The sequence below is a fragment of the Pholis gunnellus genome, assembly GCF_910591455.1.
Source record: "Pholis gunnellus genome assembly, chromosome: 13".
NCBI lineage: Eukaryota > Metazoa > Chordata > Actinopteri > Perciformes > Pholidae > Pholis > Pholis gunnellus.
The window spans coordinates 22,748,264-22,820,352 of record NC_136540.1 but is presented as its reverse complement, the minus strand read 5'-3'; the positions used below and the strand labels follow the sequence as shown (position 1 = coordinate 22,820,352).

Sequence of the window (72,089 nt, the reverse complement as noted above, 5' to 3'; positions counted from 1 at the left end):
CTTTTTTTTCTCAAATTAGATCGTATTTATTCAAGGAGTGCAGTTAATTACAGTGTGGGCTGCAAGGTAAGTGACAGCTTGTAGGGGAAGCAGCGGGGGGCGGGGCTTAGTGAAGGGTCAATTATAGAGTGTCACAACTTTTTTTCAAGTCTGTAAGTATCCTGGTAGTTAACAGAACCTACTGAGAGACAGAGGCAAATAGACAAAGATCAAACACATCACCCACAAAACCACTTTTAAAATCACTATCAGCTCCCATATCAGCACGTCGTATAGTATCTGATTTATCACGAAAACAGCATGATGGAGAATTCAAGAAATACCTGGAAACATTATCTGTTTAGATCACCTTGGTGGAGAAGGTGAGCTTGCTTGATGAAATTAGAACAAGCCAGATGCAATCGAGTCCCAATCCATGTTAATTAGCATTAGCTCAGTGAGCGTCTCGCCTCATCAGAGGTAAACAGAGAGTTGCCGAGCTGGAGCAGTGAGGCTCATCGAGATGATACTGAGCCTTGCATGCCGTGGCAAAGCATCTGGAAGGATGGCACAGGGCCAGTCCATCTTTCTATTTTCCCGTGTTTGAAGCTGACTCATGTTCTCATACAGATGTTGGCACATCACAAACACATAAGCGAGGTCAACGGGGACCATATCAGTCCCGATCCTGGCCTCGAGCCACACTGGAGATGCAAAGGGAGCACTCCGTCACTGAGATGGGCTCACTCGGAACCAACCAACCAGGCAATGTGTTGGCCCGAGCATCTTGTGTGCCATGCATGCCAGGCATGCTGGGATTTGTGACAGCTGTGGGCAGAGAGTAGAGACATTCGGCCAGTCTTGGCAACTGGAAAGAAGGGACAGGTGGAGCAGAGCTCATCCGATTGAGTCTTGCATGCGTGAGAGGGTTGAGGCAGCCAAAGCCTCATATTATATATATATCTATATATATATATATATATAGATATATATATATATATATATATCAGGGCTGCATGTTGATGCCTGAAAAGAGTAAATCCTCTGGAAAAACACTGACTGATGAGTTCACATGACATGACATGTCTTATTGTAGACCCCAGTCCTCAGGCTTTGGCAATAAGCTCCATTATTTCACTAATTAGGAAAGAAAAATAGAGCTTTATGGACCTTAGTAGACGTCTTCAAAGAAAAAACATTATTTGTACCAACTAGCACTAAACCACTTCCACTTAAATCACATCTGCAAAGTAAATGTCAGATGTATTTGTATTCAAACAGGCGGTGCATCTGATTAATTCTGACCTTGGGCATCAAAGTATTTAATTAATCCACTTCCCTTCCACTAAACCCTCGGGGTGCCAAGTTTCATCATCAGAAAGGTTGAGAAACAATTAGTCTTTTAATGTCTTTCCTGCATCTCCTTTAATGAAGTATTTGACTCCAACTACACAAAACCTGCTTTCATGTTTTTTTGTGGTTTTCACTCAAATAGAAAATATTTGTATTTGTTAAAAACAAGATACAAAAATCCTACTTTATCTACCATATTCAAACTAATGAATGAGTGTCTTCTATAAAGACAAAGACACAAAATATGTTTGGATGTTAGCCGATAAGCTAGTGTTAATTATATGATTATCTCCATCTCAAAAATGATTTCAAAATTACAATTTTCCAATAAGCTTCAGGACTAAACTCTTCAACTTCATTAGTTATAGTCCGTTATATGCAGGAGAATCTATCTGATGCGTTATTGTATGTTTATACAATGTATGTATGTATGTTTATTGTAAGTTTATTCTTTAGCTCACTGAACATTTCACAAGAAATTTGACAGTTTTATTTTGAAAAGAACAGCCTCGACCTGAGTTCCATGGTAACTTACAGTTTCCTTCTACGGCTTTTATTTTGAAAAACTAGATCTGTCCCTAGTTTCCTGGAAATATACATTAATTATGCTTATTTAATAAGGTTTAAGGAGAACAGGCAGGTAGGAAGGAGCCATGTTGGCCACACTAAATAGAATCTGACCATAATGAACTTAATCAATTACACCTGTGTTTACCCTAATGCGTCATGTCAAAATGGCTGCTGTGAAAACGGCCTATATGCTCAAATTCTGGAAACTTAACTAAGATTCTAGCTGCAGTGTTCTGAACAATTCAAAGACTTTTATTACTATACCTGGCTTTAAAGTTTAAAAATAGCAATAATGTATTGAAGAAGTGAAACATTGTATGGTTAGAATGGAGTTTTTTACTGACGAAAAGCCTGAAAATGTGCAAGTCCTGAGTGTGTTTGTGTGCTTTGTGTGTCAAACGGCACTGATGAACTTGTCTCAATCAGCTGTGTCTCATCCAGCAGCGATCAAAGGTTGCCGTGGTGATGGTAACTGCTGAACGAGTCCTCGGTCAGTCCGGGTTAGACAGTAGCTTTTGTAAAGAGCGACCAATCGCTTCCCAGTAAAAATATTATTATATATATAAAATATTATAGATGATGTATTTTGGTTAGTGTGGTGTCAGGTGACCTCCTCATAAATGTGGACATGTGTTCCCAGACATGTATGGCTGGCTTTTTACTTGTATGCACTATAGGTAACAACAGCAAAAGACCTTTTTCACTGCAGACACAAAAAAAAAAGCACAGGTGTATTTAAACACATTCATGTGCCTGCTGGCTCTCTGGATGGAACCAAGACATCGTTAACTGTATCCATTTCACCTGTGCTGTTCCTCGCTATGACAAGTCAAAATGTCTGCTGTGACAAAAGGTCTACCGGAAGTTAAAAGACGAAACCGGAGATAGAACGAATTTTGAAAAAAGTGGGGGCAGTGACGTCATATTTGGGCACAGTTACTCATAATTACCGTCGGTTGGTGCAGCAACATTAGAGTTGACACTGAAAGACCAGGAGAATAGTTGCAATATAACAGCATAACGCAAACAGATTGGACAAGATGCAGAGATGACAGATGTGCAAAATTCAGGCTACCCTGGATGACTTAAATTATGAGCAGATTAGCAGGGTTCATTCAGTCTGTCAGTTCAGGGTTTTGTGTGTGTGCGTGTGTGTGTGTGTGTATGGGAGAGAGACAGACATGCTTGGCAGGCTGGTTGCGCAGGATGACTGACGTTTTCTCTGTGACACTAAATTTTAAAGGTATAGCAGCGTGTTTAGCCGCTGTTGTTTTGACACCTTTATGAATTGAAAGCCACTGGACTGCAGCCGCATTCATCCTCAATGAGACTTTGCTGGTGTGTCGCCCTTCTCTGGTTAAATTACAGCCTCGCTATCCTCGCACTGACAATCCATTCCTCTTCCTTACCTCCTTTACTTACCTTTCCATTCATGCCGGCATCAATTTTTTCACCATGCTTTTCTAGACGCTTCCCCTTTAGTTTGTGTTTTTTATACATTCCCTCCCCCGCTCACACGACCCTCGCTCCTCCTGACTCTATTCCTCACTATTCATTTTTGATTGTAGTGTAACCACTTGCCTTCCTTTCCCAAAGACCCTGGGTCAAGGAGGCTTTGAAAGGCAGCTTGTAAAGATCCATCCGCCCCCCCCAAACCCCCGCCCCCTTGCTCCGGCTCTCTGAGTCCACGTGTCGCTCGCTCATGCCTGCTGTCAGCTCCCATTACCTAATTGGAATTGAGATGCATCTGGCCTGCGTTTTTGTCTGTACTGCATTCCTGCTGGAGATACCCTCCCGACCTCACTCGGACTTCTTATTCATGCCGTCCTGCTGGGGGGGGGGGGGGGGGCCTGATGTGTGGTCAAACAGTCGTTTAAATGGATAAAGACAAAAAAAGGGGAGAGAGATGGCACCAAGTAGATCACAGCCGACTGCAGGAAGACAGGAACTCCTGCGGTTCGCTACAGTTAATAAGAGCACTGTTTAATTCATGAGATCTGTCATGCTACAGTGGCTTCATCCTCACTGTCGGTTAAAAAAGAAATGCACAGCAGCTTCTGTACTTTCAAACTATTTATCTGTCGTGATCAGTGACCTTGCGTCTCCGGGTCAGAGATCTACGATGATGACAAATCTGCCGCCACGTTTACATAAATGCATCCAAAAGCTGGACGTGCTATCGCCACGCATGAAGCTCGCATCCCATTATTGATGGTGATTTTTTTTCTCTTCGCCGTTGACGAATGATTCGTTCTTTTTCGTGGAGAGGGAATATACAGTAAGTAGCCTGTCATGTCCAATGGATTATAGCTCATTAATATCCATTAACTTGGCAGAAAAACTACTGGCAAATGACCCAAATTTGGAAGTGTTTGACGACAGCTTTTATAAGAAAATGAGCGCTCCGAAACAAAAGGGAGAGTGTTAATCACATGAGATAACTTTGTTCCGCTTTTCCTTCATATTCAGTATACGGGTACTCTTTTTTTTTAAATCTGCACGGTCAAATGAAAATGATGGTAAACGGGAAAGAGAATCATTAACAGCTAAAAGGTAATCATTTATTGGCTTATGCTGCATTCACAGATGTTTTGATTGGAGGTTACAGACTTTGTCCTCTCCAGCTATTTCTCTTCATCTGGTCTGTCTGGTCAGAGACGGCTCACAGTAAAGGTCGCGTCAAAACCTGTTTGATATTTCCACATCCCTGAGGTAGTGGTTTTAGCCATTCCTCATAACATAAAGGAGTTAGAAATAGTTTCACACTGAACAAGCGTAATAGGGCCAGCTGTAGAGGGATTTACTCAAATTTACCTTGAATACTGAGAGTGATGTGCTGGAGGAGCGGAGAGTGATAGCAGATATCTCACTCTCATTTTCACTGAGAACAAATGCGTAGCCCCTTTGTGATGGGACCAAAAGACCAATGTAATTTACCCGACACAAAAGGCTGAGAGGAGCTGAGCAGTGGGCATGGTTTCTGGGCTAATCTATGGAGATGAAACACATTAAAGCTGGACTTTGACACCGACCAAATTATTTAAAAATGACTGAAATGTTCAGCTTCTCTTGTCCTTTAATATTATGGTGTTAGTCCACAGCTGATTTAGGGCCTAAGGTGAAGCAAATTTCCCTCAGATCATGTACAAAGGAAAAGGACATCAGTGGAGCAATTAATGAATACATCCGGATGAAACTGACAGCCTCAGCAGAAATAAATGACTTTCATTTGTCACAGATTTAAAAGGAATCTGTCACAACCATTTGTCTTAATGTCACAGATATTCTTGTTTTGTGTCGACATCGTTGATTAACATCGTATGATAGGTCGTATGATAGAGGGCTGCACAAATGACTCATAAAACCTGGTAAGGGGTTGGCTTAAGAGATTTTAAAGATTTGTTCTACAACATAGAATACATCAGTAAAGATCCCTCTCATGAATTTGAAACATTTGACATAAAAGGTGCTTGCTAACTTGCTAAGTGGCTAAATGATACTACCAAAAGTCCTCACTATAACACTGTAGTCCACTTTAAGCTTTGTGGTGGTCTGGCGAAGTCATGTGACCGTTGTGTATGTTGTTTGCAGGCTTCAGAAACAGACAGAAACCTCCAGTTCTGCAGAGTGAAACCAATTCGGAAGTGTCGTAAAACTTAAATTCTCTCTACTGACCCTAAGGGGGTGACTCATTACATTACATTACAGTCATTTAGCAGACACTTTTATCCAAAGTGATTTACAATTCAGACTCCTCTGGTTGTATAGAAGTCTATGAGAAAATGACTACTTCTCTCTTGATTTATTACCTCAGTAAACATTGTAAACTTGAGTTTATGGTCTCAATCTCTAGTTTCAAGTCTTCTTCAATACAGTATTAAATTATGGTCCATTTAGAGTCAAACAGACCATAAAGCAGAGTATGCTTTTTCGCGGGCTTACTGTAATTAACATGTCGCTGACACTACTAGAGCCGTATCCGGTGTCTCTATGTCACTACTGCGCATTCTAAATATGGTAACTTCCGTTCATTGGTTGTGAAAAAAACAACATGAAACAGTCGTAATCCAAGATGGAACTCGAGGCTTCAAAGTGGCAGTCCACAAACCAATGGGTGATGTCACGATGACTACGTCCACTTCTTATATATAATCTATGTTCACAAAACATAAATGTGGTGTTCATTTTTGAAGATTATCTTGCTGAACAAAATGTTAAAGTATCATAGACGTTTGTATGCCACAGAGTTTATTTTCTGCAATAATCCAAAATCTCATTGGCTTTTTGTCGAGGGAGCCAGTGTGATGCTAAATGCTGGGTTGGCCTACAAAAATGTGTCATCCCTGCAGCACTTCCTGGTTCTCAAATGTAGAAATAGATCACTATTTTGTTGCATTATAGGAAATGTAGGATTGAGCATTCAACTTAAAATCAGGATATCTTTATTGGTTTTTCAGTTTCGTGTGAGTCCCCTAACTTTATGGAAGAGCAATACTAACTTGCTGAAATAGCCCTTTAACACTAAGCGCAATAGCTATACAAACTGCATTGTGTTAGCCCAACAGTTGTAGCTACATCATTTGAACCATGCTAGCTAACTGGATACAAACAGGACAGAGTTGTATATATTGTTTTGTATTAATTTGAATGACATTCGTTTCACAATTTAATATTCCAATTAATAAATCAAATGATCTGACCAAAAAAAACAGTGAATTGTCACCCTTTATGTTATGCATAAAATAGTCACTTGCAAACCTTTACTATTATTATTATTGCTATTATTAAATCTAGTTTTACTCTGTAAGTAGGTTTTTACAAAAGCAGAGGGAAGTGGGTTAAACTTTGACTTGTCCAGGTTATTTTAGGACTCTCTCCATCTCTGGTTCCTGTCAGAGAAATCCATTTATCCAGAGGCCAGACCCAAGTTTCCATTTTCTCACCGGTTATCACTGTAATGTGGACTGCTGGAGTCTGTGGACATGCAGCGGTAGAACACCATCACCTGATGCCTAACTCAGTTACTGTGAGCACTGTGTAAGATTTACGGAGCCACGACCTTGCCTGTTTGGTGCACTTCAGTTTAAGGTGAAAGTTACAGCAGCACGGTGCTTGACACAAATGTTTGATTAATGTAGACATCACTTGCAATTTGCCCATACTCTTTTGCATGAGTCAAATTCAATTTCCTAAGCACGGTTACCACGGTAATGGTTTCCTGTGGCGAGTGGGGAACATAGAAATAGAATAGGAGTAGAATGAGTTGGCTGTTATGGTGACAACATATGTCAGAGGGGCTGTAAAGTGTTGACGCAACTTGCCCGGAGAAGAGAGCGGCGCAGCTCCGGAGACGGATGTCTGGCTAGTTCGATAGCTTGTCCTTCTCCGGAGCAGTTGGGAGTGAGGCGGACCGTTAGACCCACTGCTCAGCAAATGTTCTGAAACCACTGTAGCATCAAAGCATGGTGGGATTAGTAACTAGCCAGCTGTCTACTAGATAGCTTGTAAGTCCATGCTATAACACTATAAGAAATAACAGAAAATGTTTTGTTTTCCTTTAGTTTACATGGAAGTTATCCAGCTACAATGTACGCAATGACATCATAAAAATGGCCTCCGCTCTGACCATCCTGCTACTTTGATTTGAATGGGAATGTCCGTTCTACTCCTATTTCATTTCTATGTTGGGGAAGGTTCGGAACTACACAGTAGTGTTTGATAATGAAGTTTTGGTCAAAGCCAGTGTAATCTACACCTGGAGTCATTTACTGTCTCACGCAAACATGGTGCAGTCTTGTATGGAAGGTCTTAAAGACTCAAACCTGATTCGAAGACTTAGATTTAAGCACCCGGCATTTCCTGAAAAGCCAGCTGTGCCTCGCTTTAACACGCTCCTTCTTCTTCCTCTTCTTCTTCCTCAGCAGTAATGACTTGTCTTAGACTGTGCGTGAGGGTAAATGTGTGAGCGCATGGATGATCTCACGTAAGCCCACCGAGGGTGCTTCACCCGCTCCACGCTGACCACCTCCCACAGAGCCATCTGGCACCCTTTTGCAGAGGCCTACTCTATCTATTTGAGTGTGAGAATGCGTGACTCTGCCTGTGTGCGTGCACTGATCCGAGCGTCCGTTCCTCCACTACTATGCATGTAAACACCGCTGTGCTGTGATTTACTCATCTCACCTTTTTATCTCCCGGTGCAACCTGGACCCTCCAGTGCCCATTTTGCACCACCTCTATTTATTCGTTTGTTGATTTATTTTGACAGGTAAACAGAGCCTCCAACACTCATGGAAGCAGTGTTTCCCTTTGTTTGCCATGTAATCAAATCATGCACTCACAGATGTGTGTTATTGAATCTTTTATAGGCCTAAAAATGTTCACGGACGATTTTCTAGGATCGCCCCTTGATGATACATTAGAAAAAAATCCCAACTATGTTTGTTTTGCAATAAATAATATCCCCTGATGTGTGGGTTCGTGGGTTTCAATGCAGCTTGAAAATACACAATACAGGCATGGTTGTTGTGGTAAGGTGTACCTCCTCACACTCTGCAGGTCTAATTTTAGCCTTGACTTGTTTTTCCCCCCTGAGGATCAAGGTTTTGCCTCTAGGGGGGGTGGGTGATGGTGGTATAAATAGTGCTAAATGCAGAAGTTAAGCTACTGTGTGATAACAGCATGCCAGCATCATACTTGATGTTTCCATGACAGACTTGCTAAGCATGAGAAATGATTACTTGAGACATATTGTGTGCCCCTGAGAAAAAGTGCCCTATTTCTTTGATCTGAATTTATTTGATATACTTTCTATTTATTTTCCCCAACCCGGGTTTTTGATTCCCTCCAAGCCTGACATTGCGAGCCTGAGTGGGAATTACTAAGACTGGAGAAAAGCTATTATTAACCCATAGAAATCCAAGAGTCCCCTTTATGCTGCAGATTATTATTCAGTGTTTCACTTTGGGGGAAGGGGTGGGATGCTGCCATGGAGAATGTTGTGTGACAGAAGCGTTCAGTTTGCCTGTCTATCACTTAGTTAGACGTGAGACATGGGATATAAATATACTGTGTGTCCATCCTTCGCCAATCTTCTCTCTGGCCCCAGTGATCGCACACTGCCAGCCTCCCATGGACCCCACGTGGAGGCTGGAGGCCCGTCGGAGTGCTGGCAGGGTTTCGCCCTCCAAGACTCTGATAAGGACCTCAAAATAGCAAAAGCCTCCATCATTCTCAAATTGTCCAACGGCAGATGCAGCATTTTTATTGCATTAGACTGGCCTTCTTCTCTGTCTTCACTTCTGTGGGGGGGCTTGCGCAGAGGCAACATGACGAAATCTGTAAAAATGGGAGGCCAGCGGGCGCCCCGGCAGATTCATTTGATTGACAATAGGAATTACACCTTTCGGGAGAGATGTGACCTTGCAGCACAGATAGTTGAGTTCGCTCTCTGCATCCATGTCTAGTTTGCTGGTCAAACAAATGTCTTGGCTGCGTAGACAGACGAGCTGAGCTGCACACACGGATGCAGTGACCCAGATCGAACACCTGGGGCCAGAGCGGGGGGAAAAAAAATACCTCTTCTATCAACAGTGGGGGGAAATGTATTTTTTATTTGCCATTTACCATTTTCATATACATCAGACCGACACATACAGGTACTTGGCAAAACTTCAAGGCACCTTTTTGGGGTGTGTTTGCATTGTAATATTGAAATGTAATGTACCTCTTGTTAAACAAATTCTGTTTTACACACATTAAATGTGTGTTAAATTAATTATTTTCCAGATTCTGATTCATTACTTTTAAATTATTTATTTTTTCAAAGTAAAACAATGGTTAAACGGGACACTGGCAATTATTGTTGTATTTGCGTCGTTCTTATATGCATGTCCTGGGGTCTCCATCAATACACCTGCCAAGTGTGAAGTAGATCAGACAGACAGAGATTCCTTACTTTATAGTTGGATGCATTGGTACATACATCCAGGATTAATCTTAACAAGTCAGATGTCATTCCCATCAATCATAGTTGATTAGCGTCAGCTAATGAAAATGACATTACTACTTCTAATCAGTTAATGTAATGAGCATTTAGCTCAAAGCAAGCAAGTACAGCCTCACAGCACTGCTAGCATGGACTGTGCTCGAATAGTCTTTTTCACTTTGAAAGGTTCCAAACTGAGTGAAATGACCCAAAAATATCTAAGTGGCAGCCTTGATGAAAGCTGGTCGAATTCTTTAAATGCTGAAAAAAGTTCTTTCTTATCTCATTAAGCCGAGGGGTACACTGGACCATCCTTTATACAAAAAACAGGACATAATGCCTTCTCACAATTCCTCGCTGCAGCAGCATTTAAACCATCGCTGTTTAATTGTACACTCTGGATAAATCGAAAACATCTAACTTAGGAGGTGTGATTCTGTTTTGGACAGGAATCCTTGCTTTAATTGGACAGCATCGAGTTTTGTCATTTACACATTTTCTATGTAATAAAAAAAAATCTATAAATAAACCTCCACCGTTGAAGTGCACTGGGGACTCTCTTAGCAAAGATGTTGTCTTTCCCTAATGCTGTGCTGAAAAATGTTTGCCCCGCTGTAAAGGTCGGAGTGGTTATACTCAACAGCTTTATTCAGTTTATACAGTGTTCCATGCTCTCTGTTGGCATGTCACCCTGCTCCACAGGGCAGGTTAAGTAAAACCAAACCTGCCCACTGAAGCTGCTTTTCATCCGCGGAGCTAAATGCTTCCACTTGTTGTGGCTTTTCCCTCTGCTGTCTTGTGATTTGAAACCACTCAAGTGGCTCCCTTACTTGCATTATATGCCTGTCTGGACCTTCTTCAAATTACTCCAGAACATCATGACACGATACAAGTAAGAAAATGAGACACGTTATAATATGTAAAACGATCATTTTTTCAATACGCTTTGCAACACAACACCCGACAAACCACAAGAGAAGCAATAAATGAAATGAGATTGAGATCTGGCAGACGCACGCCTGCGTGGATAACTGACAACCTTCCCTCCCTAAGGCGTAAACCGAGAGAAAAGGTTTCATTTTTCAGAGAAAAAATATGCCTGCTGAGTGCAAAAACAAGTTTTGAAGTATTAATGCGTGGGGCAAAAAAGATGACGGCATTCCTTTCATAGTCAGAGCGGTAAGCCAAACATTTACTAAATGAATCAGGCCATCGAGCTCGTCGACTGGCACGTTTGGTGTACACATACGTCTGAGGGGGAGAGAGATGGGTCGAGGCTGCATCGTGTGAAAAAAGCACGTCAGACTGAGTTAACATATGACAGAATCACTCAGCTGCCTTAGTCCTTATCAATCTGGGGGGGGGGGCTTTGACAGCCTGCGCTGCTGTCTGCTCCCTTTATTAGCGTTCCAATGGCTTCGCAGCAGAGCCGATCAATAACAGCTCTAACTTTACAGGCGTGTATTACTGCCTCGGCCTCCTCCCTGGCTTTTTGTCGTCGATGCAGTGGTGCTTGTATCTAGTCATACATTTCCTACACTCTTTTACTTTACAGTGCCTCTGGAGTGACACTCGAGCTTCAACCGTACAGTCAATCATCCTTATCTGCATGCATGTTTCAGAGCACACGGATGTCATGACACAGGTTGTTGTGAAACATGTCGACATATGAAGATGACTGAATGAGTCATCCCGAACCCCTTGTAATGCCAATTACTACTTTAAATAGGTGTTTAATCAACCTATTCACAGCACTTCTTTTGACTTGTCCAAGCTTGAAAAGCACTCATCAAGAAGGACCTGCACAAAGCTGGGCTAAAGTTGCTAAAGTCAACAGCCCATTTGCCCTCTTTGGCGTGAATACAAGTAAATGGCCCATAATTGCTAAAGTTAGACTAATTAAATCTCCACATCATCCAAACTCCATTCCTTTTTTAATCTTGTGTGCCCCACAACTTGTTCTTCTGGGATGAATAAAGTTTTTTTGGTCTTTGAAATTGAGTGAATTGGATTTGAATGTTGACCCAGCTAGTTTGCTGTAAAGTAAGGCACTTGACTTGAGTACTTTAAAAAAAAACACCAAAAACCTGAATTTGCAGGGGTCAAAACACATAATGTGGACAGATGGCATAGATACAGAAAAAGGTGCACAGACTTTATGTTAACTTACTCTAACCGTGTGCAGTTGTTGTTGTTATTTTATTTTATTTCATTAATCATTAAATACTAAAACAATTAACAAATTTACGGTTGATTTGTGATCAGTTAATAGACCATATTTTACACCACCCATGTACATGCTGATTCATGGGGGGGTTAGAGCAGCAGCTCCTCAAAATATCTGTGCACGTCCCTGCTCATAAATGACAGCTGCTTTCCATTTAGGTGAGCCACTCCCAGGGTCCTGATATATAATATCTGCTCATGGTGACTACAGCATTATTAAAATGTTATAGCAATGTTTAGGCAGCGACGGCACATGGCACATCTTTGATCATGGTCCTTTGATACGGAAAAACACCACAGTGACTCGAGACACAAAACCACGATCTCTCCCTACCTGAGCCAAAGTCCTGCGCTTTGTATGCCAACCATCCACCTCAACCTGTCACTATAAATGTAGCACTTCATTCAACTAAAGAAAATGTTGCCCGTGGATATAATCCAGGCAGAGTTTCAATTCCCTACAGTTAATTTAGACACTCCAGCTGGATTTCTTTGATAAGAATGTTGGGTACTGTCAGTGATCAATATGTTTGTGAGACAAAAAATGTTTTCCCAGTGCCAAATGTATTCACATGAAAGTAAGATTTACTTTTGATTTACTGGCATGGATTTAACATCACTTTCTCCACACATGTCTGAGCAGATGCTTCATAACATTCCTGCCACAGACTCTTGGCAAAAAAAAAGAATCCTTATAAGTATATCTGCCTCCCCTGGAACCAGGTCAGTATCATACTGAGGTGCAGAAGTGTTATCTGATTCGCTCCATAGGTTTCATGGATTGCTGAAAAGTAGATTCTGGCAGGTTTGACAGCAAGTCTGTGAATTGCTTGGAGGACCAAAGGTGGTACTTCATGTCAAATTCATGTTTATCACGCTGACATCAGGTCATTGTTTCACTTTTTCCAGTACTTTGGTTTTTGACAAATCTCTGAACCCATCGGCTATCGGTCAGACGATGGATGCGCTTTTGGGGACGTGGGGATATACTGTATATCTGGGGTTCCAGTGTAGCTAGCAGATCGACTTCCTTTTCCTTGTGTGCTCATTGTTTACAGTCCAATTTGTAACTTCAGATGCGAGATTGAAGTTGGAGTTGGGAGAACAAGTGTACGACCGGATTGTTTCATAAGAAGCAAGTTTACGAGCTAATTTTAAAACCAATAAGAAGCTAAATCATCGTCAGACTTTCGGCCAATGCGTTCCCCCTTTTTCGCTCTCCACACAAACTGTTTACCCACATTCAACCAAAGCCTGCTCGAACGTGATTGGTCCATAGTACTCGGACTACAAACGGAAAACCAGAACTCAGATATCACAATCTTGTCCCTTCGCGTACAGGTTCTATATGTGTCTGTTTATAGATTAGTTTCAATAAAATATGCTCACGAAGAAACTCCACCACCACGACCTGCAGATTACTCTAAACTCCCCGATCTTTCTGGAAACAGAAATGTTTGCTGCACATACTGACAGCGCTGCGAATGTTGACTCTGACTCAAGCCAAGCAGGCCGAGGGGCTTTCTCTTGTTCAAACGAGGCCGGCTTGTCCATCTGTTATTTGAAAAGCTGCACATCCGAGCTGCAGGTCCAATCACAATATCGCAACGTGTTCGATCACTGTGGGAACTTCCAAGCGGAGACGTGCAGATATGGCTAGAGTGAGAGGAGAAACAAATGGCTCGCCCATGGGGTGAGAGGCAGCAGCAGAAGGCTTTGCTTGTGTGCAGTCTATTGGTACACGTGTCTGGGTTTGGCTGTAATGAGGACTTCACAGACGCCCAGTTTGTAGTGTTTACAGAGCCTGGTGCACCTCAAGGTCACTTAAGAGCTAAAGCAGACAACAGAAGCTCATCCAGAAATAAATGTCTCGTCTTTATCGTCAGCAAAGACACCAGAAGTTTACATTTCCACAGTGACATGTACCAAGTCATCAATTATATACACAGCCACAATTATACTTTCTAATGCCAAATAATAAGTTGTAGGGTAGCTGTCTTCTATGTTTCCCTGAGGAGGTGTGTTGCTTTCAATAGAGAGGCAAAGTCCCGCCCCTTGCGGTGGACCACCATGGGATTTAATTTCGGAAAAAAAATATACGGTAGGCAGTGGTGAGTGACAAATAATGTTTCTATTTCCTTTTGAATTTTGCCATGAATTACATATATAAAGTTTTTCATTTTTAAATATAATTTTGCAAGTTGAGAAAGACAAAAAGAGACGTTGGATAAAACACATCGGGTAAAAAATACAAGCTAGCTAGCTAGAAAGCCAAGGTAACGGCCATGGTGGTGTTGGTGACGTAGCCTAAATTGTGCCAGAAGAGAGATGTAGTTCACAGAGCGATTTCACACAAAGGTAAATAGTACTACTACAAACCTAAGACAAATTGCTAATTTCTTGACACATACAATTATCTCCATATGTGTAATTCATGGCACAATTCAAATAGGATCAAAATAATATGTCTACCGTACATATTTATTTTCCGAAATAATCTCCCATGGTGGACACCTGAATGGGAGGGACTTATAAGTAGCCAATAGGTTCTCTATATAAGCATGGCTCATATCTTATATTCTACTAGAAATATGTCATCGTGATATCTGCAGAAATAAAAATGCACCATGGAAATGCAAAATACGTCACCAAAAGTTAGTACGTGCGAACGTGTTTCTTCTTTTCAAGTATCACATACAGGTTCTACAAGGAGCAGCTCATTAACCACAGTGAGCAGCGGGGTAGTTATAGTTTCCTGTTTACCACGTTCACAGCGCAGTGACTGTGGGCGACTCGTGCTGAGTGGCACAACATTTTGAGAGCATACTTCCTGGTGTTGAGTTGCTAATGGGTACAGCAGTGATTGGTTTAAAAGGTAATGTATTGATTTCCCTGCACTGAAAGGAAATATTGCTTTCTACCTACGGTGCAATTATCAATGCTTCAAACTACAAAGGAAATAGTTTTGTGATTTTGGACAGGAAATGGCTTACTATCTGGCAATTACAGCAAGCATTTATACAACTCTGCGATTATGTATTCTATAATACATAAGTTATACCATCGTTAAACAGCAAAACAGCACGAAAAGTTGGCTAACATGGAAACCAAAGACAAAGAATATAACAGGGATGGATACAACTACGCATGTGAAGAGGAGCAGTCAAACATGTTATTTCTATTATCAAATTGTCTAAATACAAATTCCGTTCTTGTAAAAGGAAATATTAGATATTGTAAGTAAAATAGTTGTTACACTTAGACTACCCTCGTTTTAGTGACTCAACACAACATATTTTCACCGGATGTTTGTTGACGGGATGAAAGAGCTGATCCTCAAATACCCTCTCTGTTGTTTTATTCAATCGTGGGTTAATGCATCGCTCGATACCTCTTGTTCCGATTCTCAATGAGTGCGGTAAAAGAGTAAGCCTGGATGAGAAAGGGGGAAAGGTTCGCGAATACAATGTAGGCTTAGTGCCAGCAGCTTGAGTTTTGAGTGAATGGAGAAAGAGAGAGTGTTGTTCTAAGTGCTGGAAGTAAATCAGAGAATTCAATAAGTCTCCAGCCACTTCTATTATTCAAAAGACACAGGCAACACAATGGAAACAAAAGAGGCAATGTGGTGTGTAAGGACGCGCATGTGGTTATGTGTGTGTGAGTTGCCGGTTTCTACTTCTTCCCATCCACGTAACACTGGAAAGCTTGATGCATTTGGTGCATAATTCAGCTGTGTTGTATCTGTGTACACTCTGTGGGACGTGACATCAATGTTCTATGGCGATAACTGAACTGTAAGAATGTGCAGTTATGTTACTCGCCGGGTAGACGTCTCATGGTGTACCTGTTCCCACAGCTACACAGACCGACTTGTTCTGACTTTTTTTATCCATAAAATTAGCTCAAAAGATGCATGTTGGGATTTATTTTGGTAGACATTTATATTAAGGTAAATCCAAGATACTTACTTTAGTTTAGTATTGTTTTTAACTTAAAGCAACTTCTTCGTTTTTAATGCAGCTGCCACCAAAGAGATTGTCCAGAAATATTTCATGATGGAGACAATTCCAGACCGAAATATCTTAACAGCTATCAAATATATTTATATGAAAGTTTGTACGGATATTCGCCGTGTGAAATAAAAAATCAACATTGATTAATCTGTCATGTTACTTCGTTAACAGCGCTTCCGTAGTTATTTTAACCCAACGCTCTTTTACCAAACCTCACCAAGTAGTTTTGTTGCTTAAACCTAACTAAGTATTTCACAATCTTTTTCTCAAGTACTTTTGTTGTCCAAACCTAACTAAGTTGTTTTCTGTGAAGATGTTGACTTTCATCCAGCACCACAAGCAGATCAACCTTTTCACCCATCCAGTAAATCATTTCAACATGTGCTGGATAGAATGACACAATATTTTGTATATTCATGGTTTATAGATGATGTATCCTACTGACTCTGGTGATCCCCTGACTTTTTATAACAAAAAGTCACTTTTACGTCCCCTTGTGGTTTGTGGAGTGCCGTTTTGAAGCCTCTTCCGTGTATGGCAGGTACATGTGACATGGAATGTTCCACACTGCTGCAGGATGTAACACGCTACAATCCAATTAAGATGTATTGAAGAGGTTGTGGGAAGCAGAACAATCTAAAAAAAAAGAAAAAACATAAAAAAATCTTATACAGTGATATGTCAAGAATTCCTGTTATATTTTACAGGAATTAGGAGAAGCACTGGATGGTGAAGCCTCATTTTTTACTTTTTGAATCTCTTGAGTGGGCAAACTTTTCATGAGCTTAACCTACAGTACATGTCATTTTCACCTTATTGTCACCTCATTTTGTGAAGCTCGTGTTTTAATTATATTGCTGCATGGTTATCTAATATCTGATGCATGTATAAAACAAGATCCCCCGACTAAAACAGTTTGAGTCATTACTCATTGAAAGAGAAACACTCTTCGAGTGCAGGCTCAGCCCTGTAACTGCCTGACCCGATAGAAGGGATGTTTGCATCAGCCATTCCGAAAAGCAAAGCCAACTCTCTCTTGCCTTTTTGCAATCTTTCATTTGCAATAACCTGGGGGGGGGGTCATGCTTCGAGCTGATCTGTGTTTCTTGTTGTTTACTTTAGTTTATTTTAGTTGGTATGGACATTACAGTAACGATAGAATTGTAACACGTACATTTGTGCACATGGACCAGATGCACTGTGTTTAGTGTTTTTAGCAAAATGATAAGTTCCAACACCTGTCCACAGATTAATACCATAAATACGTCCACAAAAGACTGACACAAATATATACTAAAAAATACATACACAAACACAAAAAAACATTCACAAATACGCACACCAAATATGTCCACAAATACATACACAGAATACATTTACTAATACTATACACAGAATACATTTACTAATACTATACACAGAATACATTTACTAATACTATACACAGAATACATTTACTAATACTATACACAGAATACATTTACAAATACTATACACAAAATAATTCACTAATACATACACAAAATATATTCACTAATACATACACAAAATACACACATAAAATATGTCCACAATACAATAAAGACACAAATCGATGCGTATGCAAAATACAGGTGTATAAATACAAACTGAATTGTCATCTGGTCCTACTGAAGGTACTGCCATGCCTTGTTTGTCGTGCAGGATTAATTTGGGATGACAGCAATAAAAGACTAGGCCTGGAATTCCAGGTCCAGCGGGATGCCATTAGATATTACCATCTGGCTAGTCAATCCATGGATGACTGTCTTTGTACAGAGAGATACAGCGACCATGTAGGATGGGACCACCAAAGGCTCATCTTACAGCTGAATGGCTGAAATAAGAGTAGAAAAATAGCTATCCAAAAAAAGCACCCAAGGCAGGAAATGTGATGACATTATTCAGTTTTGATTTAGTTAGTTGTTGTGCCTCTAAAATACAAATGGACCATTCTTTATGCAACCAGATAGTTCATATTCATGAGCAAAAACACGATTAAAGTGACACACAGATACATTTTCAGTCCAAAGATATTATGCGAGCAGTAGTGGAACAACAGGAACAGGAAATAAGATGAAACAGATTTTAAGATTAACAAGGAATAAGCACGTTCCTTTTGAATCTGGCTTGAAATCCTTCATAATCATTGTAAACTCACACAGTGAGACCAGCTCTTTCAGTTTTACATCATTTCCCCATGGGCTGCGGGAGCCGAGTACATGAAAGCCCTTTGGTCTAATTCTGTAAGACTAAGAGAAAAAAAACCTCCATGATCATACACAGTTATTTACCACTGGATTTTTGTTATAGGCAAGAGCACCCAAAGTGAACATCCAGGCCCAGCCTTACTGAGAAAAGTGCTCCAGTGAACACGTTTATGAGGTACAATGACAGTTGAGATATCCAGTGTCAGTAATAAACCTGATACACAGTGCCAATGTCACACTGGGAGGAAGTATGTCTATATTAAACAATGTTTTAATAAAGAACAGACATAATGGTCACTCCTTAAGACAAAAAGCAGACGTAAAACACATGTTTAGTAATACACCAAATAGTGTGTGTGCAGCGGCCTCCTGTCTGTCTCTCACTATGAATAAAGCAGATATGCCCAAAAAGAATATTTGAAAAAGCCCTGAATCAGATATGATAAGATATAGTTTGAATGTCTCTTTAGGGAAATGTGTACTCTGTCCTGCAGTTCCACAGTAGATACAAACATACAACAACACATAGCTTCCATGTAAAAATGTGCAAATACAGAATTTTATCTTATGAACTATGGACATAAGGATGCTTTTTCAGGGAAAAATGAGTGAAGCTGAGAGAGAGAGAAGTTATAAAGAGAAGAGGATGACAGGAAAACAGAGTGACCAGGAGCAGATCAAATAAAGTGACGTAAGATAATATTTGCCCATGTAGTTTATACAATATTCCCTAAAGAAAACTAATATAATCAAGTCTAATCTTCTGTTCAGAGTAGTGAAGACCACAGTTACTTGGCATTGTTGGGGATCCTTCATTTGAAATCAGAGCTGCCCAGATTATTATGGCATGGATTCCAATGATTTGTCAGCTAAACCTTTATTCTGAGAACTCTACTACAGCATATGCACAGAATCATCGTTAATCATAGTTAATTACACCTGTGCCTTTCCTGCAATAAAAAATAGAAGTGTGTGCCAAAACAAAGGGGCGTGCTTTGGGGTCATAAAGGCACCTTATGGCAAGAAATTCATCATACTAGCCCAACATATTTCCATACGGTAGGTGGATTTGGTGAACTTGTGTTAAAATTCAAGTTTGTGGTTTGTTTGTTATTAAGTAAAAAATGAACTGCATGCGGTGGGACTGGAACATTCCAGGTGAAACCCTGCTTTACCAGTTGCTTAAAATGGCTGAATCGTTTCTGATTCATTGTTTCAGTGTTGCTCTGAGACAATCAATACACAATCAATGCTATGCATGCTTTGCTTTTAAGAAACATATACCTTGAAATAAACTTCCACTCACTAAATTCATCAAGTAAATATATATTCTGATACAAATTCTGATTTATTCTTTTCAATCACAGTGTTGGAAGGGGTTAGTTACTAATTAGTGGTTAAATTCAGTTTGCTGGTGGAAAATGGAGATGGCCTTATTTTATTTATTTTAGAAAACTAGTTGTTATTTCATATTGTATGAATTCCAGCACCTAATGTTGCTTATGTAATATCCCCAAAAAACCCTTTGTAACACAAAAGACCATGCCGCATACTGAGTTATAATACAAACCTGGAGAGCAGAGCCTCAAGGCAACCGTGTGGTTAAAATAACTACACCTGATTCATATTAGAATCTCGCAGATTTACATGCGTTATGTAATACAACTCATACGCATGCTAGCATAATTAGACATAGCTCTATATTTAGACATAATTACCAGATTAAGGAAGCATGCAGTGAGTGCAATCATCTCAGATTGTACTTTTATAAATACAGCAGTGATCCAGTGCACCTATGATCATGCCCAACAGTAAAGGATATTACAGTTATGCACAGCACAGATGGCATAAAACAGTTTTTTGCCTTTTGTGGAACTTTTAGAGGAGGTTGAATAGTATGTCACAGGCACGGTTGGAGTAGCATTTATATTCCATGCTGCATCGGCTGTCATCACAGAGTTAGACCAGGGCTGAGCGGGAGAAAACGTCTCGATAAAAGCAACGCAATGTCACTGGAACTGGAGGCCTGCAGAGCAGACCCTATCCACTATGACAAAAACAGGACTTTACAGGATTCATGTTAAAAGGGTAAGAGAGCTCTGGGCTGACGGGCTGTGGTTCCTGTCAAAGGGCTCCAACATACGAGAAGTCCCTGACAGGGCTGTGATTTACAGTCAGTGAAGAATGGTGAAGGAATATTTTATTGAAAGCCTGCCGTGTGCAATTGGTCACAGTGGTGACAGGCTGCCGGACTCAACTTATAACGTAACATTCATGTCCATGAGCGCTCGAATAGCAACAATGCATGATAAGAGTTAGGATTACGGATTAATGTAAATATAACATTTCAGAAAACTTGCAATACAGAAAAGTCTTGTCTTGATGAAATTAATCAACAGAGGAAGTTCCATTATGTTACCTGTTGGTTAATCTTTTTTTTTTTCAATTCATGTCTTCCAAATGTATAATTTTACAATAAATATCTTGAAAGGAAGTTTTCTCTAAATGAGCTACAAACCTCCACTTCAGTGCTTACATACACCAAACTTGACAGTTTAATTTCTATCTTTATTCATATATCATTCATAGCTTGATTTATACAACAAATGATTCCTAAAAATATGGTGGAGATGTATTTTTTATGGCTGTTGACAGTATTTATTTTCTTTATGGAGTGATACAAAACATCCCAAATTCCCTCAGTAAAAACCTTCAACTTTAATATAACTAATATGTCAACAAAATGAAACAAAAACTGTGAACCTGGCTTTATCCAATATTCAGATTTGTGTTAATTTTATAAGAGAATGCCTCATTTGCATATTTAAACATACCATTTCAGAAAACTTGTAATACAAAAAAGAATTGTCTTAATGTAAGTAATCAACTGGGGAAGTTTCATGTGATATCGAGGCCTATTATTATTCTTTACCCTGTTATCCTATTCACTTCAACCCCTTCATTTCAATGAGGAACAGAGGGAATGTGGTCTTTCAAGTATACTTCGCTGCTCATCTCTGTTCCATCGCACAACACAGAGAAGACTGAACGCTCCCTGCTGCCTCCCCACAGTATAAGGCCACGGTAGTAAAAGCCTCCCACAACGTGTCAACTATAAATTCTTGTCTGTGTGAGTGATGCTTTCGGTAGCTATGGAAACCGAATATAATACCCCCCTCTCTCCCTCTCTCCCTCTCTCCCTCCGTCCCTCCCTCCCACTCTCTGCCTATGTCTCTCTCCCTCGCTCCATCCACACCAAAGCTTCTTTAGGCTACTTTGCGCATGTACGGCCAGTCAAACAGAGCATTGCATCGACTCCAAGATGGCGAAAACACGTCTGGCTTGTGTCCTGACTCTCCTCTCAACTCACTGTAAGTACAGAAAATCACGCAAACTGACTGTTATTTCCCCGTGTTTTCTCTTCCGAGGAACGTGGCCGTTAAAAGCCGTTCACTTCTGCGTCTGTTTGGTCGCTATTTCTCACCAGCGTCGGGCGGAAAATAGATTGTGCCTCAGAAGTAACCCTATCTGGAGGCAACTAACGTTAAACTCAAGACATGCTGACAGCAAGACCTGTCTCTCCGACGTGAAGTAAATATAGTTATTAATTCTGTTAACGAAATGGCAAATATAGTCGCCATTTTTGATACAACTTAACGCACTGTCAACATGACTGGCGAATGTACGGGTCGAGCGACGATTGTTTCTCAAATCCATCCTTCTCCTTCGCAGTTTTACTCGGAGTAAAGCGGCTGTATGTTGCAATAAAACAAAGTGTCTGGATGTAGCCACATGTTAGCATTAGCACGACTAACTGAGCGAAGTGTTCCGCTCTTGCATCAGTTCAATTAGCTGCGTGTTTCAGAGTGAAGCCCCCACGTTTGTCCCCCTCGCTTTGAAAAAGTTTCAACCCTTTAAAGTTCGGAGAGAGACTTTGTGTTTGTGAATTAAATATGATTTAAAGCGGTTTATTTATTTATTTTTTGCCCCGTCGCCCGTTCGTTAACTATTTAACGTGGGTTTTTGAAACCGCGGTGATGGCAGAGATGTAGGAAGTAGTGATGCGAAATAACGGTTTTTCCTGCGGCGGAATAAAGCAGGCTGTCCGCGGGAGGAGCCAGCCAGCCGGGTTAGTGAGTGTCCTCCTGCTCCCGCTGCTGGACCCTTTCTAACCCGCACCAGAGCTGAGCTGGTAAACAGAAACAGCCGTCGGAAAATCCGCTGGTTTCGGTAGTCTACCCTAAAATCTCTCCCCCCGTCTATCGGTCCTATCGTTGACGATAAACGCACACCTGTAACAGCTTCATTACAATGTGGACACGCGGGACGAATACTTAAAACATTAAGTTACGTGCCCTGTTTTGACGATATTTATAGGAAAAGCAAAGTTAAATAATTTTTTAACATGTCACTAAATTTACTATATTTAATCATGTTATATTCATAACAGAGAAAAACAATAAGCCACTTGTTGCTGTGCTACGTTGCGATTGATTTCTTTGATAAATCAGGATTGTTTTACTCCTCTTTGCTATCTTCAGTTGCCACCAGACTACTCCAGTAGTTAATTTAAAAAAAATCCAGGAACATTTAATTCTATGGTTTAAATGTACTGCAGATTTAGATGGATTTGCTGCAGGTTGAAAAAATTGATGATTCATCAAAAAAGCATGGTGGGCTGTTGCTTTGGCCTATGTGCTTTGAAATTCAAGAATATATTTAGTTTTATTTTAAGTGTAACAAATGTCTAGAAAAATGCATTCATAAACGTTGCACTCTTTCCCTGTTCACGCATGAGCAACTGCTTTGGAAATAATTTTGCCATAAGTTTGGGCATGAAATGTGTTCATTTTGCCCTCGCTGACACTTGGACGCACATTAAGCAAGGTGTGAGAGAACAGACGGATCAAAGAGAAGCGCAGACACAAAAACCCTCCTGTGATCTCTCACATGTGTCAATTGGCTTATTCTCTTTGCTTTAATTAGGAAGAAGCAGCGGAACTTGTTTAAAATCTGTTGCTGTGTGTCTCTCTCAACTCACCTCCAGGCTGTGTGCTTTTTTTTCTTCTTGTTTTTATGTGATACATTTCAAAGTCAGTACTCCTAATGATGTCCCCCCCTTGGTAAATCTGTGACATGGGAGCAGGACAATTGACATTTTCAAAGGGGGTGGGGGGTGCAGCGAGCTGGTGAAGATTTAAGAATGTCTTTTGTCTTTCTTGCTGGACAGGGCTCAGCCATGTGGTCCGACTGGCTCTCAGCCAGCATGGCCACTGCCTTTTTAGAAACAGGACAAATCTGGCTAAACTAAAGCTGGCCACAAGCCGCGTGGTGATTTACTACTTGGCGCTGACGCTAATAGGTGCTGACTGTAATTGGAATTCGTCTTGTTGTGTTTTGAAAAAAGCTCCGCACCAGATTCAGCTCCTGATGTTTCACAAAGCGAGTAAGAAACTCAGAAGACAGAATGTGCCGTCTGCCTTCGCTTCTTTTTCTGTGTCTTTGTGAGATGTGCTTGTTATATTTAAATGCGTGACATTCATCGCCTTAATGGCCGCGGCCATTCCAAGCGACGGCTGAACCCGGCTCGACTGAACACGGACCGCAAATATCAGCCCCAGTCATCTGTCGGCGGAGCCAAAGACCGGGGCCTGTTGTTATTTTAAGCACAGCGGAGACTTTCCAATCTGATCTAATGGAATGCGTTGAGATTTTCCATTGTTTGCTTCACCTGAGCCGTTTCCCTTAAACTATTCCAGAGAAAGCGGTACACTCACTTTAGAGGGACGTCTGCCAGAACCCTCCTCACAAGAGCGTGGCCAAGATATGTGGGAGCTTGGAAGATGCTCACGGTGGATTAGTGCAGAGCAAATATAAACTTTGAGATCACCGCTCTCTTTATAAGAAACACCTGTGGACAGCTACACAGGTCAGATTGATTGCTGCGTTTTTGGAAATTATACGAATCAACAACAGAAAGACGTTAGCATTAACTTAACATAAAAATACTATTGTGAAAACCTGGTCATTCACAATGAATCCCTGCAAAAGAGAGTTGGTTTCCGGCTCAATTGATCAGCTTTCACGCTTTCTTTTCCTGGATGATTGACATTTTTATGACATTATCTCTGTTTTCTCTCATGGCTATCCGCCTAATCCAATTGGAGCCCTCTCTTCATCTGAATGGATAAGATAAGGCTAAAGAGCTGTCCGCTTGATAGCTGTGGAGCCTCCCCTGTGCTCTCCGCTGATAAGCTATTGCATCACTTAAGAGAGATTGGAGCATCCTCTAACTCACACATAACCGGGGTGCTCATCGGGTGACATTGCCCAGCACGTTCCTCAAACATTTGTCTACATCAGGAGCCAAGCGTCTGCACCTCTCTCATTGTTTTGCGTGTGTGGCACAGACCCCCCCCCCCCTCCCCCAGATAACCGCGAAGAGTGGCTCCCTTAGGAGGTGCATGTTGTCAGATGTTTCTCTCCCCTCCCAAAGCTTGCGAGCATTTGTTCGGAGCACTCTCTGAATGGCATGCGCGGCCCCCTGTGGGCAAGTCACATACAGTCTTGACATTTGACTGCAGAGACGGTAAATGGCAGAGCAAAAACGGGGACGGACGAACAGACAGAGTCCCTCGCTGCCGAGCATTTTGTTTGTTACAAGTCAAGAGTTTTTGTCAACAGACACCCCCCCCCCCCCCTGACTGAGAGGTGTCAGTGGCATAACACATTTATCATGGTTGGCATTTTTGGTCTCAGCTCAGATGGAAGGAGTTCTGCAGTTACCATGGGCTCATTGCCTAACCGAGAGTTGTGACATTTAGGGTTGTAACGGTGCACCGGTATCTTTAACTTAATTAGAAATAATGGTTTTCATACAGTGTACATTAGCTTATCTACGCTATGAAAAAAGACTGACATAAATGTGTGTGTCAGTCAACTGACGCTCATACAATGCTGTCGACTTATCGATTATTATTATTATTACTTATAGATTTAATTAGTTTTTCCACGAAAGCACAATTTAAAATCGTGTTGTGTTCACAGAAACCAAGACAAAAAAGGACTAAAGGAATCTTAGTCGACTGAGACCAAAATGACGATTAGTCAACCTATCGACTAAGAGGGGGCGGAGCTATTTAATAGTTAATTTAACATGCTATAGTACTATAAGATATATACAGTTAGGTGCTATGTTTTCATCAGTTTTGTATATCTTTATAATTTTGTTCTCATTCCTTTAAGGGTCATTTTAACTGACTGAATAATGATAATAATAAAAGTAATAGTGTATTACTGTGATACTGAATCTTGTGATATTTTCAATGACAATTATCGCACCGTGAAAACTTCACACCGTAATTTGCTTTCTTTACTTTACACAAAATAAATCCCACCCTTTTGTAGTATATTCTTTAAATTGCTGCAGTCAGCCATCCATGGGATAAAGTCAAAGTGGCACATGGCCCTCACTGTGGAATGACCTGAAACAGCTGAGCAGGAGTGGGCGGTGGTGTTTTTCAAGCAGCGTCGCAGGCGTAACCCCGAAAATATCTGCCGTGTCCCTCCCAAACCTGAGTTAGCAAATGCGGCATTCCAAACAGAAAACACATGGAGCAGAAGCCTCCTCATCATATGTGCGCTGACTAACAATCACAACCACCTGTTTTCCCAGAGAGATAAAAAGGGGCCCCTGTTGATGAGTTGGCCGAGGTCAGGGCTGTGAAGAAAGCTCGGCAGTGTTCAGAAAAACAAGCCGGGCGTGATGGTGCGTCTTCTGATACAGACGTCCGTTTTAACTTGACACAGAGGAGGATTCAGCTCCCTGTCCTGCTTTTCTCAACTCACAGCGAGCTGCAGCAGATGCTGAGGTCCAAAGGCAAATACTAACGCGCTCACGTTCCAGAAACGGCAATGGCATGTGCGTGCTTCAAATGTCAATAAGACTGCCATGTGAGAGAACCACCGGTCGTAAAGTAGAACCAGCCTCCAGGCAGCACACACCGGCCAAAAACTCCACATGAAAAACACCATAAAGGTCTCGCCGTGGAGCAGGTTCTGTCTATAATCTTCATGAGAAAATTAACTTAATTGTCGTCCCGTTTAGAGTAACGAGGGTTTCGAATCGACCGCTCTTCCTGAATAGAGGACTAAAGTGGTTTGTTTGTTTTGACAAGACATTATTACATTCGATGTTTGGGCCACTCTAGATCAACAGGATAATCCCCAAGATGCCTCTGTGTTGGCTGCCTGAGCTTAGGGCAGCACAAGAGAGGCTTCCTGTCTGATGATCTCTATCTGTGGTCACATGGTCACCGGAGGGAACGAGCCAGCGCAGCTCTCCCGCTCGCGCCTCCACCGGACTCTGACGGAGCACGTCAATAGGTCAAAAGAGAGCACCATCGATCAAACATGGGGGACGCCTGTCGGCTCAGTCAAATAATGAGGGGTTTCATTAGCGACGCGGTGGAGGCGAGGAACTGCATGTGGCCGAGCACGACGTCGCTCAGAGAGGAAAAAAGCTGGAGGCTGCGCTCCCGCTGAGAGTCATAACCAGATAATCGCTCCGGATTCATCTTTTGTTTACCAGGCCGCAACAAAGGGGCAATTACCATCTAAAAATAGCCGCGAGGCAGAATCATCTGACGACCTCAGGTGTTTGATCGCAGCCCATTCTAGACCAAACCATTAGGAACATGGGCCATGATAATGATTGTGGACACAGCAATAGCTTCACCGTATCTCAAAAGAACTGCCAGGAAACTTATTTATTTTAATCTGAATGGTAGTAAAGTGGAGATGAAATAACATTGAGGCTCAGTCCATTGATGTAAGGCCACATTGGAATTTCAGAGGATGAATGATGGCAGGAACCAGACCCAACTGAGCCCTAATATCAAACTAAAATATTAAAATGAGCTCTAAAGGTAGCCAGTGTCGGGCTAAAAGCATTTTGAAACAGCAGACAGGCTTTTTGACTTTCCTAGGAGTTGACAGAAGTTCAGTCATGAAAAGAAATAAAACAGGGGAGGGGTTTGAGGACTGCACAATCTTTTTGACCTGTTTGTCAGAAATTATATCTGGAGTCTTTTAATCCTTGTTTTTGTCTGGATTATATTGAAGGAACCAGTGAGATGGAATCCGACTCATTTGATGACACATGGCCACGATAATGAGATATCGGGGCGGAGCTCCCGGGGGGGTCACAAACTGTGTTATCTGTGTGTTACCTTGGAGACAAGAGCTTTCCACCTACAGCACAGGCTGTTGTGAGTGCAGATTGTTAGGGAGTTTCCTGCTCTGCGTCATCGCCTCGGAACGAGGTAATAGGGTGTGTTTATTTTGTTATGATCGATAGCAATGCTGCAAATAACATTGGTATGCCACTAGTTCTTATTAGCACAAGAGCTCCCTCTGATAAACAGGATCCCTGGTGCTCGGAGCTCATTTCCTTGTCTTACATCTGGTGGCCTGTAATCAGGGGGGTTTCCACACCTCCAGGTCCATGTCAGGCCTGCAGCATGCTACTGTGGAGGTGGAGGGTGTGGATGCACCTGCTAGGCATGTGGCTCTCAAATTAAAAACAGCATGTAGCATCTACTTTAACATAATTCTAGGCACATGCAGTGGTGTCCGTGTTTGGAACGACGGCTTTTGACAGGAGGTGTTCGCGGTGAATCCCAGCCAGAGACACTAAATGTCAGATAGAGGACTAACGTGAGTTACCGGCGTCTTCTGGGAGAGCAGTGCGAAATGGGTTCAAAACAGCACAGCGCAGAAGTGATAGATGGGGCTCGGTCAGTGAGCAAGACCTAGACCTTGATGCTCTCAACTTAAAAATAAATAAAATGAGGAAATTATTTATTGCATGCCGGCAAGCCTGGCAGTTACACTCGGCCAGCAATGAATGTGGCTTTAGGGATGACAACAGAATCTACCCCTGCTAATTGACAAGGACAAACTGAACATTTTCTTAGTGGATAGGACTCCATGGAGATTGATCTTCGTCTTCATCTCTTAAAAGAGGGGTTCATCGGCTCCTGACTTAGCAGCAGAGAGGAGGTTTAGGGTCAGACATGACCCAGACATCTTGGTGCTGATCCAAAGCAGTTATTAGTGATGATTAAGTTGTGTGTGTAAGAGTAATAATGGTGATGCTGTGGATTCCTCCGTGAAACGTTACTCTCTGGTCCGATATTGGCTTAGAACTTAGACATTTGCTGTTGAGGCACAATGAGGTAAAAGCTCAGCATCATCTGCGGCCGTTCTTAACACCGTCTCGAGTTCAGCTTAAAATAATGCAGGACAGTGCTGGCTGTCAACAGAAATCACAAATTAGATTTGGGCTCGAATGAGTTTGCTGCAACTCCCTCAGCCCGCTCTGGAGTTTGATACTTGAGCCTGTCCAACCTAATAGAATTCAAATGTCACTTTGACTATTTGTGACGAGTCATAAGACATTACAATCAGAAAGCTTTTCCTATTTGACTCAAAAGACATTGTCTTCTTATATTAATGGAATAGTTCAACATTTTGGGAGATCCTCTTATTCACTTTGAATGAAATGCAAAGGTTTATATCACTCTCATTGCTGTTTGTTGTATTTGAAGCTACAACAGCCAGTAACTGGTTAGCTTAGCTTAGCTTAGCACAAGGACGGGAATCAGGAGGAACCAGCTAAACTGTTTCTTATCTTGGAATCCATCGGTCTGGAGACGATTTAGCCTCTGGGGACAACGACCAGTGTATCTGGGGTTCTGGTGTAGCCAGTAGATATCTGGATAATGAATTTAATGGCCAAGACTTCCTCTTCCGGTCATTGTTTACATTCCAATTAGCAACAAGTAGCACAAGTTGCCAATTAGCTAAGCTAATAAAAAAAGCTAAATTGTAGTCAGATGATAGGCGGTTGGTTCCATTATTGCATTTCAGCCAGTGCGCTTCACCTCATTTGCTCTCCCTTTTTTTCATGCAAATTCCAAAAGCTGCATTGTAGCCACGATCAAAAGCTCTGCTGCGGTAGAAAGCCCACCAGCACTGTCAGGAGCACAGAGTGCATTCAGCTGACTGGACAGATAGAGTAGCAGATTGTAACCAGACCATCTGGCCACGTGGCGTGAAGGTCCACATAGTTTACAATATGTCGAGATTGAGCTGGAGTTGATAGCACTGTTATGCTGTTCTAGAGCGTGCCAAAATATCTTTTGGTAGAGAGCAATCCATTGATCTGAATGGTACTGCTCTCTCACACCAACGGCTTTTAGGCCAAACGGTGAAAAAGTTGATTGGAAGACCTCCATGTGAGCGCCTCCTCCCTCTGCGTCCCAAAGTCTCACTGGATGAAATAGGACTGAATACTTAAAGAGCTTTGAAGACGGTTGATATCTAGGAGCTTTAATGGAATGCCTTGATTCTGTCAGGAAAGATCACGAGTGCCCCGTGACCGTCCCTGTTTTATAGGCTGTGCTGTGAGTCGTGCTGGAGGAGAAGCCCAGCACACACAGCCTACGTTGCCACATGTGTGTGAGGGCATACTTGGGGTAAGTGAGTGCCTCAGATATTTGTCAGGATGCCAGACATAGGCGACGAGTTTGTAATGCGGTTGCTAGCCCCCCCCCCCCCCCCCCCCCCCCGTCTGAGCTTCAATAGAGGGGGCTTTACTTTACGGTGTGGCCCCGCTTGGGTTCTGTGTCGTTTAAAGCAGTAGAGAAAGCAATTTGGGTGGATTTCATGGTGACTCAGTGGTTTGTCAGGCATTTGTCATCGTTGGAACAGGTCACTCAAAAATGGCCAGGCTGAAGCCTCAAAGCTGATCAGAGACTTAAGTATTACGTCGTGACGTTACAATTTTAGCTGCAAAACAAGCCTGTCCACCAAACAGCAGCATAGTATTTTAAACGTATTTTCAAACACTGTACTCTGTATTGACCTAAATGATGGAAAAAAACAGATGATGAGCCTGTGAATATTCCGCAGCCCGTCTGTGTTCAGGGATTTCCTGAATCTTTTGCCATTAAGATTGTAATTAAGCTAAATTGTCAGCTTCTCAACCCATCCTGTAAGTCATTCCCAAAATGACCACGTTATCTACTCTGCCATTTCCTTTCACAAGGCTGCTCTGCTTCCAAAGTCAGATGAATATATTTATGCGACGGTCATTATCCGGGCTTAAGCCATGTGGAACGAGGGGATTCTTCACAGAGCCTTGTTATGTGGGATTTTCCAAGACTACAAAAACTACCCTTGATGTGTGGAAAGATGCCAAAATATAAAAAAACTGTAGTAGTACTGACCAAGACCTGCCTTTAACTGCCTTTTAAGGTGTAAAAGTTCCCCTTTAAGTATACTGACACATTTTAAAAAACGTCAGCAGATAAGCAGGTTGCACCGACTGCTTGACAGAAAATTGTGACTGCACGGAGTCTTGTAAACCACTTGATGGTGGATATAGACACGATTGTACCTTGTTCTTCAGGTGCTTGACTTGTTCATTAATTAGTCTACGTCTACGTCTTGGTCTCCCTCATATATAGAAAACAAAGCCACGTCTCCATGTTATACAACCTGAACCCAAGAATACAGAGAGCACAGATGTGCACTTCCTAAAATATTCAGCATACAAAAGCAAACAGCCAACAAATAATTCATTGTGAAAATAAGAAAACAACGGCGGAAAACACGAGAACAAAAGCCATTTAGTCGGCAAGGGGTAAAGTTTGCGCCATGCACATGAAGCCTCAGAATAAATGTGTGTGGGTGGTGAACAAGAGGGGGAAACATACAACAGGCCACCGACCCCAGCGCTCGCCGCACTCCACCCCAAAAAGCCATTTATTCTGCCAAGATCCGGTTTTGAGCGAGAACAATGATCTTATGGTTCCTTGAGCTCTGCGCCACACTTTCAGAGGGAATCTGTAGGCGATCTCCCTGCTAACGAGTATCTCGGAGCGGCCCCCGTCCAGCCAGAGCTCGGTGTAATGAATCCCCCCCCCCCCCCCCCCCTCCGCCCCTTCCCTTCCCTCGCCTAGGATCACTCATGCAGCACTGAGCGACTGTACAGTTTTATCTCGGATCATCAACACTCAAGATCATCAGTGTTCACATCTGTGGGCGGCGTCCCTCCGGGGCGATTGTTAGCGTGGTAAGCTCGTTGGGAGAGACGCTCAGTTCTGCAGTGAGGGTGGGGGTGAGCTCCAAAGGACTGCAGCGAGGGCGCTGGTACCCGAGCTGAAGGTTCCAGTCACATCCGAGCACAACATGGCCCGCTCTATTTGGCCGCTTTCCTTTCAGGGTTGAGATGGATGCGTTTAAGCAGATTGAGCCTGGCGTTACGCCAATCAGCGGTAGCCACGGCTTATCGGGGCCGGGGCTGCTGACCACACTTCCACGGGATTCTGTGCAGTCTGGATCTTTCTCACTGGAGGCAACGGGCTAACTGGTGACTCTGGTTTCTAATTGGTGGAATATTCCGCTCACTGTGACTCACTTGTGATTAGTTTCCTACACACAGCTGAATCATTCAACAATTATGCTGCATGTTAAGGCCTTTACACACCAGCGGACTCGATGAATAAGCAACACGAAAATGCCTGCGAATATTGTATGTATAGGGCTTTTATTGTGAAAGGTAAGAACGAAATATCCCATATCCGAGCATTCTTAGCCATAGGAGAGAAAAAAAAGCTAAAATTAGAAAAAAATGTTCATGTGTACGCAGCATTAAACTTGTTTTGATTGTCCCCAAGAATGACTATTTCATCTAATCAGCAAAATATTGAACAGGACAGCGCACGGATGCCACGCTCTGCCACGGAGCAGTTATGTATGACACAAGCAGAGACAGCAGGTGACGAGGTCGCCAGCTGTCCTCTATTCTTACCATGAAAGCTTTGGACCTTTGCCATTGTTTCCCGCACCGTGACTGTGTACGGCACACCTTTTACTTCCTGTGTGACCATGTACACACACACACACACGGCATTGGTTCGTGTCAGAGGCTGGAAAACAGAATGGGAGGCATGGAGTGCTCGGCTGTCTGATGCCTCTGTCTGGTATTTCCCACGGAAACCCATCAAGGATTCCTCCCTGAGCAGGTGATGGAAGTGTGGGGGGGGGGGGCGGGGCGGTCAGCAGCAGGAGCCTCAGATGATTTCCCTCCCCAGCTGTTGTTTAAGCAACATTCCCTGTCCCACAGCTCAGTCAGCCTGTGCAAACTATTTGAGTTCAGAGTATGCCTTTATGCACATTTGTTGTCTGAGGGGGGCGGCTCGTTGGCAAATTCCTGCTTGGAAATCGCACGCTGCGATGTCTCAATATTTATTTTTGTTTTTTCTCATGGAAGGCACACAATGTTCATAAACAACTGTCTCTTAAATGAGGAACAGTCGTGGTTTACTCCCAGTCATGTGTCTTGCGAAATAGGAATTTGGAAGTGTGTGTTCAGTATGTGGCTCATGAGCAGGCGGCCCCACCCTTTTAATTAGGTATTTCAGAGATCGGAATGAACACGTACAAAATACAGACTCTTAAGACGTTCATATCGTTTGAATTCTGCGTAAAGCCATGTAGATTTAGCAAATGTTAAACATTCAACTATGGACAGTAAATAATTGCTTGTTGTGTAATGTACCAGTTGGCACAAAAAGAGCTCTCCGCAGAAAGAAGGTTTTTCTAGATGACCCCGCCCTGGTGCCACCACTTTCTCCATTGAAAGTAAAAAAAAAAAAAAAAAGACGGGGGTGCATGAAGTGAAGTCCCCTCGACCACGCCTGGCTGTCACAGCATTCTGCACTTCCCGTACTCCACATTAGTGCTTACTAAGGGACAATGAAAAGCGCTCAGTTGCCTCCCACAGCATTATACGTGCGAGGAGGCTGCTCTAAAGGAAGTCTTTGTCGTAGAGTAGGTCTTTGCAGCGGTAACGAGTTTGACCCGAGACTCTTTGCTTGACCACGCTGCTTGACTTTTGTTTGTTTTTTTTGCTCTCACAGTCAGCAGGCGCTCCTTCCCTCTGGTGTTGTGCTTATTGAAATGCCAGCAATCATCAGATGCTGAGCACACTTCTAAAACTCTCCTGCACATTGCATTTGTCTCAAACAGCTTCTGGAGTCTGTTCATCTGGATTGATAGTCCTCACTGACAATGTACTGTTGTTATTGAGTATGTTGGCTTTTAGTGCTGGAGACGGTTCATGGTGTTTGTTTTTGTGGAAAACTGTTCCATCAAATGGAAATTTGTGGCATATATTTATTAACTCTCAAATACATTACCACATGTACTCTACCACAGGTCAGTGAAAGAGTTATGAGTCCTCATGCTCTAATAACTCAGTCGATTGTCTCCCTCAGTGATCAGACACGGATCACGTGAATCTAACCGCCATGCTCTTCCAGTATTCAGACTTCCACCACACAAACATGGCTTTTGTTCCAGAGAGAAAACAAAGGGCCGGGTAGTAGGCCGGAGCCGTGGGACGCCACTGTTGTTAAGCGCAGACTGTAATACTGGGGCTGGTCCTGGGCCTGCTGTTCCACGGCTGATAGCATCTTGATGACTGGGCTAAACCTCCGCCGGGAGGCCCTTTTATGAAGACTTAATAAGCTTCCTGCTGCCGTCTCACACGTTACGCTCCCGAGTGCCGCAAATGTGCCGAGCTACACGGCTCGAGACATGAGCGCGTCGGGCTACACTCCGGTTTGTGTGCGCGCGTGTTAATGCGCTGTTACATTTGTCTGCCGGCAGTCATGCATAGTCAGTTGGTTGTCATTCAGTTCCGACGAGCCTCGATGAGATGACTCCCAGAGCAGAGGCATTAAAGAAACACAGAGATGCTGTCCATGCTGTGGAGATGCGCAGGCTGGGGGGGATACATAACTCATGAAAAACTGTTCAGAGTAAAGTCAGCACAGACTTACTTGCATAAAAAGTTATCCCTAAAGGCCGCATCGCACCCTTTCAGTTGAGCTGGTTCCACAGCCGGGCATCCTTAGGGCGCCGCAGGAAGCGAGGCAGATTAAACCTTTTGGACCCGCTAAGTCAACATGTCTCTGCCGTGTGCTGTTGTGTTATTGTTCAGTTGTCAGTCGAGCCTTAGCTCATCACGCTCAGCTACCGCTCGCCCTCCACGCACCCGACAATGAGCGCTTATCTCTGCAGGCTGTGGCACATTGGCTCAGCTACACTCCCCCCACACCCCCCCCTTCACATCTCTATGTCCGTGTCCCGGCCAAACGAGCATTATTAGGTAAAGGAAATGCTGGCCGGGGTAAAAAAAAAAAAAATGAAGTTAATATCCCAGCATCCAGATTAGCCCGATATCTGCAGATGTGAGTGTTCCCAGATCTTTAGATGTTGTAGAGGAATTATTAGTTAATCCTTTGTGGCGTGCTGATGGAGAGCTTTAGAAAAGGGTTCCCGTTGAAGGTTGAATGTATGTGTGCGTGTGCGCGTGTGTGTGTGTGTGTGTGTGTGTGTGTGTTTGCGGGTGGGGGAGGTTTTTTTGACGTGTCCGGTTGAAAGGACAGGCAGCAGAATGTTATCCAGGGATTTACCACCATGTATTATTATCTGACCAGTTCATTGTTGACTGGCAGGGAGGATATAGGTTAGTGCACAGTAGCAGGAGTCACTCGTAAAAACCCTGCTCTAGTGATCGGTTTAAAATGGCGTCGCCCTCCGTGGACTGGCAGGATAATACTACCCATAAGCCTTTGGCACAGCCATGCAGCCATACAGTTTGTACGGCCACAAATGTTTCATCATGCTTTAAAAAAAGGGGGCCTGTGTGGAAATTGCATTCCTAATTAGGATTAAGGAAGGGGTCAGGCAGCCCGGACTAGAATGTGAAGCATTCCGCCGATGCCATCTGTGCATCTGTGTGGCGAGGGGCTAATTCTGGCACAGAGTGTGGCGTGATGTACCACAGATATTTTTTTTGTGCAAGCGCGGGGATTTTGACTCTGACTGCAGCCCCCCAAAAAAGTGAATTGAATTTGAACCCCCTCACCACCCCGTCCAGTTAGGTCTCCTCTCAGCTGACGCCTAAGAGCTCCCGGTGCGCTCGGACACCCGACATGTGTGGCACGTCGGATTGCTCGCATAACAGAGACGGCCGCGCCAGGGGAGGCCCCCGCTCAGCCTCTCGGGCCCTGCGCTTCGATCTGTTTTGACAAGGCGCTCTCGCCGTCTCCCCTCGAGAGGCTGACCTGGAAAAAATGAGCGGACAATTATTTGATCATGAGGTGCGTTCAAGGCCTCCCCAGGGTGCCTGTGAGAGGCAGCGAGTGCTACCGCTGCTCACACTTCTTACCTGGGAGGGATTCCAATTAGCAGACTGTGGGGGGGGGCTCTGGCTGGCGCTGACAGACGCTATAAATAGCGCCTGGCCATTTGACCCGTTCTCACTGCAGCGAGGAACAGCTCATGATTGTAGGTTATTACCTGCAATCATTAAGCCACACCGACACCAGCTGAAGCTTCAGGACTGAAAGAAATGCGACATGTAGCACCAGTTCTTTTCTCCCTTCCAGCTCTTTGTATTGATATTTTCATCATCACTGACACAGTGAACACATAGAACGTAGTAACACAGTTGGTGTGTGTGTATACAAAAGGGCTGTGAGGGCGTTACATTTTGTATCGGTGTTTAAATTCTTACAGTTTGGCTTTCGTGAAACAGAATTCATATTAGGGATGCACGATATATTTTAGCAGATACTGGCAAATGATTATTCAAATGTACTCAGTTTGGCCGAGTGGCTGTTCCTGTCCGCTCATCCGCAGCAATTATTTAGCATCCGTCTAACGTCGGTATAAACAGCATCTGCAATCCATCCTGGTCACTAGTTTGAGGAGCGCTGCAGGGATGACGTGTTTTTGTAGGCCAACCAGGAAGTTAGCATCACACTGGTTCCCTCCACAGACAGCCAAAAGGGATTTTAGATTATTGCAGAAAATAAGCTCCGTTTATGATACACGTTTTGTTCAGCGAGATAATCTTCACAAATGAACACGGCTTTCATGGTTTTTGAATTATGAATGCAATCACCAGAAGTAAAAAGCAGTATACACAAGGCGGACTAGTGTTAAATGTAATTACGTTTTTGTAGTTTTATTTCGCCACTTGTTAGACACATGAAAACTTCATAATTCACGAGCGGGATATTTACAGACTTCATATCGTAAAACAAGACGTTTAAATCTCTTACGCTTGTGATAACCTCGGACCTTTTTCAGGCATCTAAACTGACACTCTATGAATATTGAATGTAAATGGGTGAATGGTTCGAGAGACATTTGCATGACATACCCCCCACACACACACACACATAGATTCCTTGCTTGCTTGAATTCCTATGCCAAACGTTTGATAGGCTTTATGTTCCATTAAATCCAACATATAGAAAAACCAACCAAATCCTTCTGCACTGAAAGTAGCATAGCTGTCCCCCAACCCTTCCATGTCTTTATTCAGCATTAGTCGACTTTATGTCGTCATTGTGTTTTTATCTGCAGACTAAGCAGCCGGTGGCTTTAGGGTCTATAAAAGCCTTCATTTTGTATTGAATATTTTATACATTCACATGTCGGTTTTGATGGATCATGTCAAAGCATTTCACCTGAATACTTAAGTTTTTCATGTACTTTACCAGAAAAAAGTATTTGAAGAGTCAAAACTATTTTGTTATGTATCAATTGCAATATCAGTTAGATTTGGTTAGGCCAGAACTATGGAATATTAAATCATGCACCTCAGGTGTACATACAAATCTACAAGCTGTGAACTTCTTATTAGAAACCCCAAATGTAAAATGATCGGTTATCGTGTCGGCTGAAAGAGAAATCCATACGGCGCATCCCTAACCCCTATCATTGCACAGGTGACAGACAGTCATGTTGCTAATAAATCAGGTCGGATAGCCAGAGGAGGGGCACTGTGTTTCAGCAGCGAGTGCAATACTGGAATTACACTGCATCTCAAATAGAACTCTACTAAGTATCATGTTTATCCACGAGGAGCTCATGACTGGGGATCCGGCCATTAGATGTAGGTCCACCCGGTCATTGCGTCCTCAGCCACAATACCCATCGACCATTGTTCCGTTTAATTGAGCAGCCCATTGACTGCCACTGCCCTGAAACTGTGTCACTAAACAAAGGTCTCCATTGGCATGCATGGCTGCTGGGAGCATGTGAAGAGGCAGTGTGGCACCAAACAACAGGACTCATTTTATACAGCGGCCGGGATCCGATTATCTCGGGGCCAAGATGGTTCACATGAATGACGTAATATTATCATTGAAGATCATTCAGTGAGTATCAGTTCCCTCTCAATGCATTATTGTTACTCAGAGCAACTTTGGATGTATGGCTGAAGAACTCATGTTTTAAAGGCGCTAACACGCCAAATGTACATGTGACACTTCAGTCAGTCAGCAATCAGCAGTCCCATTGTGTGTTATGTTACATCATGTGATTTAATAATAAAAGGGATTTAAAATAATTCTATAGCAGCATATACAATGATATAATGCACACTTGTCACTTTCCATCTCTTCTATGACTGACGTGAAGTAACGTGCACATTATAGCTGTCAGTACATTTTTTTGTTATATTTGCTGGCAACAAATATGACAAAATTCAATGGAAATATGGTAATTAAATCCTGTGTGGAGATATTTGTCAGGAGAATGGTTTACGTCTCTGCTATGACAAACCTGGTTTTGAAGATATTGTTTATGCCAACAGAAATGTCTTGTTGTAATTTGATATGGAATAAAAGGATGGAGAAATGGACAAACATACTTATACAGGAGATTAAACAAAGCGAGACGGTATGCAACGGCTCAACGCAGCGACTAGCATCGTGGCTAGCGAAGGAAGGCGCTGCGTGTGAGGTGGAAGAGTAAAAGTTGCTTTTCCCACTCTGTGGTCCAGTCCTGAGAGCTAGTCGCACTGAGCTTGAGGTCAAAGTGAGAGCGGGCCAGATGCAGACGCTAACACTGACACAAAGTGACAGGTTCCCAGGCATTCAGTGACACCATCGGCTCCTCCCTTACCCCCCCTTCCCCTCTCCACACTGTCATTGGCTCAGGCCGAGTCTTTGACCCCACACTGGATCAGAGGAGCTCACCAGCAGTAAGGCACATGGGCTGCCCCGGCATCACCGGCCTCACGGATCAGGGCCCGCAGCGGCCTCCTATAAATGCAGAATAAATGAATACACAAGAGGCCCTTGTGGGGAAAGATGAACCGTGTTTGAATACACCTGGATAAGATAGGCTGAATTTGAATAAACCCCTGATACCAGGATACAACTTTCAGTCAGACAGAATGAGTTTATCCACTAAAGGTGGAATGGGTTGGGGGGGGTGCTGTTTTTGAGTCTTCATAGCTTGATAAAAGAATTAGCTTTTTGTATTCAGATGACCTTTCATCCATACTAGGAAGTGCCATTGTGTACATAGATATGTGAACTGTCCTCTACCTCCACCTGCTCTTCAGGTCTTTACTTTGCTGCTCCTGTGCTTATTGAAGCTGATTGTATGCAGACCACTTAGCATTCTGGACACAATGTTAGCCAACATCACTTTCATCTCTCAACCTTGGAATCCTGCAGGCTGTATGCTACTTGGCCACAGGAAGAGGCTCTGTGACTCTCTAATGTCTGTACTGTAAATATAAAGCTACGATGAGCAGCTGAGCCGTTAGCTTAGCACAAAGACTGGAAACAGCTAGCCCGGTTCTGTAATACAATCTGTCTACCAGCACTATTAATGCTCACCAAGTAAAGGTCCATGTTGTCTTTTTTTAATATAAAGCAGGACTAGGTGATATATATATTCTGCTAAAACTTTCAAAATGGTCAAAACAACAATACTCAATCCCCGGAGAAATGCACATGTTCCCTTTAACACCTTATATCTCATTTGTTTCATCCGCACATAATAAAAACAACTTGCAATTTCTAATATTTAATAAATATTCAAAAAGCCACATCAAAGAAAGAAATGGGAAGGCAAGGAAGCTGGGAATTCTCTCTCCCGGCCTTTTCAGGAAACCAATCAAACTATGACCCAAATACCGACATGCTCCACATAGCAAACAGTGAATTATTTGGACCACTTCACCCCTGTTCAGCATGTGATACATTTATACGTCGGTTTTATATAGCTGCATATTTACACGCGCTTGACGAGCTGCTCCGGGTCCATCCTTTTATGCGCTCAAACGTGGTGACATTTGCTCGGCAGCTGAGGGAGCATCTGATGCATTTATGTGGTGGAGTTTGCCTCATGTTCTCTCAACCACTCCACATGTGCGTTTCCCTCCACTTTATCCTTTTGACACATTTTTGGACATTTTCGCGCAGAGTGACAGTTCCCCCAGAGGCGCTTTAAGTCGCGTAATAGATGAAGTGAATCTCGACTATTGAATGCCTTATGCTTGTGTCTCAGATCATCCTGTAGTTCAGCTCGAGCTCGGAGGAGCACGAGTCTGTGGTTCAAGGCTTGTGTATGTGATGAAAAAAAAGAACAAAATAGTTTTTGTCTAACCAATAAGAAGAGGATCCAAAAAGATTACTCAGATGTTGTATTTCATATCGTCTGCGATAATATGAAATATCCGTGAGTTTTCGACAGAGCTGTCACAACACACCGACACCAGGGAGGTAAAAGTAGGTGTGATTGGGGTGGGGAGAGTTGAACACACACACACACACTGGTGGGTGACCACAGCTGTGACAATACAACCGGGGGGGGGGGTTGCTCAGGCCTAAACCCTCTCCCTCTTTGTCATCATGTCACAAGCTTCCTAGCTAGACCTGTGAGGTCTGTTTAGTCACTTTCTCCCACAGCTACCAAAACAGGTGGGATCCTGTCAAGTGATGGTCACCGTTGTGGGGGGGGGGCAAGTAAGACAGAAAAAATGATCCATTTACTATGGAAATATTGACAACATTGCTATGGGAACTGGAGCGCCACAGGGCGCTTTGTCTAGGATCTATATGTAATCGTCTCTCAGAAAGAAGCTTATGGTAATATGTGATGCTCTTATGAATTAATTTCTCAGGCTTTCTGTCCCCGCTGACATCATCAACTTTTATCAAATGGAAATTCACATCTCCTTGAGGCTAAAGACGAGAGGCAATGCGCCGTTCAACATTCTTTCTTTTTTTTCTGCTTGAATCCTGTCAGCACCCCAGTGTCACAGTGCATGGTTAAAATGTCTATAATTAACGTTGTTATGTTAGTAATGGTTCACAATCCTGTCATTTTCATTTTTTATAACGTAATCAAGATGTTTAGATAGGGATACTTCATTGTATTACCTTTGTTGGATAACCACTTTAAACAACAATTACTGGCACTGCCTCTAGTTGTTGTTTTTTTACTTTCAATTCAGTCGTCCTCATGATGACATCATTGTGACATCATTCTCTAATTCTCACAGCACAATTGGCATAGTTTTATTTTGAGTTACCAGAGAGGATCAATGGAAGTTCTTTGTAGTGGTGGATGGTGGAACAAGTGAAGTGACTGTGGAAAAAAAACATGCAGTGCAACCATTCGTCAACTTTTGATATTTGATTATCAAAAATGAAGCCATTCATCACACACGAGCAGTGTGTAGTATTTAGGGGGATTGGCAGAAAGAGAATATAATATTCACAACTATTTTTTGTTTTTGTTACCTTAGAATGGGTCCTTCATATCAACGTAGGTCCTCTTCACGGTGCCCGCCGTGTTGCACCGCCATGTTTCCACAGAAGCTCACCTCACGGTACCTGAAGGCCACTGGAGTTCTCAGACACCCTCTGAAAGGGAGGAGTGATGGTACCAAATCCTACACACTGCTCCTTTTAAAGCACAAAATGCCAAACATTCTCGCTTGTGTTTTCTTGTTGACTCTGGTGATCTTTTGATGTGATGAACACCTTTCTTGCTTTTGTGGTCTAGTTCCCGTATTGAGCGGTAGCAGAGAGAACCAGCAGCGCTGGCGTGTTAACGAATGTTCCTCCCTCAGCATTTACATTCTTTCTCGTCTCCACCACATGCCTCACCAGCCGCATCCATGCTTGTTTACATCCGTTTGAACTGGAAACATCGGTGGTGAATACGTATCCGGGGCAGCTGGGGGGCCGTTATTCATGTAGCGGTAGCCACGAATACATAGCACACGTGTTGCTCTCAGGTCCACGTGTGTCTGGATGCACACATTCACTCCGTCGAAGGTGCGATGGCCGCAATGCGGGGCCATCTCTCGTGCTGTCATTTCTATAAACTGGTCAAGTATCTATCATGTGGAGGTCACGGCCTTGGAGGTGTCAGTGTTTGATGTGGCTGTCTGTGCTGGTCACGGAGCAGGAGATGACCAGAGAGGAAGAGAACAGTCTTCTTCGGGGAATCAATGGAAGCATTTCAGAAATGAAGTGAATAATGAATACAACTGAAGAAGGAGAATATTATATGGTCGGTCATATCAACGGCACATTTATGCGCGGAGACTCTCGGCTGAGGAATACGTTGCGAACAGCAACCGGTGGATATTAAGTGAAACTGGGGTGTGCGTACTTTGATGTCTGAGCCTCTGAAGGGGCGTGGGAATATTCTCCACAGGCGCGAGGCAGAGATGTTCCACAGGGGGATATCACCAGGTTGCTTAATTGAACCGTTCTATTTATGGCAGCGGCCTCACCTCTCTGGATTCGGCGCAGGAAGCAAGTGTGGTTTTTCCCAGGGGGAACAACAGAAAAGACAAGGAGGGATTCGTTACACAGGAAATACTCAGCTCCTCTGTGCCTGTTGTATTATTCAGAGATGTAAAAGAAAACTGGGGGCTTTACGAGGGCATTACACCAAGATTGCAGAGGAAAGATTAAGCAAGAAAGATTAAGAAAAGAAAAGAAAAACATTTGCCAGATCTCCCACAGATGTGTCCAACCAAGAAGGACAACACAGAGACGTGTAATTCATGCCATATGTAGGTCACTGAGCACCTGCATGGTTTAAAAGCTAACGATCTAACATCACACACATGTTACACACAGACCCGGTCATGGCTCAGAGAGTAAGACACAACAAGGATGCATTTCATCGAAGATAAAGTCTGAGCAGATTTTAGCAAACCTAAATGAAAAATGAGTAAATCCAGGTTCAAACCAAAAATAAATAGTTTCATCTGCATTGAGAGGCTCGCTTACCCAAATTGAATTAAATACATGAATAAATAAATTAGCTGTCAGGACCTAGTAAGAACGCTGTAAAAGAAGACTTAACTCTCAGCTACTCTGTATTCCTTAACAAAACGTTGCATTGTTTGCTAGCTGGCGAGCTAAAACGTTAGCGAGGCTAACGTCATGAGGGCTCCCATGCTTCCTTTTGAGAAAAACGTGTTGGCCTAAGAACAAGTTGACCAAATAAAAGATGATAAATTATGTGTGGGTTTTATTGTGTGATTAATTTGCATGTCAATACCAGATCCTCTCCTCCTGTTCTTACCTTTCACAATAAAAGCCTGTCTACCAGAGGGAGCTATGTCAATATGTTCAAACCTTTCGTTTTGATGCGAAATATCCGCAGCCGAATATTTAGTCATTTTGTGTTGTTGTTTACCACGCCCCCAGTGTGTAAAGGCCTCGAAGTAAAGGAAAAAGACTGCCTGTTGGTCCAGTCTTCCTGTTCAGCTCCAGAACAGTTTCCAGCAGAAGCATCATAAAACTCAGTTGGGTTGAGTCTGTCCCTTAACTTTCTTCTCGGAACCTGATTATTTTTACTCACTCCGTCTCAAAAAGACAAGTTAAACCTCCTCAAGTGTAAGTTTAAAATTAATCCTGGATCACAGTTTAAATTGGAGTAAATTGGAAGAGAATATATACAGTATATATATTTAAATCCTGGTTTTAAAACTAATCTTTAATCCTTCTTGATTTGAAGCTAGTTTTAGGTTTGGTGCAGCATCATTTAGTCTGGTTTAAAAAGAGTTGCTTCCCATTTTACAGTGGCCAAATAAATAACATGTAGACATCACTGGTTCCATTGGTACCAGGTGAAGGCAAGACCTCGGAGGCTATTCATGGAGAGACAGACAGGACGAGTATGATCAGGGAAGGATGTGTCAGACAGATGGGAAACACTGCTCTCATAACGCACTTCCCCAGCTTTCACCAGGCTTGTGTTCTTCAGCTGGACGGTCCAGTTGTTTGACGCCCACTTAGGAAAAGACGCAGCCTCTGCTGCAGGGTTACCCAGACGGAAGCAGTTGGGATGGGAGTCAGAATGTTACTATCACTGTTATTAGTATCGGGTTTATAAAGTAATGATTGAGAAAACTGAGGAAAAAAAACGCTAGCCTGGTTTATAACGCAGGTGAACCTCAGTGCCGGTCTTTGTGAGCGGGGGGGAAGTTTCATGTGTTTTCCTGGACAGCTGTTTCCACGGCAGACCCTCTCCAGCTTTCTACGTCTACGTCAAGCTCACTTAGGCGCCTAATCTGCACTAATACTCTCCGCATTAAGGAGGAGCACGGGGTGGGGGGGGTGGGGGGGGCTAAACTCCATTAGCTCTGTCAGACCAGAAAATCTGGAGCGCCGCATTTAATGGAAAGTCAAAGCGCTAAATGAATCACCTGGTATAATTTATTGTCAACTTTGGATTCTATTTCGACACAGCCCATTCTGATATTTCGGACCCTCTGCATACTTGGCCTAGTTAGATTCGGCGTTAAGTTACACGTTACGCGCCGTATATTTGGAGCTCCAAACCAGAAGGAAGCAGCGACATGCCTCGCATACACAAGCTTTTGTCAGAAACAGTTAAAGGCATGTTTCCACTAGTGCGTGGATGGATTTAGGTTAACTGACAGAAATTCTTATTGAAGATTCCCTCACATTTCTACCTTTTTCCAGTGTAAAGAACAGATCTCCTTCAGTTTGCATTTGTACGAGGATGTAGCTTTGTAACTGTGTGCTCTGTGTGACAGGCTTCCACTGGATCTGTGCTGTTCTGAAGGAGCGCAGGTTCTCGTCTGCTCCTCTGCAATTCTTTTGTAAAAGTTCGAAAACATTACTTTTTACTTCTTCTTTTTTCGGTTTTCAAGAACTTTTTTTCATTTAGTGCTGTAGAGCTAAACTCATCCCACCTGGGAGCAAACCTTGTTGTCTCTGCTGCCGAAGCGCAGTACGGAATAAAATGCGTCTCGAGATGCAAAGCCGAATCAAATATTTATTGAAATGATCAAATCAGAAAATAGAACTGTTTTCTGTTGTGAACTGCTGAGCTATAGTTGCTACACTGCTTTTGTAGTATGGAGGGTCGGCGTGGGTCAGCACAATGAAGCTCCTGCGTGTGGAAGGCTGCTTGAAACATTTGTTTTCATACTTCTGTATTTGCCACTAACATACTTAATGTCATCATAAAGAACTGCATCTCTGCTTTAATATTGAATGGCTCCCAAGGAGCACATGTGAAAATGATTTATCTGACACAGGAATATTAATAAAGTCAGAACATGAGCTTCAAACTTAAACTTCTCAAGCGACCTCCTGAGACGTGGGTCTTTTGTTGTCCAGCGTAGGCATGACCTACTTCTGACCTCCATGCTGCCTTGTTACTGTCAGCGGCGGCTGAAAACAAGCTGTCGTCTTGTCATGATCTCCAGAAAGACCGCGAGCTAATCAGCTTACCCTGTCTACTCTAGCAGGTGACCCCAGACACTGCTGTGGATCCATATGACAGTTGGTGGAGGAAAGGTTAGCCTCGTTTGAGCAGGTCTTTTTAAATGAGAGGCCCAGGACCAGTTCCAACCAGTAATTATTGGCAGACTACACCTAAATACTGTCCGCGCCATTCAGGGTCCCTTCCTGGTCGTTTGGTGTCTCTTTCTCTGGTCGATTTGTCTTTATTGTCCTGGTGTGATCGTTGTCTCACCGTGGTTCTTTTTTGTGTCTCTGGTCATTTTGCACCACTTTGTTTTTCGTCTCTCCGTTAGTGGGTGTTTTTTTTGTCTCTTTGTTGTCCTCTTATCATAGTGTGGATGTTTTTTGTCTCTGTTTCCATTTCTGTCTCATTTTTGTTGCTATATGTGTCATTGTGGTCGTTTGTCTCTGCGGTTATTTTGTTACTTGATGTGGTCATTTTTTGTGGTCGTTATTTTGTCTCTTTTGGGTAATCTTTTTGCCTCTTTGTTGTCGTTTTTTTGTCTCTTTTGGGTAATCTTTTTGCCTCTTTGTTGTCGTTTTTTGCCTCTTTGTGGTCGTTTTTTGTCTCTTTTGGGTAATCTTTTTGCCTCTTTGTTGTCGTTTTTTGCCTCTTTGTGGTCGTTTTTTGCCTCTTTCGGGTCGTTTTTTGGCTGACTTTCAAACAAGAAATGTTCGACCTCACTTTATGCAGCGGTTCTGGTCTAGGTGGCCTTGGCCTGAACTCAGGAGGCCAACTCAGCAATCCATCCATGAAACAATACAAATAAGTATGTGTGTATCATAACTGAGGTCACCTCAATGTTATAGTCCGTTCCAACACAACGGACCACTTTGATGCATCACGACTTGAGCAGCCTTTATGCTGCGAGCCAGATGTACATAACGGGACTCATAAGTCATTTCATAATGAACTTCTTTGAAAGATTCAGCCGGGGCTTGGCAGCAGGAGGAGAGGTTGCGCAAATGGAGAGTAGGCGTTCCCACAGACTTTCAGTGACCCTTTATCCCAGAGCCAGACCATCACTTCAGGTCTGTGGAAGTGTTCACGAGCACGTCAACATTGACGTGGAAGTGACTTTGTGTAGATTTGTTTGTGGGCTTGTGAGGATGATTCAGCAGTGCCCCCTTCCCAAGGCTCATAGCCTTCCACCACATACCAACACAGATCTTTTCCAGGGTGCTTTTGCTTTAGAGAGAGAGGGAGAGAGGGGGGGGGAGAAAGAGAGAGGGGCTCGGCAGGCGGTTGAACTACTGGCATGGTAAGCTTGCCCTGAAAAGGGCACATGCCTCCCTGCGCAATTATCCACTGTGCATAGAAACAGCACCCTCAACACACACACACACACACACACACACAATGGTTTGACCAACACAACTAAAAATGGAAAGAAAACAGAACATGGCCAAAGAGCATCACCACATCACCACCGTCGCATTGACATTTATCTCCTTTTTAATTGTGTTTGTGAAATAAAAGACGATTGCTAAATCTCCTCAAGGAGAGCGTTAAAATAAGCACAGCACGTCAAGGATGTCAGCTGGTATTGTCCATGATATCAAATCCGCGTTGTGAAAATTCATGCTCCACAGAGTCTCACGTTGCATCGCCTCTCTCTCTCTCTCTTTTTTTCAGGCTACTTCAGCGCGTTGGCAGTGGTGCTGAAGACAAACAACGAATCGCCGTGGACCAACGAGTTTGACAGTAAGAGCTGATGAACATGCTTTAAAAAATACAAAGAAGTAAAGCAACATTTTTTCACTTTCATTCATTTCCTGTCATAACCCCACATTTCTTCCAGGAATCGAGTTATCCTGTCTGATTGAGTCCATTTCCACAACCAACCCCAGGATCGAATGGAAGAAGATAACGAACGAGGGGCCGAGTTACGTGTACTTTGACGGGAAGATCTCAGGTAAAGTGCACAAACAAGACTCCTCTGTTTCCTGCACGTTCCTTCATTGCCGACATTGCTGACCGGGGCGTTTCCCTCCGACAGGTGACCTGGAGAACAGAGCGGTGATCAGAGAACCCGCCACGCTGGTGATAACCAACGCCACGAGGTCGGATACGGCCAAATACCGCTGCGAGGTCACCGCCGCCGCCGACCAGAAGTCAGTCGACGAGATCGTGATCGACCTCGTTGTGAGAGGTACGCCAACTTCACCTGCGTCGTCAACCTAAACACCATGTAGAGTCAAAGATGTAACACATGAAAATGTAATGAAAGATTCTTCCAAATGCAGGAAAACAAGCGGTTCTGTTGCCCTTAAAAAGAGAGACCTCGCTTAGTGATTCACTCTTCTGATGCTGTAAGATGAAACTGTGTTGTAGGTCGCACCAGCCCTTTGGCATACATACGAGGATGTGTTGTGACCAGACCTGCCCAGCTGCAAAGGCGTGTTCTGGGCTATAAGAGGAAACCTCTGAAACTGCATCTGCTCTGAATCGCAGTGCTAAAGAAAGCAAGCGCCGCGTGTTTTGGTGGCATTTTTTGGCACAGGCCTTAAAAATCATCCAGTCTTGTCAATGCTGTCAGTCCAGCGAACCCTAAGGGGGTCAGGGTGGCTTTGATTTTTAAAGCATCAGAGTTGATAAGCAGGCATCGTGTTTGTTTTGCAATGGGAAGCTAATAGAACATCAAAACTCATCTGAAGTGTAAAAGCTCCATGTTTCATCTCGCCACAGTGAAGCCGGTGGTGCCGAAATGCAGCGTCCCAAAGTCAGTGCCTTTTGGGAAGTCGGCCGAGCTGAGCTGCATGGAGGAGGAGGGCTTCCCCAAGTCCCAGTACCAGTGGTTCAAGAACAGGGAGGAGATTCCAGACGACCCAAAGTCCAGTCTCAAGTTCTTCAACTCCTCGTACACGCTCAACGCAGACACAGGGACTCTGGTTAGTATGCGTGCACATGTGTGTTTCCATGCTAGGGCGGGCCAGCGGGGGAGGAGGGGGGGGGCAGATATTTTGGGGAGACAGTTGATGGTGCGAGAGGGGCTTTGAGCCACGAGGGGAGCCTTCTGTCCTCGCTTGCACATTCCTCAACTCTGGATCTGCTCAGTGGCTCGCCTCGAACACTCTGCTGTCAACCTTCAAGCTGTGACGCCCTGAAGCATGCTACAGTGTAAACTCAGTGCAAGTGATACACAGTCATAGCTGTTCACAGAAACACCGTCATCACTCCTCTGCCACTCCCATATGAGGAAGTAATGCCCAGCGACCGATTTAGAAAATATATTATTGTTTTGTATCACATTACATTATTTGGTTAGGAAAGTGTCATTCTTTTTGGAAACTTAAAGAAACCCTTGTAATTATTTTAAGGACATTTTCAATTATTGCATGAGACCACCAAATTCTGATTTGTGTTACTCTACATTGCATTATTTTGCAATAATGATTTAGCTTTTATTTATATTTTAGCTTGAACATAAAAAAGCTAAACTTTCACATGTGATTGTGTATACATATAGAATAGGAGGAAGAAAAGAAAAGGGAAACTAACTTTCTGAACATTTCTTATAAAAGATATTAATGAGTTAAACTTAAACTAATTGAACGTAAACTGAATCACGCAATTGCATTCTGAAAACAAACTCAAACTAAACTAAAACGAAATTGAGTCAAAACCAAAATAATTTGTAAAATAAAAAGGAATCCAAAATTCAAAACTATTACAACTGTAGAAATAGAATAGGAGTAGAGCGGACATTGAACTGTTTTTCGTGGTCATTCGACGAGCACAAAAGAAAAGGGCGATGTTAGTGGCAGAGAGCGGACACAGACGCATTACAGCATGGCGGAATTAGCAAGCCAGCTAGCTAGCTAGCTTGCTGATTCCGCCATGCTGTAATGCTACACTGGTTAGAGAAAACCAGGCGAACAAAGCTGTCACTCATCTGTTGATAGCAATGATCTTTCCAATGCTGTGACAAGAGTGTGTGGATGAAACATTAAGTTGTAATGCACATAAAAATGGCCGCCGCTCTGACCATCCTGCTACGTTGATCTGGATGGGAATGTCCGTTCTACTCCTATTCTGCTTCTACGGTTACAACCTTGGCTAGCACCACAGTCTGGTATGTTGCCTTAAACACTGACGGTAGCACGACCTCTCTCCCCTCCCTGAATGCCACAAAGAATCTGCAAGGACTTGGTTCATTTGTTCACTCTTTTATCAGAAGCAGACAGCAGTAAATACGTTAATGACGTGTTTGATCTATTCTCTGTAAAGACCCACACATACAAATCCTAATTGTTGATCCTAATCCAATATGTTCTAAAACCTTGGAGAAGCAGCTACTGAGCGTCGGGGGTTTACATCAATCACGACTGTGTTTGTGATTTCTCCGATGCAGAACTTCATCGCAGTGAGAATAGAAGATGCAGGCGAGTACTCCTGCCGAGCGAAGAACGATGCCGGATACTCTGAGTGTCCACCGCAGAAGATGGAAGTCTGTAAGTGTGTCTCTCATACATTGTTAAGATATACACTACCGTTCAAAAGTTTGGGGTCACCCAGACAATTTCGTGTCAATTTTCAGTTTCTTCGCAATTTCTCGCATGGAATAGCTTCATTTCTAAGACCAAGAATAGACTGGCGAGTTTCACATGAAAGTTCTCTTTTTCTGGCCATGTTGAGAGTATAATACAACCCACAAATGTGATGCTCCAGATACTCAACTAGCTCAAAGGAAGGCCAGTTTCATAGCTTCTCTCACCAGCATAACTGTTTTCAGCTGTGCTAACATATTTGCACAAGGGTTTTCTAATCATCAATTAGTCTTCTAAGGCGATTAGAACACTGGAGTGATAGTTGCTGGAAATGGGCCTCTATACACCTATGTAGATATTTCATTAAAAACCAGACGTTTCCACCTAGAATAGTCATTAACCACATTAACAATGTATAGAGTGTATTTCTGATTAATTTAATGTTATCTTCATTGAAAGAAACAGTGCTTTTCTTTGAGAAATAAGGACATTTCTAAGTGACCCCAAGCTTTTGAACGGTAGTGTATATGTGTATACGTACCTCTAGTCTGATGACACAGATAATGTGTACAGAAATATTGATTCATCCTGCCTTTTAGGATCCAATGTGTTTCATCTCTGCATTTTGACTTGACCTCCACAGACAACATCGATGTAGTGGGGATTGTTCTGGGAGTGCTGGTGGTGGTCGTGGTGCTCGTATGTATGACAGCGGGGATCTGCTGTGCGTACAAGCGAGGCTACTTCTCTGGCCAGAAACAGACGGGGAACAAGTAAGACCCATGTTCTCCCACTCGCATGATCAACATATAAGACGCACTAATCCCACCGGTCAACCATAAAACCTTTACTGTGCTTTGTGTTTTTGTAGTTACAAAGTTCCAGCGAAAGGAGACGGAGTGGACTACGTCAGGACGGAGGACGAGGTTTGTAGATAGCAGTTGGATCTAGACGCCGGTAGAATTTGCACATTTTAAAACTGGGGAGACACTACAAGTGAATCGGGTAACGAATATTAACTAATATATATATATATCACCATGAAACTTCCTCAGTCTGTAACTTACATTAAGACAAGTCTTTTTTTGGATTACAAGTTTTCTGAAAAGTAAAAAAAATGCAAATGAGACATTATCTTATCAAATTTGCGCTGATTTGCATACATTTCCAGAACAGAAATCTGAACATTGGATGAAGGCAAGTTCAAAATTCTTGTTTCGTTTTGTCAACGTATTATAGTCAAATGTTTTTACAAAGGGAATTTGGGGTTTTGGGGAAACTTTGTATCACCCCAGAAATCTGAAAATACTGTCAAACTATCAAAAATTTGCAATTATTTAAGAAGTAAAATGTTGTATAAATCAGACTATGAATGATATATGAAGGAACCCCTTTGTAAAAACATTCAGAATATAGGTAGGAATGGAACTGGAAGGTTTGGTGTCTGTAAGAGCTGCTGAAGTCGAGTCTGTGGCTCAGAGTTGAGAAAAAACTCATTTTGAGAAAACGTCCTTTAAAGACATTTTGAAGACACTACAAGTGAAAAGGGTAAAAAATAAATACATATTAGATATCAACATGAAACTGCTCTTGTTGTTTACTGACATTAAGACAATTATTTTTGAATTCTAAAGTTCTAAAATGTTATGTTTTAATATGTAAATGAGGCATTATCTAATGGTAACTTTTGGTGAATTTAGGAAAAAGACACAAAGAGACAAAGTAGTGAAATAAACAACTGAATGTGTATGTTGGATGATTTCTTTCCAGTAGTCTGAAAGAAGCTAAATTGACCGGTGCATGTAGACATTCTGTTTTTGCCTCTCGCCCTAAAGTGAAGGTGGAGAAATCAATCGTAATATATGGTCAGCAGTAATAACATATACACATTCAGCCGGGGGCCGATGTGATGAGGTGGAGAAAGAAGAGATATGGTGGTGCGTTTGTAACAGGAGAATTCATACACTTCATTTTGATATCCCGCCTAACTCGTCCCTGTGTGTTCTCTGCAGGGGGATTTCCGACACAAGTCGTCATTCGTGATCTGAGGAGGGACGGATGAGGGGCCCCGTGCTGAGCCAGAGGCGTGACCTGTGGGGACCTGAGCTCCACGCTGTCTGACCACGGAGCCGCCACGGTCCACGCGCTCTGAGCTCTCAGCGTGACCGAAATCCAACTCGCTCAAGTTTGCCAAAGGTGACGAGAGAGGTGTCGAACTTTAGATTACACAACGTAGGGGACTGAGATTCATTCGTTGGACTTTTTACCGCCACCAACCGAATTCTTTTGCTAAATTATGGAGTTCTTACTTTACAGCTGTCGCATGGTTTGAGAAACACCGACCGAGGTGTTCTTTGTTCTGCCAGGTAGAAAAGGAGGAGCATCTTCCTCCACAGTCAACTTTCTACTTCTGCTTCAAAAACCTTCTCGTCATTTGTATAACCTTTGTTTTCTACTGTTGAAATTTGTCAGACTATTTTTGATGGAATATATTTTAAAAATGCCTATAGATAAAGGTTTACTTTTTTAAATATTTGTAAAATACTAACATGTGTTTTTTTTGTTTTGTTTTTTTTTGGTCGCGGATAAAAAGAAATGTGTAACACTTTAACCAGATCAGGCTGTTAGCATCGACAAGACAGAGAAAAGAAAGACTTGAATCGGCATATCGCGATGTGGTTCTTGATCGGCGGTCTTACATATTTAATTTCCTGCCCGCTTTTTGTCGTGAGACTCTTCCATGTCCATGTTTGTAGATAGTCTTAGTGAGAGGCTTTGAAGAGTGCCAGTCCAATGCTGTGAAACACTGCACACAATCAGTGCTGCATTTTCTTGATTTTAAGTGTCCTTCTATGCTTGCTGTTGATCTTGTATATATTGAATTTACTGTCCAGGATAGAGTTTTGCTGTCATATGTACGTTCAGTATTACACTATAATAATTATGGTAATAGTAAAACAGGGTTAGTTGGTTAACCTTCCAGACCCAAAGAAAAGGAAGTTGTAATACGAGACGTGATACGTTTTACTGTGTAAAAGCCCTCGATTTGAATTCTGAATGGAAACAAATTGGACAGAGGACAGAGAGCTTCCTGTTCCTGTGAGGGACAGCTGAGGACTTTGTTATTTTGACTACTGACTCGCATATATTTCAGCCCCATTCACTGAAGGTACCAAGAACATACGCAGAAATGCCCCAGCTCTACAGTACACTCACAGACTGCTGCAGTCAGGTGTACAATCTGTTTCGATACTATTCTTTGCTAATATTTGTGCAAATTAGAGAGTAGACCTCATTTTACATTTCTAACATTTATTGTTTTAGTTGATCTGACCCGACACTTCAGTGGGACAGTGGTAGACAGCTGGGGTCTGGAGGGTTAACAGTTGTACTGATTGTATATAGATATTTGTATTTTTTTTTCTCTCTCAAGATTATGTAAAGTGGTGAAAAAATGTCCTATTTGAGGCGATATGAAACTCTTTCCATTTGTAAGACTGAGAAACGGTAACATTTTATCATATCATTCATAACACATGAGTACGGAAGCCCTGAGAGGACATTTTCTGAGTGATCTCAATAGCTTTCTCTCCCGTTTATGACTTAAGAACAGGTGGAGAAAAGTTTTTTGTGAGGAAAAAAAAGTTGCATGGATCATGTTTTTTATGTGAAAACAGGTAAAAAAGTTTTTGCTGGTGATTCTTTGTCATGAACATTTGTGTCATTGTTGTTGTAATGCTCACTGTGGCCACAAGAGGCTGCAGTGCACCTCTACTCCATGTTCTCAATAGGACTAAAAAGCATTCATGTTTTCTTCCAGGTGACTTTTAATTTGTCCGATGCATTCGAAACACAACTCCACGTATATTGTGTGTTAGCAAGTTGTGTAGATTAAAACTCACCTGGAAGAGAGCATGGAGGCCTTTAGTCTTTTTAGAACACAGGTTAGTGGTGCACTTCAGCCCCTTGTGGCCAGAATGGACATTACAACAACAAACACACAAACAAAAAAAATGATCCTGACATTCAAAATAAAAAGTTGTTTTACTGATGAAGAAAAGTAACTAAGAAAAATGATCCCAGCTAAACCTGTTTTCACCTGTTCTTCAGCCATTAACAGAAGAGAGAAAAGAATTTGGATGAGAAGTAGGAAATGGATCACCAGAAGTTTATTTTCTCACTGTACCTTCAAGGCTTCCATACCTGAACAAGAGCTTCTGTACAACAGCACGGCAAGTGCAGTCATGATTCGACCCCTGTGTCGGTATTCAGAACAAACCGCTCACTGTTTCAAAGATCTGTTGCTTTTGCCTCCTCGTAACTTTTGGAGGCCCCAGCCGGATAAAACAAACACACCTGATACGTATCAGACTTCCATGCAGCACACACGAACCTCTTGTTCAGCAGTTATGAAGTGAGAAGTGTGGTAAGATGTTAACCGAGTCCCAGTCGTGGTAGAGACGATCTGCCCAACATTTGCACAGGGGAAGAAGAAACACTGCTTTTTCCAAGTTGCATTCAGAACCATGACAAATATGAATCCTGTTACAGGTGCTTTTCTGTTTATGGTGAGATACAAGTCACGCATACGTTTCCCCACCTTCAGTTGTACGAGTTTCATTCCTCTTAAGTGCCTTCTGCCTGTACAGTAGTCGGGTTTCTCCACAGCCATGCTCCCCCTCCACGTGTACATGGCTACATGATGCTGTCGGAGGCGTCGTGTCTTACATCCATGGAACCACAAGCGCGGCGTTTGAGAGGAATGATGTCACCGCAAAAGTTTCCGCCTCCCTTCTTTTACATACGTATCTGCAAATTTGTAAATAGCCTTTTTTTTTCATAGATTTGAAGGTGTAGACATGTTGAAGTAGAAATAGAAATATATTAGTGCCTAAATATAGTGGGATTATTTTTGGTAAAGACACATAGCACTATTAGGCAAAAGGAAAAAAATGGACACTCATTGACATGCGAGCTCTGGTTGATAACGCGTTTTAAAAAGGACACACTGTCCTGGTGTGTGTTTTTTTTATTTATTTCTAACGCCTACAGCCAGGGGGAGGGGGGGGTGGCATTTCATTTGTGAAACCCACCACAGCTCCACGCCTCGCAACGATGAACACGATGTCCAAACCGAGAGTTGACTCAGTATTCATGAAAAGTGCCATGCAGCAGTAACGGAGCTCTCATTATTCAGGTGGTTGCTACGTTTTCTATGAAGCAGAGCTCATGCAAAGCGTCATCCACAACAACAAACAGGACTGCCAGCTCCATGTAGGCCCACATTCACCCCCACGTGCAGCCCCCGAAACAAGGCTGCGATCTGGCTGGATGGTGCAAGGATGGAGCCTTATGTGGACGAGATGGTGAGAGACGGTTCACGGTGTGCGTGTGTGTGTGTGTGTGTCAAACCAAGCTCACTCACTGTCTTTCAACTCCAGGATGGCAGCGCTCCACCGATCCAACACCGGTAAAACTGTTCTAGACTGAGGACTTGGTCCAACGAGTAAGAGGGCGGGATGCTCTGAACCAAACTCACATACAGTAGAATGTCCGTTTGGGGCCTGCTGGGGGGTTGTTTATGTTCTTTTCAGAACCACTCTATTTGTGATTAATAAAAACTCACTTCTAACATGACTGGAGACCTTATTTGTGTTTGCCTTCGTGTGAAGCGAGGACGTCTGCATCTGCGCTGCCACTCTTTGTCATTTTGTCATTTGTCTTCTGATCGTCCTCGATGTCTCCCTCCGTTTACGGGAATCCTATTCCGTGTATGCAAGTCCATCAAATGACCCGCTGGCAGCATCTTTGTTGATCTAAAGCCGTAAATCTATTGGTGGGAGTTAAGCCATTTCCACTTTCTAGTCTTAAAACAGCTTTCTTGCTCCCCTGTGGTAACCGTGCCAACTGGCAGCAAGTCCCAGCATAAAGAGCATTAGACCCGATGAGCTCAGCGCGGTGATATACTGTAGTTAGCAGAGGAGCCAGCGCACACTTTTATTTAGAAATCCATTGGAGCTTGGGTCACCCATTTGGTTCAATGTGGGATGAATATAAAGCACCTTTCTGACTGTGGGTCTGAGGAATCCGCCCAGATAATTAAATGGAAATATTGAGTTGAGCAGACCACACGGTTTGGAAGCGTGACTCATTCTCGCTGCACACTCCACCTCTGAATGTTATGTTACGAGCCCCCCATCCTCTTACTGCCGTACAATCCAGTTCATCTGTTCAGTCCGTTCCAGAGGAATTACGTCACGTTCTTAACGTGATGTCATACCATTGGTTTGTGGACTATCATTTTGAAGCCTCGAGTTGGCCATCTTGGGTTTTTTTCAACCGGAGGTGACCGAAGAGGGTGGAGCCGAGTTCAACTGGATCTCGTAAAATACATTTTTAATGTTTCAATTAACTTTCATGAACTTTCATGGCAGAAAAAAACACTGTGAATGGGTTAAGGTTGTGAGGTGAAAAAAACCTGTCAATCACCATGTAGCCCCGCCCTAAAGCATACTCTGCTTTATGGTCTATTTGACTCTAAATGGACCATCATTTACTAAATGAACATCATGCTGTATTGAAGAAGACTAGAAACTAGAGATTGAGACCATAAACTCATGTTTACAATGTTTACTGAGGTAATAAATCAAGAGAGAAGTAGAGTCATTTTCTCATAGACTTCTATACAACCAGAGAAACAAAGGTCCCCGGCAGGACTCGAACAGGGATGTTGCAGTTCACTTAAACACACTTAAAATCAAGTTTCAGTCACGGAATCAGATAAATCATTTTTAAAGTGAAATACTATCACACTATACATTCAGTGGTATTTAGATTCATTATGATACTGAGTGAAAGCGAATGAATGTACCAGATCACTTTTACGTCAAACTGTCACCATGTCCTCTTAGAAACTTAGCTGAAGAGGTTTGATCAGCTGTTATTTGATCAGCTCTTATATTTCCTGGCAATTTTGCAAGACACGCTGGACTATTTCTGTGATTTCTTGTTGTCATGTTTGAAAAAGCCAGAAAAGGAACGTCACTTCCTTAAGGACTAGCGGGACGCCCCACGAGGAAACACCCGCTAATTTGTTCCCCAAATTCTAATTTCAGTAGACATTATGATGCTTTCCAGTTGTGAACTAACAGAGCAGACGCCACAGTGAGGAGAGAAAGAGACGGGTGCAAATCGTACTCGACAGAAGGATGAGGCCTATTTAGAAAAATATCACAGCATGAACGTGATGGGGTGACACATTGACAAGATACTTGTCCGCATCACAGCTGCTCCCAACTGCAAACCACCAACATGGTCTCAAGCTAGAAGGAGCGTGCTTGTTAAAAGTTTGCAGTCATTTGTCCAAACACAGAGAGGAGTTGTAGTAATTTCTCCATGTGACATTCAGATGTTCCAGCTGGCAGTTGACGGACAATTTTAGACGTCTTCTTTTCTTCTTCTTCACTGCCTCAAAAGTGAGTCATTGTTATGAAAGAGACGTCGTTGCGACTCGGTTCGTACAGAGTAAAGCCCCGGGGGGGAGTCAATTAACTGTTGTCAAAGGAGGATCATTATAATCTTTTTTCACAAATCACCAGAACTAATTACGCAGTTAAGAGAATCTGTTCCCGCAGGATTTTTGTAATGAGCTAAAGTGAAACACACACACTACAAAATGTGAGTTTCTTCCTCTGTACACTTCATATTTCATGTAGTTGTAGATGTAGCAGTGCAAATGTCACACTGTGCATTCCAATACCCACGCTACCGTACTATTTAGTATGCTAGAAAAGATTTAGTATGTCCCAATACATACTATATAAAATGCAGTGTATGTCATAAATACCAGTAGGTTCTACCAGGATGATCCATAATCCATTGCGCAGCAGATATATGAGCAAAAGGGTCAAAGTTCAAGGTGCCACATTATGAGGAGGAAGTATATCCCAATTGAATGCATACTGCATGCAACAGTGCATACCTGGTAAGAACAGCTGCAGTGTGTACTAAGAGTAGAAAGAAAAAGTACGACTTTTGGAACGCTGCTCAAGTTTCTGAACTGAAGTGCAAGCGAGCAATTTAAGAATCCTGGAAACAGGAGTTTAGTTAGAGGGGATGTACTATGAACTATGTATTGAGACGGTTGCCACATGTCTGAGAGAAAGGTAGATGAAATATAACAATTAACTTAAGTCTTTGTTGTTATTTGATGACCACTAATATATAAAACTATTTCTATTGGGGCAAGTAAAACTGGACTTTTGGCAAGTAGATTTCTGACCCACTAATGCAAGTGAAAAAAACGAGTGAAATATGTGGCCAAATGGTGTTGGCTTCTTTGACTGACTAATGTTATGGTATATTTGTTGCATATTAACTTTTTACAGAAATTGTGGTACTGACTCCACTGTTTGTCAGTGGAAACCTTTTTAAAGTTTCAGAAGCTTTTTCAGTGTATCAAGAATTTGAAAAAAAAAAAAACATGCAGTGGTTATAATATGGGAGAGGTTTTATTTTCGTATGGAAATGTTAAAATACTGAATTATGGCATAAAATATCAGGGATGGAAAAACCTTAACTGAAGAGGAACTAAAGAGATAATCCGTCCCCTGTTGTTGTTGAACTCTGCCCTCTAGCGGTGCAGCGCTGCCATCACACAACTGTTGTTCACTCAGAGGGACTATTTCTTCCGCCTGTTGATACTGCGCCAAAAATGTGCAGACATATTGTAGAAAAGTTATCGGTATTTTAAATGGCCACATTCAACAATGTATTGTTGTGTTATTATAGTACCAAGAGTATAGTTTGTATCAAAAGTTTTAAAAAGAAAAGAAGAAAAAAAAAACGTTTGATAAATACAGCTTTCCTTCACATGACTGCCCGCGCATGCGCACTCAACCGGTTGTAACTCGAAATATTCAATAATCTGGGAGGCAGTTTAAGCCCTGGACGTCTCACAGCCGAACGAGAAGGAGCTCCAGTGTTTTACAGGTGTTTCTCAGTAGGACCCGGTGACAGCTGACCAGCAGCGATGAGCTTCTTTGGGTTTGGTCAAAGTGCGGACATCGATGTAGTTCTGAATGACGCCGAGACGAGAAAGAAAGCCGAGCATAAAAGCGAAGACGGCAGGAAGGACAAGTATTTTCTCTTCTACGACGGGGAGACTGTGTCGGGGAAAGTCAACGTGACGCTCAAGTACCCGGGGAAGAGGCTCGAGCACAACGGCGTCAAGATCGAGTTTATCGGCCAGATAGGTGAGCGGCTCGCGGGCCTGCGTGTTTCACTCTGAGCCCGCTGAGAGAAGTAGCAAAGTATTAGGAGGAGACGTCGGGGAGCTAGCTACACGCGCTAACCCGCACCGTGTACTTTATTCAATGTATCTTATACGAGTAGCGCGTGAGCCACTTCAACGTCACACCGGCCTGCTGTGGTAACAAGTGTCAGTTTGAGAAGTGTCGGGTCTCGTGACAGATGCGGGTGCAAGCTAACGTCAGCTGACGCACCAGCCATTGGCTAGCTGTCTCATTGACCTTTGACTTCCTGTTTTTCTTTTTTTTTCATTTAAAACAGGGCGCTTCTCTGTCAGAGCACAGCTGTGACTTTCATACAATAGCAACTAGTTTACGGCTGATTTACACACCATGCAACTAGTAGCACGTTGAAAATATAAGTTGCTGTTGTTAGCAACCGGATGTTGAACACTGAACGTGAAGATACAAAACAAACTGGAACTGGCATTGAATTGTTTCTAATACTTGCTACTTATCTCCCACTGCTATTCAGATACAAACGTTATATTTGTTACTCCACTACATTAATCTGACAGCTATGGTTATGTAGCACTTTAATATTTTACAGACAAAACATACATTTATAAAAATGTAGTTTGTTACAGAATAAACTCCACCTTGAACAGCCACAACATGAAGATGCTGTTTAATGCATTAGTGATAATAACCCAGTAATACTATATATAAATCTAACATTGCCAGGTGTCGTACCATTCAGCTGCATATTGAGTACTACTCCTTTTGTCAGGCACTGAAAGTACATTTTGATAGTAATACTTCTGTCACCTTTACATATGCAGAACTTTAGCTGATGATTGGGTTCCTTTACATTGTTGTGTTCCTGTAAAGCACTCTGAAGACTCCACCGTGTGAAATCATTCAACTTCAAGGCTCGGCAGTAAGGGTTGTCACGGTTGACGTGTAACAAAAATGTGAGGTGACTAAAAATGGCAACCATATTTTCAGTTTCAGCAACCTGAAGCTGATGCCTTGTTTCCAAGAGCTTTGTAAAAGTTACGGTTGAACTCTGATCTCTTTTTGTCAAGATCGAGTGCATTGAATAAGACACACCCTGATTCATTTTTCTTGTCAGGATTTTTTTTTGTTGTTGTTGTGTTGAAGTAAGACGATAAAAACCAAATCTGCAACTAATTGCACAAAGGTTGCTGTGTGTAAAGCCGGCCTCGGGGTCCACTAGATTAAGGGAAACGGCCCCTCATTCAGTCTATCTGCAGCTTGTTTGCCTTTCAAGCTGTGTACAGTTCTGTTCAAATGTCTTTTGTCCTTCATCAACATGCAGTGAGCCTAGTTAAGCTGAGTTTGCAGCAGCAGCGGGGAGTTCCTCTTTGTCCTGTCCGCACCACGAGAGCATAAATACATCTTGACATTTTTCATCAGTGCTGCAAACCCTCCCTTTTCCTTTTTCTGTCCACCGCCATTTCTCTCCCAGTAAAGAAGAAGCAGAAGTACTTTGGATCAGGAGTAGAAGGGCAAAATGGCAGCCTTTGTAAAAAAAAAAAGTCAAAGTCAATAGTCCAGAAGTACTTCAGGTAAAACAGTTAGAACGGATTTGGGTGCAACGATAGTTTTTCTTCTGTTATGAATAAAAAGCTTGTGCAAACGCCTCACTACAATGTATGAAAGCTCTCCAGTGCAGCTGTCTGATGCCGGTGCCGTGTCTCCTACAGAGCTGTACTACGACAGGGGGAACCACCATGAGTTTGTGTCCCTCGTGAAAGACTTGGCTCGGCCGGGGGAGCTCACGCAGTCCCAGACGTTTGACTTTGAGTTCACGCATGTGGAGAAACCCTACGAGTCTTACACCGGCCAGAACGTCAAGCTACGGTAGGCTCTGCTGTGGGCGTGCATGGGTTATTTCCAATGTTTGTGATGTGGGGATTTCAGCATCGTAACAGGGTTCAGCTTTAATGTTTTTTTTTTATATATAAGAATCGAGATTGTTTTAAGATTCTGAACGGATTTCCTCCAGAAGAACCGAGTTAAATTGCTCCTGGTGGACAGTAGTTATTCACACCCAGTCAAAGTTGTGTCAAACATTATTGTGTGATTTGTTGAAAAATACCAGCTTTTCTGTGTAAGTTGGCAAACCTCTTAGAACTAAAGAGGCAACTCCAATTGTATTTATGTAACAGGAAGCATTTTCATTTGTTCTATAAACTCAACTTGTTGTCTTTTGAAGTAAAAAGTGTTCATTTGTGCAAATTTAGCATGAAGAAACGTTCCCTTTTGTCTTAGATTTGCCTTTGTGTGTTTACATTATAGCAATCAGTTGAAACAACTTTTCCAAATATAGAAACTCCATCATCTTCTCTACAATTCACTTTGTTTTGAACACTTGTATAGCGCACACTGGAGTCGATCCTAACAGCAGCACCCCTATGTAAAGAATCCAGAATCGATTTTACATCACATTGTGAGAGACAGACTGATTTCACACCCCAAATGTTAAAACACGCTAAAATGCTAAGCTAATGTTGACATGTTAAAGGAATAGTCAATGAGAATAATACTACGACTCTCATATTAGTTGTGTGGGTTCATGTACAGGGCTGTTTCTTTTCACCACTCGTAAAACCACAACTTGTTTTGTTTTTTATTTGGTTGTGAAACAAATGAGATATAACATGTTAATGAGAGGCTAGCGGTTCCCCCCTGTTTCCAGTCTTTTTGCTAAGCTAAGCTAACTGTCTCCTGGCTGTAGCTCCATATTTAACACACAGACATGAAACTGAATCAGCTTATTTCCCAAGAAGTCTTCCTCTATGATTGGCTGTTCGCTCAACAATAACCCCGACAGCTGACCAGCTGTGTGGGACGTGTCCTGCTGTGGCCACTGTGAACGACTTGGCCTTTCTTCTGGATAAACTTATCAAGTTTATCTTTCCACGTTTTCATCCGTCCATTATCTACTGTGAGTTGTTTTGAGCAGCACAGTCTAACCAGTCTTAGTGTTGGGCACCAGGCCTCAGCGCTAACCTTTTAAAGTGGCCACGCGGGGGTTTGCCGAAAAACTAAACCGTGGTCGTCATTTTGAGTCACCTAATATTTTGGGTAAATAAGATAAAATGTGACATAAAAGAAAGGCTTTATTTATTACAGTAGTCTTTGTAGTTTGTGTTTTTTCTGATACTTTACAGAAGTAGAATGTGACCAGTTAACGTGTCCGTCCTCTATTCCTGGTGTACAAAAATCTCTCTTTTTTTATGTTAAAAATTGGTTGGCCAAGAATTGGTTGCCGGTGGGCAGCCCTCGCTGTCGAGTCCTTCCTCGTTTCATCGTCATGTGTCCTTTTTTCTCTTCCAGCTACTTCCTGAGGGCGACAGTGGGCCGGAGACTGAACGACATCAACAAAGAGCTGGACATCGTGGTGCACACGCTCAGCAGCTACCCCGAGCTCAACTCCTCCATCAAGATGGAAGTGGGGATCGAGGACTGTCTGCACATAGAGTTTGAGTACAATAAATCCAAGTATGACTGAGTTCCCTCTCCTCCATCCGAAGTGTTCCACCTGTTTTCCTGAGAAAAGCAGGTGTTTGGTTTTGACAGATGACATGGTTTTTTCCTCGCAGGTATCACCTTAAAGATGTGATCGTGGGGAAGATTTACTTTCTGCTGGTGAGGATCAAGATCAGACACATGGAGATTGACATCATCAAGCGGGAGACGACCGGCACGGGGCCGAACGTCTACCACGAGAACGACACCATAGCCAAGTATGAGATCATGGACGGAGCGCCGGTCAGAGGTAACGACGAGGCCTCGGTGGGGTTGTGAGCCGTGTCTCTACTGCCAGTCCATTTGTCCCACACTGTGTCTGGCTTCTTCTGCCGTAGGAGAGTCCATCCCCATCAGGCTGTTTCTAGCGGGCTATGAGATGACGCCCACCATGAGGGACATCAACAAGAAGTTCTCGGTGCGGTACTACCTCAACCTGGTCCTCATCGATGAGGAGGAGAGGCGCTATTTCAAACAGCAGGTACAGCTTCATGCTTCATGTCACCTATGTTATTTCAACATTTAGTAGACTAAACAATACGGTACAGTACTGTATATACAATATAGCTTACTGTAGTTCATATTCTATTAAGTGTTGTGCTGTTTACAAATACATCAGTAGAGCAAACGGGCTGCTAAGCCTAAGTTTGTATAGTATTGTTCCATATGTTGTCATGTATAAAGAATATGAACACTGTCAGCGGACTACGAGATTACTATGAGTGAGTTATTTAATAACCAATTATTTAGCATAGACTCGTCGGGGTGCTGGTGTGCTCTTGAGTGTGTGTAGATTCTCACATCGCTGAGAGTCACATTCTCTGTGAAAACCTTGTTCGTGGGTTTGAAGATGATCTTCTTGGGAGCGGGTTGGTGAATGAGGCCCAATCTGAGCATGTCGGGGCAACAAGGAGCTCTTTCAGTGGCCGCACGGTGATGGTGCTTCATTGCCCGTTTAGAGGCTGCAACACTGTCCAGATTAGACATAAAAACATGTACAAACACCAGCGGTACTCTTTAACATGCTACAACAGAGGCCTTCAGCTAGTTGACCCAGCAGACATTAACCATGTGCACTGTGGTCAATCAATCATTGAGGTGAATATGTTGTCATTCAATAATCTATGAGTTAGGCACATTTGCTCATTATGACCGTCAGTCACGGGTCAGATGTGATTCATCACCATGGAGACGGCCCCCTCCACCAGGTCCTATATCATTCTTCTCGTGTCGTGTTGCAGGAAATCACGCTGTGGAGGAAAGGCGACATCGTGAGGAAGAGCATGTCTCACCAGGCCATCATCGCCTCCCAGCGCTTCGAAGGCTCCTCCAATCCGGAGAAGACCCAGACCCAGAGCAACGAAGAGGACGACAGCTAAAGCCCAGCATGCACCTCACCCAACGCGCTGTGAGTGCCGGAGCAAACGCCATGCGAACGCTGTCGGCCAATTCTGAATGTGTTTTTTTCAGGGTATGTGTGTGCGCGTGTGTGTGTGTGTGTCTGTGTGTGTCTGTGTCAAAGGAACAACCAGTCCGACTCAGACTGTAGTTGCAAGTAATTCTGTTTGTTTTAACCACCTTGAAGTACCAGCTGGGTGGAGTTTACCACATTAAGACTGCAAACTGCACAAAACCTTCTTTTAAGTGCTTAATTCAACTGTTATGGCATTTATCATACCGTTCAGTGGGGCAAACTTCACCCAATAGATGCACTTAACTATAATGTACAAATACTGTGCGACCAATATCTTGAATTCGTGTGTGTGTGTGTGTGTGTGTGTGTGTGTGTGTGTGTGTGTGTGTGTGTGTGTGTGTGTGTGTGTGTGTGTGTGTGAATGTACAGTATGAGAGCCACCACGGGTGTATTTCTAACAACCTTTCCTTCTAACTACTTACTCGGCTGGAAGAAACGGGAGGTTTCTAAAAACGTGGGTTAATGATGGAACTTACAGTCACCTCAAAAGACTGACACTCATTTATTTAAGGTTCACTGCCCCCTCTCATTTGCTTTTAATTCAAAACAAATTTGGTCATTAAAAAAAAAACAAGCAATGACAGAAGAAATATGTACAAGACTTTAAAAACACTCTCAATGAAAGGAGAAGTGTTTACATATTTGTATAAGACGACGCGTGAAATATTTTCATACATTCCGAGACTCATCAGAAAAAGGTATGACTGTAGAGTATTTATTTTTTAACAAAGCTTCGCATTTTTTAACCAGTGTTCTCCACGTTCAGTGCATCAGGTGGCGAGGGGCTCGGTGTCGGCCGCCGAACGTGGCACTTCCATCCCTACCGCCGCCTCCGACAGTTAGAAGCTCTGCTTTCTTATTTGCACTATCAGTCTCACTCTGCTTCTTATTTTTTTATTCCTGCTCTCAGTGCTGTTTTAGAACTGGACTTATGGCGTCACTTCACATCGAACATGGACAGTATTACACCTGTGTTTAGTGACAAAGACAGAGATGCTTTTAGTTCGGTCTCTTAAAGGGACAGCTCACCCCAAAAATCCAAGATGCATATTTTCCCTCTTACCTTGTAGTGCTATTTATCGATCTACATTGTTTTCGGCACTCGGCTTGTGGCGGAGTGTCATATGGTTCCATTCTGTTGGAGAGAAGGCAGACATCTCTACGGCCGATATCTCCAACACTCGGCGACTCACAACAAAACGATCTAGATTGATAAATAGATCTACAAGTAAGAGGACAGAGATGTATTTCTGATGTTCAACTGTCCCCGTAATGAGCTGATGTGGTTAGTTAGCTTTGTGCCTAAGGGTTTGTTGCCAAAATGTTTCAGTGCAATGCTAGAGAAGATTTGACACAGTGTGCTGCTATGCCCCCCCCCCCCCCCCCTTTAGACTGCACTCATCACTTTTAATGTTAATGCAAAAACAAAATGCAACTCTGTCATATGGAGCGCTTCAATTACAGTTCACAAACGGAAGAGTTCCAAAGTCTTTCTGTTTTCAAGACGAGCACAATCAGGTTTTTTGCTCCTGCTCGTAGATAACTTTTTATTTAGTTTCCTTCTCTAAAATACATCTCCTCCATCCTGAACACGAGCAGGCTCAACGAGTGATAGTGAAGCTCTGCGTCTGAACCCAGCCCCCCCCCCCCGCCTGTCCTCCGTACCTCACCCTGTTCTGCTTGACGAGCTCTCGCTTTGCAGCTGCACAAAGAAACCTCTCACTGTGTGTCCGTATTAAAGTTCTAGACGTTTTTATATTTCATACTTCTACGGGCAGAGGAGGGTCAGCTGTTAGCATGCTGCTGTTGTGCTGAAGCGGCATGTCCACTGTCCACAGACTGCTGTTCGGGTAACTGCTAGAATATAGGAGACGCCCACCCAACGTGCTGAAATGAGCCGACAAGAAACTTTCATTTTGATTCCTGCAGCTCGACGAAGGGGGTGACAGTTTTCCTCCATTAGAGGTTCTTCCTTTGGCATCTTATTGATGGTGGCAGAAATGACTCCACTCTCTTCTAAACCTAATTAGCTTTAGCGGATTGTACAAAAATGACCTGGGTGAGGAAAACAATGACTGTACTCTCCACTGCTAATGTCTAAGCTCAACCCTGATTTCAAGCTTCATATGTTAACAGCTCAGTCATTTCTTCATCGCCAAAATCCAGATTTATTTCAAACATATCAAATTGTGCTCTTTTCACCGAGCAGTTATTACCACTGTCACTCAGTTAGCGAATGGGAGGCAGCATCTTGTTAAGTTTGGGTTGTGGGTTAGCTTTATATACTTTGAACATTTCTGTAGAGGGAACACGACACGCTTGTCTTTCAACTACAGTTTCCAGCTAGCATCCAGTTGGTCCTCTGGCTGTTTGGGGTGTGTAAACACGAACGGCCCGGTGGTGTAATGGGCTTGTATGGAGCAGGGCGAAAATGTTAGAGAGATGAGGTTTACTCCCTACTAACTATAAGATTCACATCTACTGACATGTCAGCCCTGCTAGCCACTGTAAAACAAAGAGACGTGAACATGATCCCACCTTTCTGATCCAGGGTGCACACAAACTGATGGAACAAGAAGATGAAGTGAAATACAGTTCTTGGGGAATGGAAAATTCTGATAATACTTTTGTTACGTTGTAGCGAATGTATTGTGCATTATGTCTGCCCTCTTTTATTTTGGCTGTTCCCTCCATTGATACAGTATCACTCTGTTGAAGGAAAGCAAAACGGTACCATTCAAGAAACCCAAAGCAAGTTTTGATTATGTGTCTTTTTTTCATTGTTCTTTTATGGAGTGCTGCAAAGTTGAGTCAGCATTTTTTCCACTTCCTGTTCCCTCATCTAAAAGTCCATGGGTTTTTAATATGTTTTTGGTTAGATGCCTGAAATAATGTCTGTGGTTGACACAAGCTGAAGACATTTTAACGTTTTGTTCTACGACATAAATACGTCAGTAAATACCCGGCTGATGAATTTAGAAGCTTTGAATTGTCTTAAAAACGGCGGTTGCTAACAAGTGTCTAAATGGAACACCAGAACACTCGTCCTCCTTTGTCTCAGCGGTCACGTCACCGTGGACGAGGTCCTTTCTAGCCTAACGTTGGCTTTTTGCTTGTGGTGACTGCATTCAAACTTCACGTTTGTTTGCCACAGAGCTGATTTTCTGCAACAATCCGATCCATTGGCTTTTTGTGGAGGGAACCAGTGTGATGCTGACTTCCTGGTTGGCTTACAAAATTCCGTCTCCATTCCTGCTTCACTCTTATGTGGCTGTGATTGTAGTTGTTGCAGTGCTGGTACAGACACACAGTAGCCAAACTAACTCAGTTTGTAAAGTGAGATTGAAACAGGACTGAATGATGAAATGTACAGTGTAAATGCACAATGTAAATGCAATCCTTCTCCGCTTTTTGTTTATTTTCATGTCATATATGGTCTCCCTGTCTATAAATGTGGATTTTAATCATTTTATATATTCCTGTTTTACTTTGAATTAAAAGGGAGTAACTGAAAGATGCATCTTCTCTGTTAATTGTCATTTTCTTCCGGGTCTGCCACTGTTCACAACACCAGATGATTGTCTGTGCCCCAGGCCAGTTCTCTCTCACTAACATGACATGAATAAAGTCACAAGGTCATATATTTTTCCTCCTAAAAACCTCAAATTGAAAATATTAGACAGTCCTACATATTAACTAGATTCTTGAAATGTATTTTATCAGGGAAGTCCTGTCTCCATAAGTGTTTCAATCGACATAAAACTAACAACTTCAAATGTACAATATCAGTTGTGGTCATTGCAATATTATGTTTTAAAAAAATAAATAAAAGTATTTGATTAAAACCAGTTCCGGCTAAAATGATTTAGATTTGAACTGGATCTCTGAATGGACCCATTGAAACCAGACTATCGAGCTCCAGACGGGCCTGCAGCGTATTCCAGATGTCTGGTGAAACCAGGCTAAAAGCAGTCTCTGTGTTGATTCTAGGACCCTGCAGCATGTCCTGTGATGATGAATACATACATGAATAAAAGGGAAACAACTCTTGTTTCTGTATGTAGAAAACAACTAAGAATCATTTGTCTTTGAATGTGTTCATGAAGAGCTGTTGCATCGCTACATGTTTAGTCTTGTCAGTGATGGGGGCAGTCTCACATTTGTCTGAATTTGTTTTGTTTTTTACATATAATTGTGAATTAAAAAGCCTCATGATTGCCCTCAATATAATGGCACATTGATGGCCATGCAGAATAATTATCTGTGTGGACCAGATGTTGTCACTAGAGGGCAGGTTTGGATCAAATGTCCTCATGAGCTATAGATCATCTGGGAGAAGAAGGAAATATGTGTGTCAGTAAAGACCATTTTTGATCTGCCTTATTTAAAGGCTTTATTGATCAATGACAATTGGTTAGGAACTGCTTGTACGCAGAGAAACACAGTAACATACAGACAAAGAAATACACTAAGGAGCTAATGACGGTAAAAAAGAAATCGGGGATGAAGGTGATTTTTCCAAAATGCTCGCTGCTTTCCAGGATTCGTTGGTTGTAGAAAGAACGTACGAGAACATGTTGCTGGATGAATACACGGTGAGGCTTCAAATGTCAACTGGCACATCTCAAATCCCTTGTGTCTGTGATTAGAGGAAGAAGTTCGGCAGGAGGTTGTCTCAATGAGAGAGTAAACTAACTCACAATAGGATTGTACATGGATATTATTTGACTCCACACAAACTCTGCAGGGACAGCCAGTGTCCTCTGTGGAAGAAGGTGTTGGAGAAGCTTGATGAGTGTCTGGGGCAAACACTGGGTCTCCTTGCAGACCGCAGCTCTCCGATGCCTCCAGGGGGATTCATCACAGCAGCAGGTCTGGAATCATTTCCTGTGATATATGAAGAGTGTCGGGCAGGGGTGGCCAACACTTTTTTTTTTTATTATTGTGGGCCATATACTGAAAAATATAACGGGGCCCAACAATAGTGAATGTGTCGTTTTCAATCAGTTACACTGCAAGAAAACCAGAAAGCCCCATGTGCCATAGGAAATTCATTTTCTATTATAAATGCACAACACAACTACACGTTTGACATTACACTGGCAAAAAAAAGTATCTAATGCTCTCAAAGTTATTTAAAATAATTCAATACTTTTAAACTCTAATACAGTACATGGCCTAAGTGTCCACTCAAAATGTTATGATGTCACATGTAAATCTGTAAATAGGTCAAGTTAAAACCGGCAACAAAAACTGGTTTCTGGTCATGGTCCACTTCAAGATTACGTTGCGAATGTAAATGTGAGATGTAAATCTATACGTCTAATATTAGGATGTAACAAACAGAATAGAAACGGTAAAATAGTGGTTTCTGAGCCAAGAGAGAGATAAATCTATTTCATTTTATTTTATGTCATTTATTTATTTATGCAATTCAAGACGCAGTTTCCCTCTCTGAATAGCATTCTGTACATGGTCATGTAACTATGGGAATGAATTCAAACTTGACAGTCAACGTGTCTTTGAGTGGCCATGAGATGAACATTAATATGGACATTATGAATGAAATGAAATGATGTCCATATTAATGTAATGAGAGGAGCCCCTCGTGCCATTATGATATGAATACACTGTAGAACCTGCACACTGTGTGTGTGTGTGTGTGTTGTCCTTTATGAGAATGGATGCGTGTTGTGTTTGTGGAAGCCTTTGAGTGAACAGTGTGATGATGAACAAGCTTGTTATCGATTCAAGGTGTTTTTCGTCGATTGTGCTTCTTGTGTGAGAGACTGAGGTGTGGAGCACACAGATGAATCCATCACCTGCCAGTTTTTGACGGGTGGCTGCTGCTCATTCCCACAGTGGACTTTTCCCTCTGGCTGACAGAACTAGCATTACAGTGCTTCACTTTTAACAAGAGGCTGTGGAAGTCTGTCAGTGAAGCCGAAGCACAGAGGAAGGTGACCTAACAGAGGCCAGCGATCATCTGTCAGAGAGAGGAGAGCATCGGCAGCAGATGAGATCGGGTGACTTTAGAGGTTTGAATTTCCTCCTCACTTCCTTCGACTCTCCTTCTGTAGCTCTCCTGCAACTATGAGGGGTGTTTATGATCCTATGATTGTGTGAATGGCTTATTTCAGGTGTTTGGGGCATTGCAATATATGAATTTGGATCATTTCAGGCATCTCTGTTGTAGATTTACCTTTATGCCTCAGGTCATTAGTTGTGTGTGACACAGCCTCAGTTCAGCTTCACAACAGTGTCCAGGATCAGCTTCTTTTTAGTGCTGCTGGTTAAATACAAGACATAGTGGACACAGGGGCTAAACTGATCAAAACAGTGGTGGAAGGAGTACTCAGGTGTTTTACTCAAGTAAAAGTCTACTGTGTGAAAAAGTCTAGCATTCAAAATCTTATTTAGTGCAAGTACAAAAGTATCTGCATCAAAGTACTAAAAGTAAAAGTACAAAAAAAATATTGATTTATATTCTTTATTATCAATCAGAAACTGCAAAGTGTGCAGTAACTAAGCTATCAAATTAATGTAGTGGAATAAAAAGTGCAATCTTTGCCTCAGCATTGCAGTGGAGTGGAAATATAAAGTAACAGAAAACGGAAATACTCAAGTAAAATACAAGTAACAGCTTAACACAAAGTCCACTTTAGCTTTTTGGGGAAACAAATACACTCCTGGCCATCCCTGATATTTCAAAGGGACATTTCCCTCCAAAACCCATAATTTGTATTTTTCCTATGCATTTTGATGCATTTAGATTGTTTTGGTGTGATCTGTCTAGCTTTGGAGATGTCTGCCTTCTCTACACTACAATGGGACTATATGACACTCGGCTTGTGTTTCTTAAAGCCCCCCCCAAAATAAATTTGAAGAACTCAACAGCGATGTCTCTTTCCAGAAGTTATGACCGGGTTATTCAAGATAATCCAACGACCAGTTTCATGGAGGAACTGTTATCCTGGAACTATTTCTACATGACAAATATGTATTTTTGATTTTGAACTGTCCCTTTAATTAAGTGTTCCTCACTGTTGGGTTCTTGGGTGATTTTGCTACTTCTATGCTACCTACTCTAACTTTACAATGAATACACGTCTTACTTCTGTTTCAGGCGATTTGTAAGTCGACATCTCTCATTGAGGCTGATAACATTAGCATTCATTCATGCATGTGCAACATGGCCTCTGCATGTCTACAACAATGAGTACACATGGTGTATTTCTTTGCTGTATCTGGCGAATTGTTGACCATCACTCCACAAAAAGAAGCTTCACCTCATGTCTCAAACTAACCACAGGAGCAGTTAGCTTTTACTAAAGGTGACTGCATTAAAGAGCATTTTAAAGAGAAGTTTATTGGCAACACGTAAATATGTGGCGAGTGATGGCATACGAGCTGGCATCAGACTGTTAATTCAGCCAGAGTTGCTTGGATGTTTCACAACTACAAAGCTATTCGCTTATCATGGTTTACACAAAGTGACATAATGTGACTGTGTCCTATTTAGATGTTGAATTATTGTAAAATAGCTTATGTTGCAGCAGCATGAGTGGGAGAAAAATGGACTGGGCTATGTAAGGTATGTACAACGAACTCCTTGTGTCATTGTATTAGTCTATAACCATTTGAATTCACAGACAGATAGACAGACCACCAGGCCCACGCGTCTGAGAAACTGCGTTACGATAGCACATTGTCCTATTTCCTCAGTCGTTTGGGATTTCTTCATGCTCCACGTTTCCGACAGCACGTGAACGCCGCACAGAGATAGCGCTGCTCCTCTGCTCCAGTCGGTCTCCACTCAGCGGTGTGCTTCTCCACACGGAGGACGAGCCTCTTGACAAGTTTTAACCTGGAAATAGCGTCCTGTAACTCCAGCTAAAGGCGAATTTAGTTGGCTGTTTGTTACGAAAAGAAGGTGGTTTTCATGGAGGACCGTAGTCGTTTTTATTTTCCCCAGAACAGCAACTGACTGAACGCTTCCCACGAGCCGTGTTATCCCGGGGGAGCCGTTTTGTTTAGGGTCAACCTAACTGTGAATACAACCGCTGGCGCCTTTTCTTCAGCCTGGAGAGAGAGAGAGACAGACATTGAAAAATATTGCCAAATTCTTTCTGCCTGACGTGTTTGAGTCTGCTGCGTTTCAGCTGTGATGAGGAGAGAATTGAACAGCGGCGAAGCGCCAGACGGGGACAGTGAAAGCTGAGCTCATCTCACCGACCAACGGTGGTCAGCGACCACAGCCTCCACC

At 42.6% G+C, this 72,089-nt stretch overlaps 2 protein-coding genes across 2 annotated transcripts; both read left to right on the top strand.

The window, feature by feature from the left end:
• Window positions 1-21,584: 21,584 nt before the first annotated feature.
• Window positions 21,585-55,174, top strand: LOC306704603 (junctional adhesion molecule 3B-like; the record flags this gene model as incomplete). Its single annotated transcript, XM_079171028.1, is given in 10 exon segments — window positions 21,585-21,620; window positions 21,622-21,727; window positions 46,689-46,757; window positions 46,855-46,968; window positions 47,053-47,205; window positions 47,742-47,944; window positions 49,408-49,507; window positions 50,187-50,316; window positions 50,415-50,469; window positions 51,556-55,174. Coding segments are annotated over 10 exon segments (1,002 nt in total). The 3' UTR covers window positions 51,592-55,174.
• A 3,312-nt stretch (window positions 55,175-58,486) lies between these two features.
• Window positions 58,487-67,343, top strand: LOC306705036 (vacuolar protein sorting-associated protein 26B-like). Its single transcript, XM_079171680.1, has 6 exons — window positions 58,487-58,797; window positions 60,522-60,678; window positions 62,158-62,322; window positions 62,424-62,599; window positions 62,688-62,830; window positions 63,591-67,343. Exons 1-6 carry the CDS (start codon window positions 58,575-58,577, stop codon window positions 63,726-63,728), a joined length of 1,002 nt encoding a protein of 333 aa, XP_079027806.1. The 5' UTR covers window positions 58,487-58,574; the 3' UTR covers window positions 63,729-67,343.
• Window positions 67,344-72,089: the final 4,746 nt, after the last annotated feature.

Excerpts from the sequence above, each read along its gene's own strand:
- LOC306705036 (XM_079171680.1), top strand. The coding sequence starts at position 58,575 with ATGAGCTTCTTTGGGTTTGGTCAAAGTGCGGACATCGATGTAGTTCTG. Across the intron at positions 60,679-62,157 it reads GGCCAGAACGTCAAGCTACG|CTACTTCCTGAGGGCGACAG; the intron begins GTAGGCTCTGCT and ends TTTCTCTTCCAG. Across the intron at positions 62,831-63,590 it reads GGCGCTATTTCAAACAGCAG|GAAATCACGCTGTGGAGGAA; the intron begins GTACAGCTTCAT and ends GTCGTGTTGCAG.